The sequence below is a fragment of the Theropithecus gelada genome, chromosome 7a (genome assembly GCF_003255815.1).
Source record: "Theropithecus gelada isolate Dixy chromosome 7a, Tgel_1.0, whole genome shotgun sequence".
In the NCBI taxonomy this organism is placed as follows: domain Eukaryota; kingdom Metazoa; phylum Chordata; class Mammalia; order Primates; family Cercopithecidae; genus Theropithecus; species Theropithecus gelada.
This window is the reverse complement of record NC_037674.1, coordinates 40,716,230-40,786,959: the sequence shown is the minus strand read 5'-3', so window position 1 is coordinate 40,786,959 and position 70,730 is coordinate 40,716,230. Positions and strand designations below refer to the sequence as shown.

The window sequence follows — 70,730 nt, the reverse complement described above, 5'->3', positions numbered from 1 at the left end:
GGCTGGAGTGCCATGGTGTGTTCACAGTTCACTGCAGCCTCAACCTCCTGGGCTCAAACAGTCCTCCCCGCTCAGTCTCCCAAGTCGCTGAGATTACTAACATGCACCACCATGCTGTAATTTTTATATTTTTTTGTAGAGACAGGGTTTCACCATGTTGCCCAGGCTGGTCTGGAACTCCTGAGCTCAAATGATCCTCCTGCCTCAGCCTCCCAAAGTGCTGTGATTACAGGTGTGAGCCTCCGAGCCCTGCCTTGGATTACGTTTTCTAAGGACAGGTGTGGCGTTCTTATGTCTTTATGAACCACAAGTGCTGCCATGGAGTAGCACTAAATTCTCAATAAATATTTGTGGAAAGAAAGCATGAAATCAGGACAGAAAAGAGGAAGACTGAGGCCGGGCACGGTGGCTCACACCTGTAATTCTAGCACTTTGGGAGGCTGAGGTGGGCGGATCTCAAGGTCAAGAGATCAAGACCATCCTGGCCAATATGGCGAAACCCTTCTCTACTAAAAATACAAAAATTAGCTGGGCATGGTGGTGCGCACCTGTAGTCCCAGCTACTTGGGAGGCTGAGGCAGGAGAATCGCTTGAAACCAGGAGGCAGAGGTTGTGGTAAGCTGAGATCGTGCCATTGCACTCCAGCCTACCGACAGAGAATCCGTCTCAAAAAAAAAAAAAAAGAAGAGTGAAAGAAGGAAGGGGAAAGAGAAGATGAAGGGAAAGGGCAGAAATAGATGAAAGGTGAATAAAGCCAAGGGAGACTTGAAGAGACACCAGCCTGGCACCATTTACCTTCTCACAACTTGAGGGAAAAGAACATGAAGATGGGACCTCTGGAAATGCGCAGCTCTTCCTTGAGCCACGGTATTGAAATGGACTTTGAAAACCTCAGAGTTGGCTGGGCGCGGTGGCTCACACCTGAAATACCAGCACTTTGGGAAACCAAGGCGGGTGGATCATATGAGGTCAGGAGTTTGAGACCAGCCTGTATAACATGGTGAAACCCTGTCTCCCTGTCTCTGCTAAAAATACAAAAATTAGCTGGACTTGGTGGCAGGCACCTATAATCTCAGCTACTCGGGAGACTGAGGCAGGAGAATCACTCAAACCCAGGAGGCAGAGGTTACAGTGAGCCAAGATGACACCACTGCACTCCAGCCTGGACAATGGAGTGAGACGCTGCCTCAAAAAAAAAAAAAAAAAAAAGAGGGAAAACGTCAGAGTGGCTCTGGATCTTCAGCCACAATTTCTTCACTGGTAATAGAGATAATAATGGTACTTATCTAATTGGGTTGTTATGAGGATCAAATGAAAAAATAACTGGAAAATCCTTGGTACCTGGTGCAAAGTAAGCACTCAATAAATGCTGTGTATTGCGATGGTGATGGCTGGGTGATTCTGAGAATTCCAGACGTCCAGTAAATGACCGCACACTGCTACTGGAGGGAGGTGCTCCCTAGGCTTGAAGAGAAGCCTGTTGTCCTGGAGCCTGGCCCAGCGGTCACTTGGAGGTCACAATGCTGTCTCCAGGCCTCCCCCCAACCCCCACAAGATACACAATAAAGACTCCTGATTGCCTGATTAAAGGAAGCGGATACACAATTAATTTCAATTTTAGACCTAAAGCCCCCTCCCACCTTTAAAAAAGCATTGCATAGCCTATTTCAATTTACACACTGAGCCAACATGGAATTTTCCAGCATGTTCTGTGGCCTTTGAAGTGACCAGACCAGACTATTGATTTATTTCCAACTAGCCTCTCTCTTTGAACCTAGAAGGGTCAAGGTTAATTATATAATAAAACATACTGTGCCCAGCTGCCCCTCTAAGGGCGCAGGGAGCCCCCTGACCTTTTTGTGCCGGCGAGTGGTGGATCGTATTTCTGATCCCTTCCCCGCATTAATTTCCTTCATCAGGGCCCATTAAGAAGGAGAAAGGAAAAAAGAAAAAAAAAAAAAACCCGGCCCCTCATTTCCTCTCTAAGAGATAAATTTTAATTTGCTGGAAACCAACAAAGGTGATCTAAGCCATGTTTCCAGGCTGCCCCCTTGGGCTGGAAAATCTTGTGGGGAGCATCTACTCTGGAGCCACTGGGAAATAGGGTGAGGGTGGTAGGGGGCAACAAAGGAGTGCAGATGTCTGCATCTCCCACGAAGGGGAAGTCCCCAGAGTCCACAGTCAGGTTCCCACTAAGTCTTCCTTGCCTGCTGAGGTGACAGTTAACCAACCGGCCAGGCTTCTCAGGTATGTTCTCTCAGTCAGTCCCCAACAGCCACCCAGATGGGCACCAGCACAATCCCTGCTTTCCCTGATGATGAAATAGGCTCTGAGTGGCACCAAAACTGGTTCCAGGTGTCACAGGGAGGAGGTGAAAGTCCCGTGGCTTTTTTTCTGCTTTTTAAAATAATGGATTTTCTTCTCCCACAGCCTCCCACCCTAGGGAAACAACATCACACTTTCTTTCCATTGTTAAAAAAAGAGAAAAATGGTTGGATGCAGTGGATCACACCTGTAATCCCAGCACTTTGGGAGGCTGAGGTGGAAGGATCGCTTGAGCCCAGAAGTTTGAGACCAGCCTGGGCAACATAGTGAGACCTCCTTTTCTTTTATTCTTTTCTTTCCTTTTCTTTCCTCTTCCTCTTCCTCCTCCTCCTCCTCCTCCTCCTCTTCTTCTTCTTCTTCCTCTTCTTCTTCTTCCTCTTCCTCTTCGTTTTTTTTGAGACAGGGACTCACTCCATCACCTGGAGTGCAGTGGTGCGAACACAGCTAACTGCAGCCTCAACCTCCCCAGGCTCAGGTGATCTCCCCCATCAGCCTCCTGAGTAGCTGGGACTATAGGGATGCACCATCACATCTGGCTAATTTTTTTTTTTTCTGTTTTGTAGAGACAGGGTTTTGCCATATAGGCTAGTCTCAAACTCCTGGGCTCAGTGATCTGACCACCTTGGGCTCCCAGAGTGCTGAGATTACAGGCGTGAGCCACTTCTTTTCTTTTCTTTTCTTTTTTTATTTTTTTTTTTGAGACGAAGTCTCGCTCTGTCACCCAGGCTGGAGTACAGTGGCACAGTCTCGGCTCACTGCAACCTCCGCCTCCCGGGTTCAAGCGATTCTCCTGTCTCAGCCTCCTGAGTAGCTGGGATTACAGGCAGGCGCCACCTCGCCTGGCTAATTTTTGTATTTTTAGTAGAGACGGGGTTTCACCATGTTGGGCAGGCTGGTCTCAAACTCCTGACCTCATGATCTGCCTGCCTTAGCCTCCCAGCCTCCCAAAGTGCTGGGATTATAGGCATGAGCCACTGCACCCGACCTAATTTCTTTTTTTTTTTTTTGAGACAGGTCTCCCTCTGTCACCCAGGCTGGAGTGCAGTGGCATGATCTCAGCTTACTGCAACCTCCACCTCCAGGGCTCCAGCAATCCTCGCGCCTAAACCTCCCGAGTAACTGGGATTATAGGCACCTGCCACCACGCCTGGCTAATTTTTTATAGAGACAGGGTTTCACCAGGTTACCCAAGCTGGGTCTTGAACTTCTGGACTCAAGAGATCCTCCAGCCTCGATAAGCCTTCCAAAGTGCTGGGGTTACAGGTGCCTGCCACCACTCCGAGCTAATTTTTATACTTTTAGAAGAGACAGGGTTACACCATGTTGGCCTCAGGCTGGGTGCAGTGGCTCACACCTGTAATCCCAGCACTTTGGGAGGCCAAAGTAGGCGGATTACTTGAGGTCAGGATTTTGAAACCAGCATGGCCAACATGGTGAAAATTCGTCTCTACTAAAATACAAAAATTACCCCCAGTATGGAGGGAAGAAGAAGGGAAGGAGTGTGCAAAGCTCCTAGGTGAATTAGTGTTAGCCACGGGAGGATGGTGGCCCATGCCTGTGATCCCAGCTACTTGGGAGGCTGAAACAGGAGAATTGCTTGAACCAGGGAGGCGGAGGTTGCAGTGAGCCAATGCACTCCAGCCTGGGCGACACAGTGAGACTCTGTCTCAAAAAAGAAAAGAAAGAGAAGAGAAGAGAAGAGAGAAAAGAAAAAGATTAAATACTATTATCTCATATATAACCCATTATCATTTATTCCCAGTTGTCCCAACACTGTCCTCCCCAGCTGTGTTTCCCTGATCCAAGATCCAGCCACAACTCATGCACCTTGGTTATCACTTCTCTTTGCCCTCCCTTTTCCAGAGCAGGCCCAGCTGCTCTTGTTTCCCATGGCGCTGACACTTCTGAAAGGGATAAGGCCAGTTATCCTGCAGAGTAAGCCACAGTGTGGATTTGTCTCATGTTTCCTCCTGACTACTTAGTCAGATATGTTTGGTGTAAACAGCTCAGAGTCCAGGCTGTGTCCTTTTCAGTGCATTACATCTGGAGGCCCCTGATGCTGGCCTGCCCTGATTTTGGTGAGGGACCTGGATTTTCAGCTGGAAGGCCAGTGCATGTTCTCACCTCCTGCAGGCACCCCCAGCATGGAGGGAAGAAGGGAAGGAGTATGTATAGATCCTTGGTGAATTAGTGTTAGCCACGAGAGGAGCAGTCTCTGGGACTCATCGATCCCCACAGACGACAACTAGAAAGCTCAGAAGGAAGTCCGTCCATCACAGCTGAGGCGCACTCACCCAGTGCCTCTCCTTGGACCATTTCTCAGTGTGTCAAGGCCTCTGTCACCTCCATGAAGTCTTCATGATTCTCTTGGGCAGAAGCAGTTGCTCCCTCCTCTCTCCTTCTGCAATCCTTTGTCTCATTTGCCTGCTTGCTGCAGTGTGTTAGAGTTCACTGTGGGGCTCTTACTGCCCCTGTATATCCAGGCCCAGTAGAAAAGCCCAGGCCCAGGGCCCAGCAGAGAAGCTTCTCCATAAATATTTGTCAAATAAATTACTCAAATGAAATCAGTCTGCCTTGTGGTCAATTTTACATTTTATTTATTTATTTATTTATTTATTTATTTATTTATTTACAGATAGAGTCTCACTCTGTCGCCAGGCTGGAGTGCAGTGGTGTGATCTTGGCTCACTACAACCTCCGACTCCCTGGTTCAAGCAATTCTCCTGCCTCAGCCTCCCAAGTAGCTGGGACTACAGGCATGTGCCACCACACCCAGCTAATTTTTGTATTTTTAGTAGAGACGGGGTTTTACCATGTTGGCCAGGCTGGTCTTGATCTCCTGACCTCATGATCTGCCCACCTTGACTTCCTAAAGTTTTGGGATTACAGGCATGAGCCACCACGCTTGGGCTTTTTTTGTTTTTTGAAACAGAGTTTTGCTCTTGTTGCCCAGGCTGGAGTGCAATAGCACGATCTCTGCTCACCGCAACCTCCACCTCCCGGGTTCAAGTGATTCTCCTGCCTCAGCCTCCTGAGTAGCTGGGATTACAGGCATGCACCACCACACCTGGCTAATTTTGTATTTTTAGTAGAGATGGGGTTTCTCCATGTCGGTCAGGCTGATCTCGAACTCCTGACCTCAGGCGATCCGCCCACCTTGGCCTCCCAAAGTGCTGGAATTACAGGTGTGAGCCACGGCGCCCGGCCTTATTTATTTATTTATTTATTTATGAGACAGAGCCTTGCTCTGTCACCCAGGTTGGAGTGCAGTGGTGCGATCTTGGCTTACTGCAACCTCTGCATCCCGGGTTCAAGCGTTTGTCCTGCCTTAGCCTCCGGAGTAGCTGGGACTACAGGTGCTCACCACCACACCCGGCTACTTTTTGTATTTTTAGTAGAGATGGGATTTTACCACGTTGGTCAGGCTGGTCTCGAACTACTTTTTTTTTTTTTTTTTTTTTTTTTTTTTTGAGACAGAGTCTCCCTCTGTCACCCAGGCTGGAGTAGAGTGGCACAATCTCAGCTCACTGCAACCTCCACTTCCCAGGTTCAAGTAATTCTCCCACTTCAGCCTCCCGAGTGGCTGGGATTACAAGCGCACACCATCATGCCCGGCTAATTTTTGTATTTTAGTAGAGACAGGATTTCACCATGTTGGCTAGGCTGGTCTCAAACTCCTGACCACAAGCAATCCATGTGCCTCAGCCTCCCAAAGTATTGGGATTACAGGCGTGAGCCATCGCACCTGGCCAATTTTACCATTTTTAAAGTTATTCTTTTAGAGGCAGGGTCTCACTATTACACCCAGACTGGTCTCGAACTCCCAGCCTCAAGTGATCCTCTCAATTTGGCCCCCTAACTAGCTGGGATTACAGCCACCACTCCTGGCTCAGTTTCACATGTGAAAGAAAAGTCCAGGTGGGGTATGATGGCTCACGCCTGTAACGCCAGCACTTTGGGAGGCTGAGTCAGTGGGATCGTTTGAGTCCCGGAATTTGAGAACAACCTGTGCAACATGGTGAGACTTCGTCTCTACAAAAAAATTCAAAAATAGCTGGGCACGGTGGCGCATGCCTGTAGTCCCCGCTACTCAGGAAGCTGAAGTAGGAGAATCACTTGAGCCTGATAGGTAGAAGCTGCAGTCAGCCATGATTACACCACTGTACTCCAGCCTGGTTGATAGAGGGAGACCCTGTCTTAAGAAAAAAAAGGAAAAGTCCCACATCCAAAAATGAATTGAGGCCGGGCACGGTGGCTCACGCCTGTAATCCCAACACTTTGGGAGGCTGAAGTAGGCAGATCACTTGAGGTCAGGACTTTGAGACCAGCCTGGCCAACATGGTAAAACCCCGTTTCTACCAAAATAGAAAAATTTGTTGGGTGTGATGGGGTGCACCTGTAATCCCAGCTACTCCAGAGGCTGAGGCACGAGAATCCTTGAACCCGGGAGGTGGAGGTTGCATAAGCTGAGATTGCGTCTTTGCACTGCAGCCTGGATGACAGAGCAAGACTCCTTCTCAAAATAAATAAATAAAATTATAAATATTAGAAAGGAAAAATTGAAAAATATCCCCAGATAATAAGGTTATATAGATAGAAAACTGAAAATAATCTACATATAGAGTTCATAAATCAAGTAAGGTTGCCAGATATAAGATCCCATACAGGTTCACTGAATTTCTATACAACAGCAATGTACAGTTAGGAGAAGTAGTTTTAAAAATTAATAAAAAGTGTGAGATTTTTAGTAGAAAAATTATCACACTTTACTGAAAGATAATGAAGACCTGGGCGCGGTGGCTCACGCCTGTAATCCCAGCACTTTGGGAAGCCGAGGTGGGTGAATCACAAGGTCAGGAGTTCGATACCATCGTGGTCAACATGGTGAAACTCCGTCTCTACTAAAAATACAAAAATTAGCTAGGTGTGGTGGCAGGCGCCTGTAATCCCAGCTACTTGGGAGGCTGAGGCAGAAGAGTCACTTGAACCTGGGAAGCAGAGGTTGCAGTGAGCCGAGATTGTACCACTGTACTCCAGCCTGGGCGACAGAGTGAGACTCTGCCTCAAAAAAAAAACAAAAAAAAAAAAAAAGAAAAAAAATGAATACCTAAACATATGGAGAGACAAATCATGTCCACTAATAAAATAAAGATTCAATTCTCCCTAATCGATCTATAGATTTAATTCAGATGCAATAGGGATTTTCATGGAAATTGACAGGAGAATTATAAACATTTTTGGAAGAAGAAAGAATAGCCAAGTTACTATTAAAAAGAAAACCAAGTAGAGAGATGACACCCACCAGATTTCAAGTCTTATTATAAACTCATAGTAATTAGGATGTGTAATATTGGCTCAAGGTTAGACAAACAGACCCATGGACACATGTCACTGCATATCCCTAGGGAAAGGAGGTACCAAGTCAATACATAGTGCTGGACAATTGCCAATCATTTCCAGGGAAAAAATAAAACTAGATTCACACTTCACACTATGCAAAAAAACTCAATTCCAGAGGAATCAAGGACTTAAATATGAAAGACATCACTTAAAAAGATATAAAGGCCGGGCGTGGTGGCTCACACCTGTAATCCCAGCACTTAGGGAGGCCGAGGCAGGCGGATCACAAGATCAGGAGTTCGAGACCAGCCTGGCCTACATGGTGAAATCCCGTCTCTACTAAAATTACAAAAATTAGCCGGGCATGGTGGCCCATGCCTGTAATCCCAGCTACTCGGGAAGCTGAGACAGGAGAATCGCTTAAGCCCGGGAGGCCGAGGTTGCAGTGAGCCGAGATCACACCACTGCACTCCAGCCTGGGCAACAAAAACCAGACTCCGTCTCAAAAAATAATAATAAAATAAAATAAAAAATAACAATAAAAAGATAGAGAATTTATTTAATAATTTGAGGTGGTGAGTTGTTTATTAAACAAAACACACAAAAGTACAAATGAGAATGAAGAAAATAAACCAGATCAATCTGACATTAAAACCAGTCATCAAGAGACTCTGTAAGAGCAAAAAGAGAAGCTATAAACTGGGAGAAGGTCGTTGCACCATATAACCAACAAAGAATTACTCTTTAAAGTTTCTGAAGTCTAGAAGCTGTGTAAAAAACTACTATACCCACTAAGAAAAAGATTCACCATCTAAGAAAAAAATGGTACAAAGAGGCATTTTATAGGAGAAACCATGAGTGGCCAAAAAAAATCTTTGAAAAGATGTTCAACCTCATTAGTAATCAGGGAGATGTACATTAAAACTACTATAATGCTGGCAGATTAGACATTTGTAAAGGAAAAAAAAAAAGCCAGGCACAATGGCACACATCTGTAATCCCAGCACTTTGGGAGGTCGAGGTGGGAGGACAACCTGAGCTCAGAAGATACAGAGCAGCCCAGCCTGGGCAACATGGAGAAATTCTGTCTCTACAAAAACATAAAAACAAAATAAAAATTGGCCGGGCGCGGTGGCTCAAGCCTGTAATCCCAGCACTTTGGGAGGCCGAGACGAGCGGATCACGAGGTCAGCAGATCGAGACCATCCTGGGGTGAAACCCTGTCTCTACTAAGAAATACAAAAAACTAGCCGGGCGAGGTGGCGGCGCCTCTAGTCCCAGCTACTCGGGAGGCTGAGGCCGGAGAATGGCGTAAACCCGGGAGGCAGAGCTTGCAGTGAGCTGAGATCCGGCCACTGCACTCCAGCCTGGGCGACAGAGCGAGACTCCGTCTCAAAAAAATAAAAAAATAAAAAAAATAAAAATTTAAAAAAATCAGCCGGTGTGGTGGTGCACACCTGCAGTCCCAGCTGCCTGGGAGACTGAGGTGGGATCACTTGAACTCAGGAAGTTGAGGCTGCAGTGAGAGGTTATTATGCCACTTCACTCCGGCGTGTGTGATAAAGCAAGACCCTGTCTCAAAAAATAAAATAAAATTTGAAAACCACTGTAAGTTACAATTTCATAACTACCAGATGGACAAAGATTAACTTCTGAGCATTTCATTTTTTCTCTTTTTTTTGAGACGGAGTCTCGCTCCATCGCCCAGGCTGGAATGCAGTGGTGCGATCTCTGCTCACTGCAAGGTCTGTCCCCCGGTTTCATGCTATTCTCCTGCCTCAGCCTCCCGAGTAGTGGGGACTACAGGCACCCGCCACCACGCACGGCTATTTTTTTTTCTTTTTTAGTAGAGAAGGAGTTTCAGCATGTTGGCCAGAATGGTCTTGATCTCCTGACCCCGTGATCCACCCGCCTCGGCCTCCCAAAGTGCTGGGATTACAGGTGTGAGCCACCACGCCTGGCCACATTTCTTTTTTTCTCTCTTTTTTTTTTTTTTGAGATGGAGTGTCACTCTTGTTGCCCAGGCTGGAGTGCAATGGCACAATTTCGGCTCACTGCAACCTCCGCCTCCCAGGTTCAAGCGACTCTCCTGCCTCAGCCTCCCAAGTAGCTGGGATTACAGGCACCTGCCACCACGCCCAGCTAATTTTTTGTATTTTTAGTAGAGACGGGGTTTCGCCCATGTTAGGCAGGCTGGTCTCGAACTCCTGACCTCAAGTGATCCGCCTGCCTTGGCCTCCTAAAGTGCTGGGATTACAGGGGTGAGCCACCACGCCCGGCAACTTCTGAGCATTTCAAGGCCAGTAAGGGTGAGAAGCAATGGGAATATAATAGGCCATTTGTGGAACTGCAAATAAGTACATAATTTGGGGAAAAATTACTATGCAGTTACCTACCTGCCCTAAGACCCAGCCATTCCATTCCACACTTTAAGGAAATAAAATCTTGCATAGGTTCAAGGAGTTCCAATGGCCAAAATCTGGCAAAACCCCAAAACCTATAGGAAAGGAGAACGGATCTATACACTGTGCTCTGTTCAAACGTTTTATACCTAACAGAGGTGGCAGGGCAATTATTAGTCATTGGCCACGTGTGCCACGTGGGCTGATTGAGCACTTGAAATGCAGCTAGTCCTAATTGAAATGTGCTAAATGCAAAATATACACAGGATTCAGAAGACTAAGAAAGCAGTGTAGAATCCTTGTTTTTTTGTTTGTTTTGTTTGTTTGTTTTTTTAAGATGGAGTCTAGCTCTGTGGCCCAGGGTGGAGGGCAGTGGCACAATCTCGGCTCACTGCAAACTCCAACTCTAGGATTCAAGCAATTATCCTGTCTCAGCCTCTCGAATAGCTGGGATTACAGGCGCCCGCCACCACGCCCGGCTACTTTTTGTATTTTTAGTAGAGATGGGGTTTCACCATGTTGGCCCAGGCTGGTCTCCAACTCTTGACCTCAAGTGATTCGCCCACCTCGGCCTCCCAATGAGCTAGGATTACTGCTATAAGCCTCCACCCCCAGTCAAAACACTTTTTTAAGAATCTTCCATATTAATGACATTAAAGTAAATACTTCAGAGTCGTTGTTAAGAACTTAACCAGAAAAGCACGCTTGCACTTCAGCAGAAAACTTAAAAGCACCAAACATTTTCAAAGCAAAACCGGAAACAGTATAATACCTAAAACAACCAACCATCCACGATAACATCTAAAACAACCTCAAAACCACTTCTAATTTTCAGACAACTTTAGATAGCCTTGCCGAAACAAGGCCTCAAAAAATTGGTTTAAGACTCAGAGTTGTTCCTCTCCACGGAAATCTTTAGTAAAAGGCGAAAGATTTATACGATCTGAAGAGAAACCAGAGTATGATGCCTAGTTCCACAACTCGCCTCTCGGGTAACAGAAACTCCTAGTATAATGATGGTGACTAGTTAATGCCAAGGTTCTATATTTAGAAAAAAATTTTCAGAGCACTGTTTAAACGAAACTCTAATTTTCACAGAACATGCTTAGAATAAAAATGTTTGATTTTGCCGTTTTAAATTTGTACTGTGAGCAGTGCATTATGGGTATGCAAATAATCGGATCAATCTTTTGATTCCGGAACGGAGCATTTCACAGAGTGCCTTATGTCACCGTTAGGGGGCCAAGCCGAAGACTGGCTGACTAGAAAATAACGCTTTCCTGGTCAGAGACTCAGGTTTTATCTGTTTTGTGTATTTGTACGTCTGAGTTTGATTTATTTTAAATAAGACTGCTATTAAATTGAAAGAGAAAAAATTGGCAAGTAAATGATTGACACAATTCAGGATAGTAGTTCCTCCCTTCGGTGAGGAGCTAGAGGTGCGACTGGGTAAGTGCACACAGGGGTTTGTTTAAAAAGTTTGACAATTTCCGTTTTTTTAAACTGTGTGGTGGGCACAGGGGCGTTCTGATGTTATTTTTAACTGTGCACTCCGGGGATATACTGAATTTTGTATGCCATTTGAGAATTCCTGGCAATGTCCTGTTTAAAATTGGAGCTTGAGTGCTCTGTTTCAGGTTTCCTGCCCCACCGGACGCTGCTGTTGGGGATGCAATCTTGCTATTCCTGTTTCAGACCTCGTGTCTCCTTATCCTAGGCGGGAGGATCGCCTGAGGCCCAGAGTTCGAGACCTGCCATCTCTACAAAAAATAATAAGTAAAAAAAAATAGTGCTGTCCTCTCGCTACAGCGTGGGCTCTGACCAGCCTATAGGGAATTCCTTTCTAAGGAACGTGCTCACTGGGCAACCAGTGAAAGGAAAGCAGTACAGGCTGGTCTGGAATTCCTGGCCACAAGCAATCCTCCCATTTTAGCCTCCCAAAGAACTGGGATTACAGGCCTGAGCCACCACACCCAGCCAGCTCTAAGACTTCTACAGCCGCTGGTGTGAACATTTCATTTCCCGACTTTCACACCTTCTCTGAACCAACACTTTTTTTTCACTTTGCTGCTCCTTTGCTAGCAAGTCAATCATATTTGACATGCATGTAATTTAAATTTGTCTAATACATTTAAAAAATAGATTTACTGGATATAATTTAAAAGCCAAGCAATCCACCCATTTAAAGTATACAATTCGGCCCGGCACGGTGGCTCACACCTGTAATCCCAGCACTTTGGGAGGCTGAGGCGGGCGGATCACAAGGTCAGGAGATCAAGACCATCCTGGCTAACACAGGGAAACCCCGTCTCTACTAAAAATACAAAAAGTTAGCCAGGTGTGGTGGTGGGCACCTGTAGTCCCAGCTACTCTGAGGCTGAGGCAGGAGAATGGCGTGAACCCGGGAGGCGGAGCTTGCAGTAAGCCGAGATTGTGCCACTGCACTGCAGCCTGGGCGACAGAGCGAGACTCCGTCTCAAAATAAATAAATAAATAAATAAATAAATAAATACATACATACATACATACATAAAATATACAATTCAATGGTTTTTAGTATATTCACAGTTGTAGGATCATCCCCACAATATAATTTTAGAATTTTTTGTTTGTTTTGGGTCTTTTTGTTATTGTTTTTCTTTTTTTTTTTTTTTTTTGAGACCGAGTCTTGCTCTGCTCCCCAGGCTAGAGTGCCGTGGTGCAATCTTGGCTCACTGCAACCTCCATCTCCCAGGTTCAAGAGATTCTGCCGCCTCAGCCTCCCGAGTACTTGGGACTATAGGCATCTGCCACCATGCCCAGATAATTTTTGTATTTTTCGTGGAGACAGGGATTCACCATGTTGGCCAGGCTGGTCATGAACTCCTGGCCTCAAGTGATCTCCCCACCTTGACCTCCCAAAGTGCTGAGATTACAGGTGAGCCACCATGCCCGGTCAGAATGTTTTTGCCACTCAGAAAAATAAAACAGTGCCCATTAGAAGTTACTTCCCACCCGCTCCTTCACCCAGCCTCTGGCAACCACTAATCTACTTTCTGTCTCTAGTAGGCCCATTCTAGACATTTCACATAAAAGGAAGCATACAACATGTGGCCTTTTGTACCGGCTTCTTTTGATATGGCTCATTGGTGAGCAAACATCCATCTGGTTTTGTTTGTTTGTTTGCTCAGTTTTTCCCTCCCACAACAAGGAAAACGTGATTTAATTCTACAAATTTACAAACCAAAATACAAAACGAAATGTGGAACACAAAATAAAGATGAGGAGTTCTGAGACTCAAGGCAGCTCAGCTGCAGCAGCTGGCCCCGTGGTCCGGGCTGAGTCCTCCCCATGACTTGGATTTGGCTCTGACCTTCAGAACTTGAGGCTGAAGCTGGGCCCGCGACCGAGGCGCCGTGGTTTGTGATGGTGAAGTGGAAGCCAGTCTCCTTCAGGTGGCCATCACCCAGCTGGCTGGCTCCTTGGCGGGGCGCGGGTCGGTTGGGAGCGTGCTGGTGCTTCACTTCACACACTGCTGCTCACTCTTTGCGGGCCACGTGGGGAACATCGAGGGGTCAGTAGGGGAGGGGGCGATCTCACAGCAATACTCGTGCTTGAGGCCATCCTCCGTGCTCCTCCCGGGGAAGTAGGTCAGGAACTTGTTCGTAACATTAAAGCCCTGTTCTGAGAGCAAGGCCCCCAAGCCCTTGCAGAGGTTGCTATAGAGGTACTGGCTGAAGGTCATCTTCTTGACTGCTGGAAGGTTATTGTAGCCAGGGCTGTTTGTTTTCGTTTTTATTTTTGTTTTTGTTTTTTTGAGACGGAGTCTCGTTCTATTGCCCGGGCTGGAGTGTGGCTCATTGCAAGCTGTGCCTCCCGGGTTCACCCCATTCTCCTGCCTCAGCCTTCCACCATGCCCGGCTAATTTTTTTTATGTTATTTTATTTTATTTTTTAAGAGATGGAGTCTCGCTCCACGCCATTCTCCTGCTTCAGCCTCCCGAGTAGCTGGGACTACAGGCACCCGCCACCACGCCCAGCTAATTTTTTTGTATTTTTGGTAGAGACGGGGTTTCACACATGTTAGCCAGGATGGTCTCGATTTCCTGACCTCGTGATCCGCCCGCCTCGGCCTCCCTAAGTGCTGGGATTACAGGCGTGAGCCACCGCGCCCGGCCTGCGGCAGTCATAGCTCACTGCAGCCTCAAACTGCTGGGCTTAAGCACTTGCTGCTTCAGCTTTAGCAATCCTCCTGCCTCAGTCACCCGAGTATCTGGGACTACAGTCAGCGAGCCACCACATCGGGCTAATTTTATTTTATTTTTTAATTTTTTGTAGAGATGGGTGGGTCTCCCTATGTTGAAAGACATGTTGCCCATGCTGGTCTCAAATTGGTGGGCTCGGGGGATCCTCCCACCTCTACCTCTCAAAGTGTTGGGATTAAAGGTGTGAGCCACTGTGCCAGGCAGCATACATCTGTTTTGATAGTCTTGCATGCTTGCTATCTTCATAATGTAATGAGAAGTTAAAGAGACCCGTGGAGATGCAAAGTTCTCACCATATGATAATACCTACACTTCATAGGACTTAGCCACAGGGGCTAAGGGGACAGGCTAAGAGGTGGGTTCTCTGAACACTGAGCTCTCCCCGCATTGAGCCTTGGGAGAGACTGTTTCCTTACTCCTGGGTTTTACGGGACATTCATCTGCTGGCCTTTGCTCCGCTTCACTCTGGAAGGGTCCTGGATAGCTTTCACTGTTTAGAGAACTGAAAGGAAAGTTAACTTGTTTTTAGCCATACCAGTCTCCATAAAGGGTCATGGAGTTTCTAGAACTTGTGAATCCAAAGCCTGGACTCACCCTGATCCATTATTTATGGTGTGGCTTGCACTTCCATTTCCAGCAACAATTCACGCTAATTTAATTTAAGAAATAACTGGCCGGGCACAGTGGCTCACACCTGTAATCCCAGCACTTTGGAAGGCTGAGGTGGTTGGATCACCTGAGGTCAGGAATTCAAGACCAGCCTGGCCAACATGGCGAAACCCTGTCTCTACTAAAAATATAAAAATCAGCGGGGTGCAGTGGCATGTGCCTGTAGTCCCAGCTACTCGGGAGGCTGAGGCAGAAGAATTGTTTGAACCCGGGAGGCAGAGGTTGCAGTGAGCCAAGATCGTGCTGCTGCACTCCAGCCTGGGTGACACAGCGAGACTCCGTCTCCAAAAAAAAAAAAAAAATCCAGTGTGTATTTTATACTTACAGTACATCTCAATTCAGACTGACCACATTTCAAATGCTCAATAGCCACATGTGGCCAGTGGTTACCATATTGAATAATATACTTCCAAATCCTTTTGGATCTTCTATGAATATAATCATATGGACTGAGAATAACAATAATTGTGTTTTTCTTTTTTCATTCCTTATACTTTTCCCTCCCCCTGACTTTTCTTGTTTTACTTTCCTGGCAAGGCCCTTAGTGAAAAATTGAATGGAAGCAGTGATACTGTTATTTTTGTCTTCTTCCAGACTCTAAAAAGTTCACAATACTTTCGGTTATGTGTGATGTTTTTGGTTGTTATTCTACTTTAAGCAGATTCCCATCTATTCCTATTGTAATAAGATTAAGACATAGCTGGGCTTGGTGGCTCATGCCTGTAATCCCAGCACTTTGGGAGGCCGAGGCTGAAGCATGGCTTGAGCCGAGGAGTTCGAGGCCAGCCTGTGGGTGAAATGGCGGAACCCTGTTCCTACAAAGAAATACAAAAATTAGCCAGGTGGGGTGGTGTGAGCCTGTAGTCTCTACTACTTGGGAGGATGAGGTGGTAGGATCACTTGAGCCCGGGAGGTTAAGGTTGCAGTAAACCTAGATTGCACCACTGCACTCCAGCCTGGATGACAGAGCGAGACTCTGTATCAAAAGTAAAATAATATAATACAATATAATATAATATAAATATATACTATATATACTATATACTATATATATACTATATATACTATATACTATATATACTATATATACTATATATAAAATGGATAGATTTTATACTATATATAAATTTTATCAATATGCTTATGCATTCATAGGATTACCAAATGATTTTGCTTTAATCTCATATAGTGTTGATCAGTCTACACTAACAGATTAATGGGGCTTTTGTTTATTTGTTTAATTTAATTTATTTTTTATATATTTTTTTAGATAGAATTTTGCTCTTGTCACCCAGGCTGGAGTGCAGTGGCATGATCTGGGCTCACAACCTCCGCCTCCTGGGTTCATGCGATTCTCCTGTTTTTTTTTAGATAGAGGCTCACTCTGTCACCCAGGCTGGAGTGCAGTGGTACAATCTCAGCTCACTGCAACCTCTGCCTCCCAGGTTCAAGCGATGCTCCTGACTCACCCTCCTGAGTAGCTGGGATTATTACAGGCGCGCCCCACCACACCTGGCTAATTTTTGTATTTTTAGTAGAGAAGGGGTTTCACTATGTTGGCCAGGCTGGTCTTGAACTCCTGGCCTCAACTGATCTTCCCGCGTCGCCTTCCCAAAGTGCTGGGATTACAGGCGTGAGCCACTGTGTCCAGGCTACAGTAACAGATTAACATTAAATCATTCTTGTAGATTGTTTTCTGGTTTCTATTTGTTGTGACCAGATGCCCACAGTTACAAGAAGTAGGTTCTCTTGTAGAAGCAACATTCAATCTTTTCAAATTTTTCAGTAAAGAGAGACTCTCCCTACAGGGAAGATAGTGGGGGGCCTCTAGGTCTTAGCTCCTATTACCAGAGTTACCTCCGTTCTGGAACTCCTTGCTCATTTCTGCTGCAGCCTCCGCGATGGCCACAAGAGGGCGCAGCTTCCATTTAGTGCTCAGTTCTGACCACAAGACCCACCCGTTATGGTCGTGGGGGTCAAATATCTTCTTCCCTTAAATCCGAAAAGAACTTTGAAAATCTATGTTCCTCTTGCACATTTTAAAGATCATGTCTACAGCTTTCTCGTGATAAATTACAATATAAGTTTAAATAGATGCAAAGGATGAGTATTTTGTGCATTTTAATATTAACATTCAAAACTGTTACATCACTAAAAATTTAGGCCGGTGCTCCTGCCTGTAATCCCAGCACTTTTGGAGGCTGAGGCGGGTGGATCACTTGAGGCCAGGAGTTCAAGACTAGCCTAGCCAACATGGTGAAAACCCGTCTCTACTAAAAATTCAAAAATTTGCCAGGTGTGGTGGCACACGCCTGTAGTCCCAGCTACTCGGGAGGCTTGCTTGAACCCGGGAGGTGGAGGTTGCAGTGAGCCATGATCGCGCCACTGCACCCCAGCCTGAGCAACAGAACAAGGCCCTGTCTTAAAAAAAAAGGGGGATAGCCCGAAAGTCAGGTTAGTGTCTGGCTCTATGGGCTAGAGAAAGGATTGCAGCCAGGAAGGGGCAGGAGTGCATGTGCTGGCAATATCCTGGAGTTCGGTTACCCACAGGCGTTTCGTAAGGGCACTGCATATACAGAACGCTTTAGATGTGGAAAATTTTAAAACAGTCTCCAAAATAAGTAGCATAAAAAGCTGAAGATTCATACTAAGCAAAGCAAAGCAACTTCTGGAACAGAAGAGTGACTCCTACAAATAATGGCTTGCAGAAAGGAAACAGCTGATAAGACAGTCCATTAAGTCTCTTATTTATATAAGATTAGGCCAGGCGCGGCGGCTCACACCTGTAATTCCAGCACTTTAGGAGGCCGAGGCGGATCATCTAAGGTCGGGAGTTCGAGACCAGCCTGGCCAACATGGCGAAACCCCATCTCTACTAAAAATACAAAAAGTTTGCCGGGCATGGTGGTGGGCGCCTGTAATTCCAGCTACTCGGGAGGCTCAGGCAGGAGAATCACTTGAACCCGGGAGGCAGAAGTTGCAGTGAGCCGAGATCGCCCTACTGCACTCCAGCCCGGGAGACAAGAGTGAAACTCTGTCTCAAAAAATAAAAAAAAAGATTAGCCCTACTTACCAAAGCAAGGACTACAGTATGGGCAAAAAATAAGGTAAAATATCTCAATAATTATTATAATTATTACATATGCAAATGATAGTATTTTGGATTACTGGATTTTTCCATTCTTTTTAGTTGTTTAATGTGGCTTATTAAAATTAAAAATTCCACCTCTACCTTGCATTGTATTTCAACCAGACAATGCTGCAAAGAAAATGAACTGAATACTGTATATTACAGGTAACAAAAAACATGCATCTACCAAACAACCTTGACTAAGAAAAGAACCCAGAGGAGGTACTACTTGTGTGTCAACTGACTATCACATAAAGTTAAAAAGCATGAATATACAAGACGCATTTCCTTGGAAGATAGGTGAGTACACACAGAAATAATTACAAGCAAGGTAGGGAGAAAAAAACTAAGTAGGTTTTAATGCTTCTACCATGCAGGATGTGCCAACCAGTGTTTAATACACATCACAACACCCATGAACTCTGTGATAGAGAACAAACACAAAAAACCTCATCCAACACACTTCTAATATTAAACAACCATATATAGCCTTGCAAAGTACAAGGCCTCAAAAAATTGGGTTGAGACTCAGAGTTGTTCCTCTCCACGGAAATCTTTAGTAAAAGGCGAAAGATTTATGCGATCTGAAGAGAAACCAGAGTATACTCCATGACACTGTAACTCAAGTCTGGGGTAATTACAATTCCTAGTACACTAATGGTGTCTACTCATCCCAAGAATTACTACCTGAGAAAGTTCATACAAAAAAATTATGCATGTACAATTCTCATACTTAGAAATGTCAAGCAATATAGAATTTTTTTTTTCAGAAAAAAATACTGTTTGCAATGTATTATGGGTATGCAAATGATCCTGAATAATCGTCTTTAGACTCCGGAAATACCTTAGTAGTCACACGGTGCTCTTGGGGCAACCTTTAGGGGGCGAAGTGGGGGCCTTGCTGCCCAGGATTTTTTTTTTTTTTTTTTTTTTTTTTTTTTTTTGAGACAGGGTCTCTGTCATCCAGGCTGGAGTGCAGTGGCGCGATCTCGGCTCACTGCAGCCTCTGCCTCCCGCGTTTAAGCGATTCTCCTGCCTCAGCCTCCCAAGTAGGTGGGATTTCAGGCGCAAGACACTGAGCCCAGCTAATTGCCCAGGACTTTTAAGCCCTGTCTCTAAAATAAAAATAGAAACATCTTAAAGATTTTTAAGTATATCTCGCACATAATGCATATAGTCTATGTGCATACATAATTCAAAGAAAAGTAATAAAACACTGATGTCTGCCATCCAGTTCAAAAAGTATATTGTTAACATCTTTGAAGCCCTCGTTGGCCCATTTCCCCATCATACCCCTCACTCACTATATGGGTAGTCACTATCTGGAATTTGTATTAACCATTCCTTTGCTCTTAACTGCCCCTCCTCGCCCCAACTATTAGAAAACTCCCTCCTAGCAATCCTCCCACCTCAGCCTCTCAGCTAGCTGGGACCACAGGCACTCGCCACCACACCTGGCTAATTTTTGTATTTTTTGTAGAGACGGGTTCTGGCTTTCTTGCCCAGCCTGGTCTCAAACTTCTGGTCTCAAGCAAGCCTCCTGCCTCAGCTTCCAGAGTTGCTGGATTACAGGCGTGAGACACAGCCGCCAGCTCTTCTTTCACTTTCTCCATGAGATTTTGCATCTATATAATATATAAAATAATGTATTACATATAATATATATTACACATATAATATATATTACATATATTATATAATTTATAATATATATTATATATTTTATATAGTATATATAGTGTATATATAATAAATAATATAATATTATATATAATGTATTTTATATATACACTATATATAGTGTATATATAATATGTATTATATATAGTGTATTTTAACATGTTTTCTAGCCTGCATTTAAATTTTTAAAGTTTTTTTTCTTTTTTTAATGGTGATAAAATATACATAAAATTTACCATTTTAACCATTTTTAAGTGTACAGTTCAGTGGCATTAAATATATTCACTGTTCTGCAACCATCATTACTTTTCATTTTCAGAACTTTTCATCATCCCAAAACGCATTAAATAATGACGCCCCATTCTCACTCTCTCAGCCCCTAGCAACCACTATTTTACTTTCTGTCTCTATGATATTGCCTTTTCTGGGTGCCTCATATAAGTGGAATCTGGAATATTCGTCCATTTGTCCTTTTGTCTCTGGTTTATTTCATTTAGCATAATGTCTTTAAGGTTCATCTATGTTGTAGCATGCATTGGAATTTTATTCTTTTTTTTTTTTTTTTTGAGATGGAGTTTTGCTCTTGTTGCCCAGGCTAGAGTGCAATGGCGTGATCTCAGCTCACTGCAACCTCCTCTTCCTGAGTTCAAGTGATTCTTCTGCCTCACCCTCCTGAGTAACTAGGATTACAGGCATGCACCACCACACCTGGCTAATTTTGTATTTTTAGCAGAGATGGGGTTTCACCATGTTGTTCAGGCTGATCTCGAACTCCTGACCTCAGGTGATCTGCCCGCCTCAGCCTCCCAAAGTGCCGGGATTACAGGCGTGAGCCACCGCGCCCGCCCAGAATTTTATTCCTTTTTAAGGATGAATAATATTCCATTATATGGGTACACCACATTTTGTTTACCCATTCATTTGTTGATGGACATGTGTTGTTTACACTTCTTGGTTATTGTAAATAATGCTTCCATGCAATTATTTTTAAATTTAAATTTAAATTATCTATCAGTAAAATTGAATTCTTCAGTTATACAGATCTATGATTTTTTTTTGTCTTAAAAACAATTTTTTTTTTTTTTTTTTGAGACGGAATCTCACTCTATCACCCAGGCTGGAATGCAATGGTGCAATCTCGGCTCACTGTAATCTCTACCTCCCTGGCTCAAGCGATCCCACCTCAGCCTCCAGAGTAGCTGGGGCTACAGTTGTGGCCACCATGCCAGGCTAATTTTTGTATTTTTAGTAGAGACAGGGTTTCACCATGTTGCCCAGGCTGGTCTAGAACTCCTGGACTCAACGCCATCCGACCATCTCTGCCTTCCAAAGTGCTAGGATTACGGGCTTGAGCCACTGCCTGTTTTGTTTTGTTTCTTTTAGAGACCGGGTTTCCTATGTTGCCCAGGTTGGTCTCGAAATCCTGGCCTTAAGCAATCCTACAACCTCATCCTCCCAAAATGCTGAGATTACAGGCATGAGCCACTGTAAGAGACACGGTCTCTCTGTTGCCCAGGTCTTAGCTGGGACTCCAGGTGCAAGCCACCATGTCCTGCTACTTTTTGTATTTTCTTTTTTTTTTTTTTTTTTTTTTTTTTTGAGACGGAGTCTCGCTGTGTCGCCCAGGCTGGAGTGCAGTGGCCGGATCTCAGCTCACTGCAAGCTCCGCCTCCCGGGTTTTTACGCCATTCTCCTGCCTCAGCCTCCCGAGTAGCCGGGACTACAGGCGCCTGCCACCTCGCCCGGCTAGTTTTTCGTATTTTTTAGTAGAGACGGGGTTTCACCGTGTTAGCCAGGATGGTCTCGAACTCCTGACCTCGTGATCCGCCCGTCTCGGCCTCCCAAAGTGCTGGGATTACAGGCTTGAGCCACCGCGCCCGGCCTTTGTATTTTCTTTACAGGCGTGACCCACCACCACACCTGACCAGATTTATGATTTTAAATTTATTATTTTTTTTTATTTTATCCTCACTGCATACTGAGTGCATCTAAGATTTTTTATACATATATACAGATTTGCATAATCACCACCACAATCAAGATACAAAATAGTTTCATCACTCCAAAATTTCCTCATGCTGCTCTTTGTGGTCACACCTTCCTCTACTTGTAATCCTTTACAAACACTGACCTGTCCTCCATCACTAGTTTTGCCATTTCCGACATTTAAATGAAACATTCAGTACATACCCTTTTGAACTGGCTTCTTGTGCTCGGCATGATGCCTTGAGATTCACTCATGTTGTTGCATTCCTTTCTGTTCCTGTATGGCTGTACCATGAGTTGTTTACCCATCCACCTGTCATTTCCAGTTTTTAGTGACTGCTAACAGAGCTGCTATAAACATTTTTGTACAGATATTTGTCTGAGCAAGAGTTTTCACTTCTCTAAACACCTAGAAGTGGGTATTGCTAAGTCTTATGGTAGGTGGATGTTTAACTTTATAAGAACTGTTTTTGGGCAGGCGCGGTGGCTCACACCTGTAATCCCAGCACTTTGGGAGGCCAAGGTGGGCGGATCACAAGGTCAGGGTATCGAGACAACGGTGAAACCCCATCTCTACTAAAAATACAAAAAATTAGCCGGGCGTGGTGGCAGGCGCCTGTAGTCCCAGCTACTCAGGAGGCTGAGGCAGGAGAATGGCGTGAACCTGGGAGGCGGAGCTTGCAGTGAGCCGAGATTGCGCCACAGCCTGGGCGACAGAGCAAGACTCTGTCTCAAAAAAAAAAAAAAAAAAAAAGAACTGTTTTTACAGAGTAGTTAGCAGTTTATATTCCCACCATCAATATATAAGAGTTTCAGTTACTCCACATCCTCTCCAACATGTAGAATTGTTTGTTTATTTTTTTAAACCACTTCGGCTGGGCGTGGTGGCTCACGCCTGTAATCCCAGCACTTTGGGAGGCCGAGGCGGGCGGATCATGAGGTCAGGAGATCGAGACCATCCTGGCCAACATGGTGAAACCCAGTCTCTACTAAAAATAGAAAAATTAGCTGGGCCTGGTGGTGTGCGCCTGTAGTCCCAGCTACTCGGGAGGCTGAGGCAAGAGAATCACTTGAACCTGGGAGGCAGAGGTTGCAGTGAGCAGAGATTGTGCCATTGCACTTCAGCCTGGCGACAGAGGGAGACTCTGTCTCAAATAAATAAATAAATAAACCACTTCACTGGGTGTGTAGTGGTATCTCTGTGGTTTAATTTGCATTTTCCTAATGACTAATGATGTTGAGCGTCTTCTCAAGCGCTTGTCATCCATGTATCTTCTTTGGTGAAGTGCCTAGTTAAGGAGCATAAAATATATAAGACACGCATAAAACATAAAGAAAAACACGCATAAAACATAAAAATATATATATAAGACACGCATAAAACATAAAGAAAAACACGCATAAAACATAAAGAAAAACATTAAAAAAAACCGGGCATGGTGGCTCATGCTGGAAATCCCAGCACTTAGGGAGGCCAAGGTGGAAGATGGAGGCCGGGAGTTCGAGACCAGCCTGGCCAACATGGCAAAACTCCATCTCCACTAAAAATACAAAAATTAGCCAGGCGTGGCAGAGGGCGCCGGTAATCCCAGCAACTCGGGAGCCTGAGGCATGAGAATTGCTTGAACCTGGGAAATGGAGGTTGCAGTGAGCCAACATTACCCCACTGCAATTCAGCCTGGGCAACAGAGAGAGACTCCGTCTCAAAAAGAAGAAAAGGTCAGGCATGGTGCCTCACGCTTGTAATCCCAGCACTTTGGGAAGCTGAGGCAGGCGAATCACGAGGTCAGGAGTTTGAGACCAGCCTGGCCAACACAGTGAAACTGGGTCTCTACAAAAAATACAAAAATTAGCTGGGCATGGCAGTGTGTGCTTGTAATCCCAGCTACTCGGGAGCTGAGGGAGGAGAGTCACTTGAACCCAGGAGGCAGAGGTTGCAGTGAGCCGAGATGACACCACGGCACTCCCACCTGGGCAACAGAGCTAGACTCCGAAGAAAGGTAAGGGGAGGGAAGGGGAGGGGAGGGGAGGGGAGGGGAAGGGAGGAGAGGGGAGGGGAGGGGAGGGGAGGGGGAAGGGAGGGGAAGGGGAGGGGGAGGGGAGGGGGAGGGGAGGGGAGGGGAGGAGAGGGGAGGGAAGGGAAGGGAAGGGGAGGGAAGGGAAGGGGAAAAAAGAAAGGAAGAAGGAAGGAAGGAAAGAAAGGAAGGAAAGGAAAGAAAGGAAGGAAAGGAAGGAAGGAAGGGAAGGGAAAGAAAGGCGCTGGGCGCAGTGGCTCACACCTGTAATCCCAGCACTTTCGGAGGTCAAGGCATGTGGATCATGAGGTCAGGAGATTAAGACCACCCTGACTAACATGGTGAAACCCCGTCTCCACTAAAACTACAAAAATTAGCTGGGCATGGTGGCACGCACCTGTAGTCCCAGCTACTCGGGAGGCTAAGGCAGAAGAATGCTTGAACCCGGGAGGTGGAGGTTGCAGTGAGCCAAGATCATGCCACTGCTCTCCAGCCTGGCGACAGAGCGAGACTCCATCTCTGTCTTTTTTTTTTTTTTTGAGACGGAGTCTCGCTCTGTGGCCCAGGCTGGAGTGCAGTGGCCGGATCTCAGCTCACTGCAAGCTCCGCCTCCCGGGTTTATGCCATTCTCCTGCCTCAGCCTCCCGAGTAGCTGGGACTACAGGCGCCCGCCACCTCGCCCGGCTAGTTTTTTGTATTTTTTAGTAGAGACGGGGTTTCACCGGGTTAGCCAGGATGGTCTTGATCTCCTGACTTTGTGATCCGCCCGTCTCGGCCTCCCAAAGTGCTGGGATTACAGGCTTGAGCCACCGTGCCCAGCCAAGACTCCATCTCAAAAAAGAAAAAAAAGAAAAACAACAGATATACAGTAGACCCTTGAACAACATGGGGGGTTAGAGTTGCTGACCCCTCTCGCAGTTGAAAATTTGCATATAACTTTTTTTTTGGTGGGGAGATGGGGTCTCACTGTGGTCCAAGCTGGAATGCAGTGGCTTGATCTCAGCTCACTGCAACCTCCACCTCCTGGGCTCAAGCGATTCTCCTGTCTCAGCCTCCTGAGTAGCTGGGGCTACAGGCATATGCCACCATGCCCAGCTAATTTTTGTATCTTTAGTAGACAGGGTTTTGCCATGTTGGCCAGGCTGGTCTAGAACTCCTGGCCACAAGTGATCCACCCGCCTCGGCCTCCCAAAGTGCTGGGATTACAGGTGTGAGCCACCTCGCTGATGCATATAACTTCTGACTCCCCCTAAACTTAACTACAAATAGTCTACTGTTGACTGAAAGCCTTACAGATAACAGTCGATTAACACATATTATGTGTGTTAAACATATTATATACTGTATTCTTACTACAAAGTGAGGTAGAGGAAGGAAAATGTTTTAAAGAAGAAGAGAAAATAGGCTGGGCATGGTGACTTTCACCTGTAAACCCAGCACTTTGGGAGGCCAAGGCAGAAGGATCACTTGGGGCCAGGAGTTCAACACCAGCCTGTTCGAGATTTTGTCTCTACTAAAAAAAAAAAAAAAGAGAGAGAAAAAGAAAGAAAAAGAAGAAAGGAAAAAAATTGCCGGAGATGGCATCATGCATCTATATATATAGTCCTAGCTACTCAGGAGGCTGAGACACGAGAATTGCTTGAACCTGGGAGGCACAGGTTGCAGTGAGATCACACCACTGTACTCCAGCCTGGCAACAGAGTGAGATCTTGTCTCCAAAAAAAAAAAAAAAAAAGAGAGAGAGAAAATATATTTAAATATATTTACTATTTTAAACAGCCCACTAAATAAACAAAAAGAACATATATTTACTGTTCATCAGGTGGAAGTGGGTCATCATAAAGGTCTTCTTCCTCATTGTCTTCATGTTTGGTACATTGAGGAGGGGGAGGAGAGGTTGGTTTTACTGTCTGAAGAGTGGCAGAGGAGGAAGAGGTAGAGGTAGAAGGGAGGCAGGAGAGGCAGGCATACTCGCTTTAGTTTCAGTGCCCATACCACAGAAGGGTCCATGTTGTAAAAGCGGTCTCGAATACTAGGAACACTTCTACCAGATTGTTTAATGTCAGTTGTTCTCTGGCACTGCATCTTCTACATCTTCTTCATCGTCTTGCACTGGTTTGAAGGCACTCATCTCCACCAACTTATCTTCTATTCGTTCCTCTAGTGTGATATCTATTAGTTCTTGGATTTCTCCAAGATTCGTACCTTGAACCCTTCACCCTACACAACTCTTCACCCCACACACACCTCTTTTCCACAATGTCTTTCGTGATTTCCTTGACAGTCTCTGTCATAAATCCTGTGAAGTCATGCACAACATCTGGACACAATTTTTCTCCAGTAGGAATTTATTGTTTCAGGTTTGATGGCCTTCACGAGTTTTTCTACAACATCTTCAATGGTGTAATCCTTCCAGACGTTCATGATGTTCTCTTGGTTGAGGTCCTCTTCCATAGTGTTGACAATCCCTTCCATAGAGTACGGGGTGTAATAAGCATTAAAGGTCCTTATGACCCCTTGATCTAGAGGATGAATGACAGACATCGTATTTAGGGGCAAGTAGACCACTTGCACCTTCGGTGTTGAACTCAAGGGGTTCTAGGTGGCCAAGATCATTGTCCAATATCAAAAGAACTTGAAAAGGAAGCTCCTGCTGGCCGGGCATGGTGGCTCACACCTATAATCCCAGCACTTTGGGAGGTTGAGGCAGGTGGATCACTTGAGGTTGGGAGTTCGAGATCAGCCTGGCCAACATAGTGAAACCCTGTCTCTACTAAAAATACAAAAATTAGCCAAGCATGGTGGCACATACCTGTAATCCCAGCTACTCGGGAGGCTGAGGCAGGAGAATTGCTTGAACCTGGGAGGTGGAGGTTGCAGTGAGCCAAGGTCAAGATCACGCCACTGCACTCCAGCCTGAGCGACAGAGCAAGATTCCGTCTAAATAAAGAATGAATGATTGAATGAATGAATGAATAAATAAATAAATAAATAAATAAATGGCAGCTCCTTACTGGCAAGATATAATACTTCCTGACTTCAAGGACAAAGCATTCAACCAATCCAGAAAAAGCGTTCTTGTTGTTCAGGCCTTCTTGTTGTACAAAAAGCTTTTGTTTATCTTTTCTCTTCAAAGCTTGGGGGTTAGCAGCTTTACAGATAAGGGAAGTTCTGATAATAAACCTGACCAAATTTGCACAAAACAATAGTTAGACTATCCCTTTCTGCCTTAAATCTTGGTGCTTGATTTTCTTCCTTACTAATAAACGTCTTTTGTGGCATATTCTTCCAGAATAGGGCACGTTCATCTGCATTAAAAACCTGTTCAGGTGGATATCTTTGTTGTCAGTGATTTTTTTTTTTTTTTTTGGAGACGAAGTCTTGCTCTGTTACCCAGGCTAGAGTACAGTGGCATGATCTCCGCTCACTGCAACCTCCGCCTCCCGGGTTCAAGCGATTCTTGGGCTTTAGCCTCCTGAGTAGCTGGGGCTACAGGCACGTGCCACTGTGCCTGGCTAATTTTTGCATCTTTATTAGAGACAGGGTTTAACCATATTGGCCAGGCTGTCTCGAACTCCTGACCTCAGGTGATCCACCCGCTTCGGCCTCCCAAAGTGCTGGGATTACAGGTGTGAGCCACATGCCCGGTCCCCACTTTCAATAATGAATAAGAAGATCAACAAGAAAATCTAAGATTTGAAAACAATATAAATCAACTAGACCTAACAGACATCCATAGAGCACTTGACCTAACAACAGCAGAATATATATTCACATGAAACATTCTCCAGGATAGGCCTTATGCTAGGAGACAGAGAAACCTCAATGAATTTCAAAGGACAGTAGTAAACAAAATGTGTTCTCTAAGCCAGGTGTGGTGGTGTGAGCCTGTAGTCCGAGGTACTCAGGAGGTTGAGCCAGGAGGATCACTTGAGGTCAGACGTTCTAGGCTGCAATGTGCTATGATCATGCTTGTGAATAGCCACTGCGCTCTAGCCGAGGTAACACAGCGAGGCCCAGTCTCTTAAAAAACAAAAAACAAGTATGTTAGTGATTCCTTAGGAGTGGGCGACATGGTGGTGTGGGTAGAGCAGTGATAGCCTAAGTGTAGAGAGTTTCTTTTTGAGGTGATAAAAATGTTCTAAAATTGATCGTGGTGACAGTTGCATATATCTGTGAATGTACTAAAAACTATTAAATTGTACACTTTAAATGGGTGAATTGTATGGTCTGTGGATTATATCAAATGTATATAAGCAGAGCTGAAACCCCTCCACAAGAAATGTGGTTCTGAGACCACCTTAGCAAATTCTGATAAAATCTAGGAGAATGAAGTAAACATAAAAACATTCAACGTCACTATCAATTAAGTAAATGCAAATTAAAACTATAATGAAATTCAACTTTGTCTATGGAATTGACAAGACTTAAAAAGAATTATAATATTCTGCATGAGGTAAGTCATGAGAATGCTGGCCATCAGAGGCCCTTCCACACTACCCTGTGATGTGAATATTATCACTATGATTCTCATACCATATGTGAGAAATATCTTCAGATAAGCATATTTTATATATCCACCCAACAAACAATTCTTGAGGCCAAGGAGGTATCAGAGGGTGGCTTTTGTCTAAGGGCTGCAATGAAGAAGAGGTGGAATGAGAGATGGTTCCCTGGTCTCCTGCCCCACTCCAAGCTCTCCCTTCCTGGGGTCTGAGCTTCAGAAGCCACCTTAGAGTTCCTGGGTCCCATGAGAACCCCCAGGGCTTTTGAAGCACTAGGGGCCTTGTGGTTCTAGGCCTCAGAGCAAACAGAGATTTGATGTGGGCTCCTGGGAGCAGCCCCCAACCTTTACGGGGCAAAAAAAAGATGGGAAGTTCTGTGGTGTCTGGGGTATCAGTCTTCGCCCTACCTCCCGAAGTCATATATGCAATCCAATGGCATGGGACAACCTCTCCTCTGAGCCCAGGGCCCAGCACAGCCTGGATGCCGAAGGAGAAGTTTCTTCCTCAGAAGATCCTGCAGGGTAGGAGTGTGTGCACTGTGTTGGTCTAAGCACAATGGTCTGTGTTTAGATTTGCACGTGACCATGAGGTCACACTTCGGGGTTTTCTTCTAATGAAGGTTCTGACTAGGAAGTTAAGTCAATGCCCCTCTGCTCTTCCCCAAGCTCCCTGTCAGAGAGGCCTCCCAAGGAGGATCTTGGGGCATTTGAGGCCAGAGACTTAAGCAATTCAGAGAATTCTGGAGGCTGAAAAGCAGAGGAAGTCTTTTGTTTTTCCAAAGACCTCGGTGCGAATCCCAGATTCACTCATCTGACTGTGGGATCTTGGGCAAGCATTGCAGCACTCTAAGCCTCAGTTTCCCTGGGTGTTAAATGGCTCCTTTTGTGCAGTTTTTGAGGGAAACGATTCAAGAGAGAGACAACAGGTAGCATTAATTCCCCAAGGAAGAGAAGTAGGCTCAGCCCGCCGAGCTGGGACAAAGACAAGTACAGGGGCGGGTCGACAGGGTGCCCAAATCAGTTTCTACCAGGCGCTGCTGTGAGGATGGGTGGCAGGGGCGTGGGCGACGTCGCCCGGCACACACTGGCGGCGGCACCTCTCGCAGCTGCGGCTGATTGGGGTCTGGGCGGTGCGGGCACAACCCATACAGAGGAGCTGGCTGGCGCGGGAAGGGGCGGGCCCTCGGCTGGGCCGGGCGGAGCGCTAAGCAGCGTGGGAGCGCGGCGGCGGGAGGGGAGGTAGGCCGGGCGAGGCAAGCGGACGTGCGCTGCAGGCGGAAGACAGGTGGCGCCGAGGGCAGCCGGGCGAGAGGCGGGGCTTCGGCCGCGCGGCTGGAGGCGGGGCAGGAAAGCGCGCGCGGCGCAGCAGCCTCGCCCGTCGCGGACAGTGGGCTCTGCCCGCCGTCTCCCGGGGGCTGCTTCCCGCCCCAGGCCTCCGCGGAGGACACGTGTCAGCACGTTCCCGCGGTTGTCATTCCATTGTCATAGCCCCTCCCCCAGGCCGGGAACCCCTCCCAGCCACCAACCCCGGCCCCATTATCCCTGGGCCCAACCTCCCCGCGGACCCGGCCTCGGTCTCTCTCCTCGGCAGCGAGCCGCGGCCCAGACCCCGGCAGAGGACCCTCGTCGGCACGTTCTCACCCGTGTCATCTCAGCCCCCTGCCTAGCTCCACCCCAGGCTTGGGAACCCGGCCCCTGACGGCCCATTGTCCGCGGGCCCAGTCCCCGCGCTGAACGCACGCTCGCCCTTGCCCCTAACCAGCGCGTCTCCCCCGGCAACGCGCAGTGACCTGGGATGCAGCCCTCAGGCTGGGCGGCCGCCAGGGAGGCGGCGGGCCGCGACATGCTGGCTGCCGACCTCCGGTGCAGCCTCTTCGCCTCGGCCCTGCAGAGCTACAAGCGCGACTCGGTGCTGCGGCCCTTCCCCGCGTCCTACGCCCGCGGCGACTGTAAGGACTTTGAAGCCCTGGTGAGTGTGCTTTGTCCTGGCGCTGCCCACTGCGTCCTGGACCAAGTGCCCTGTGGAACCAGAGGTAGAGGCAGTTCCATCCGCGTTAGTAAACATGACAGCCCCCAGACTTTTCATTCCCAGCTTGGCATGGCCTTGCCTTGGGGAAGGTTTCCATTAGCTAAGAACACTCCTAACACCCTCATGTCAACTCTCACTCCCAAGGCACTTGGTGGCTGCTTCTCTCCTGTCAATGACAAGTGACTCCGGGGACTGAAGTGAGGAATCAGGAATCGTTGCATAGTCCTCCACAGATTTTCTAGCCTGGCCAGAAATAGGGTTGATGTGAATCAGCTGTTTTGCTTAGCTAGAAAGTTATCCATCCGTTTACAAATAGACACCAAAAAGTCACCAAAGCCACCCAGACCTTGGTCTTCCGATGAGGTGATCTATGGGCAGTGCTTTTATAAACTGTAACATACAGTACGTATGTCAGCTGTTATTTCTCTGATTCACCAGGCACTTTTTTTTTTTTTGCAGAGTTCACCTCTGGGTCAGCATTCAAGATATGTTATCCTTATCCAAATGTTTCGAATTGCCTAGAAAAATTACTTACCAAAATCGATTCAGTAAAAAGCAGAATATTGAAATAGCCAATAGCTGATATTCATTAAAGACACCGAACTCCATGTATCTTTGGGAACTGTCAAGTGTGGCAGTCTCCCTTCCTAGCCATGGAAGAGCACATTCTTGTTCATCAGCAAAAGCTGTCACCATTTAATTGGTATCAGATTCTGACTTGCACAAGTAACATTCTTCACTGTTAAAAACTTGGAGGGGCCGGGCTTCGTGGGTCATGTCTGTAATCCTAGCACTTTGGGAGGCCAAGGCGGGGGCGGATCACCTGAGGTCGGGAGTTTGAGACCAGCCTCACCAACATGGAGAAACCCCGTCTCTATTAAAATACAAAAATTAGCTGGGCATGGTGGCACATGCCTGTAATCCCAGCTACTCTGGAGGCTGAAACAGGAGAATCGCTTGAACCCGGGAGGTGGACGTAGCGGTGAGCCAAGATTGCACCATTGCAATCCAGCCTGGGCAACAAGAATGAAACTCCATTTAAAAAAAAAAAAAAGCAAAACAAAACAAAAAACCTGGAGGGTGCCAGGTTATTGGGCGAACTTTTCTAAACTATTGTAGAAAAAGAAGAAAAAGGCTGGGTGGCTCACGCCTATAATCCCAGGACTTTGGGAAGGCAAAGCAGGAGGATTGTTTGAGACCAGCCTAGGCAGCATGGTGAAACCCTGTCTCTACAAAAAAATAAATTTAAGAATTAGCTGGGTGTGGTGGTGTGTGCCTGTAGTCCCAGCTACTTGGGAGGCTGAAACGGGAGGATGGCTTGAGTCCAAGAGGTTGAGGCTGCAGTGAGCCGTGATCACACCACTGCACTCCAGCCTGGGCAACAGAGCAAGTCTCTCTCCCTCAAACAAAAATAAACAAAACAAAAAGCCATTGAATTAGTAGTCAGAGATTTTCCCTGAAAGAAAACTCTGGACATAACTGGTGTCATTAGTGAGTTCTAGCAATCACTGAGGGGATAAGTAATTCCCAGTGTTACACAGAATATTAAAAAAGAGGCTAGCAAACCTTGACCCTAAATCTAATAAGGTTGATGGAAAAAAAAGAAAATTATAGGCTGAGTGTGGTGGCTCACACCTGTAATCCCAGCACTTTGGGAGATTGAGGCGGGTGGAGCACGAGGTCAGGAGTTCAAGACCAGCCTGGCCAATATGGTGAAACCCCATCTCCCCATTATGGTGGCACGTGCCAGTAATCCCAGCTACTTGGGAGACTGAGGCAGGAGAATTGCTTGAACCGGGACTTGGGAGGCAGAGGTAGCAGTGAGCCGAGATTATGCCACTACACTCCAGCCTGGGCAACACAGCGAGACTCTGTCTATTAAAAAAAAAAAAAAAAAAAAAGAAAGAAAATTATAGGCCAATGTCATGAGTATAAATGCAAAAATTATCTTTAAGGATGGATTTTTGAAAGTTGGTCCTTTTGTTTTAGCCTTTGCAAGGCAAATATATAACCTCTAAAGTTAGTATGTGGTATTTTTTTGCAAAAATTATCTTCAAGGTATTAGGATCTTAAAGCTAACAATTTATAAAAAAGGGTAATTCCTTATGACCAGGTTGGGTTCATCCCAGGAATGCAAAATTAGTTCAACATTAGGCAATCAATTAATGACAGGCACCATATTGCTAGATTAAAGGAGGTATTTATAATCAACACGTGTTTAGCGTTATCTCTGATGAAATCATCAGTGTTTGGTTCCTCCTTTGCTATCATTCCTAGGAGGTTGAGGGACAAACAAAGGCTGAGCCTCCTGGCCCCGCCTGGTCCTGGTAGCCCACCTAATGATGTGTTGAGGGCATCTCAAGTGGTGACCATGGTGCACAGGCGTTTCTGGGTACTGGAAGTGTGAGGTTGGAGAAAGAGGCAAGTTCACTGACTTCCCTTGAGGTTTGTTCTTGCAGGTTCAGATACTCAGTTTTCTAAGTGTGCTATATCAGAGCCTTGGGAACGAAACTTCCTTCGGTTTTGGCAACAGATACTTATGGAGTGTTTGCTATGGGCCAGGTGCTAAGGATACAGGATTGACCCTTGAAGAGGTTAACAGTGTGCTCAGCTATACTAGGTAAGCGCGGTACAACATGGAAGCCCACAGCAAGGACACCCCCAAGCTCTCAGCTGTGGGCCAGGCTCTGGGAACACCAACTAGGGGTGGAGGCTGATGCTTTGCCGAGTCCCAAGGCAAAACTTCAAGAGCAGAAAAGAGGGAAAGAGTATTCCAGGAGGAGCAGCAGGATAGTCAGAAAGCCAGGAGGTGTGAGCTTACAGAGAAGGACAAGACTGCTTTAGTGTAACTGTTGTGGGGAACAGGAAGAAATGAGGCCAGCCTATGGAGCATGCAGGGCTACACATGTCCTGCTAAGTTGTGGAGATTTTTGTCCTTGGGCAGGGGAGGGTATTGGGGTGAGATCCAGAAAGACACCCATGGTGGCAGGTGAGAGAGGGACCTGTTTGGGAGGAGTGTTTGGGGTCAGAGGGATCAAACTCACAATGCAGCTTTTTATTTATTTATTTATTTATTTATTTTTTTTTTGAGGCGGAGTCTCGCTCTGTCGCCCAGGCTGGAGTGCAGTGGCTGGAGTGCAGTGGCCGGATCTCAGCTCACTGCAAGCTCCGCCTCCCGGGTTTACGCCATTCTCCTGCCTCAGCCTCCCGAGTAGCTGGGACTACAGGCACCCGCCACCTCGCCCGGCTAGTTTTTTGTATTTTTAGTAGAGACGGGGTTTCACCGTGTTAGCCAGGATGGTCTCGATCTCCTGACCTCGTGATCCGCCCGTCTCGGCCTCCCAAAGTGCTGGGATTACAGGCTTGAGCCACCGCGCCCGGCACAATGCAGCTTTTTAAAAAAAAAAAATTAGGATGGGGTCTCGCTATGTTGTCCAGGCTGGTCTTGAACTTCTGGGCGCAAGCAGTTCTCCCACCTCATCCTTCCAAAGTGCTGGGATTACAGGCGTGAGCCACTGCACTTGGCCGCAGTGCAACTTTAATTTTCATCAAGAAACATACCTCCAAGTAGGACTAGAATGCTCAACTTATTTTCTTTCTGCTGGAAGGTCTTGGCCAACGGAACCAGGTTTGTTTGGTGAATATGGGATACATGCAAAGGGACCTGTGGAGTTGTTTTGATCATGCTTTTTAAAATTTATTTTTAATTATGCAAGTAATGTTTGAATATATTCTCATTATAAAAAAGTTCAAACGATACCAGTAAAGTAAACGTGCCCCTAATAGATTTGACTCTATCCCTTAGCCCTCTGCAAAGGTATCAGTTGCTCTGTTTAGGGCACATCCTCCCCGTCTCCCCCGCCCCACTTGTAATCCCTTAAGAGAGCATCAGTTGGGCGGGTGCGGTGGCTCATGCCTGTAATCCCAGCACTTTGGGAGGCTGAGGCAGGTGGATCACGAGGTCAGGAGATCGAGACCATCCTGGCTAACATGGTGAAACCCCGTCTCTACTAAAAATACAAAAAAATTAGCCAGGCATGGTGGCCGGCACCTGTAGTCCCAGCTACTTGGGAGGCTGAGGCAGGAGAATGGCATGAACCCTGGAGGTGGAGCTTGCAGTGAGCCGAGATTGCGCCACTGCACTCCAGCCTAGGCGACAGAGTGAGACTCCGTCTCAAAAAAAAAAAAAAAAAAAGAGCATCAGCAATGTAGGTTACCCCAAAAAGCCGCCTCCTCTAAAGAGACAGACTGTCCCTCCCATGGGGCTTATTGTACCAGTCCCAGACAGTTACCCTTTCTCTTGAGGGCTACTGGAGAAACACAGATTCTTACCATCCAGTTCTGTTGCCATATTCCTTATTGGGCACCCACTGTTGAGGAAAATAGCCCAGACCACATAGATTCTTGGCTGGCTGTAGGCATGGCCGTCAGCAGCAAGGCTGCTCACTGGTGGGGCCCGGCACCATCTCTGGGGACATACATACATTCTTAGATAAACACACTTTAGGCCTCCTTTTGCCACATGTCGCATGAGTTACTGAAATGATGCAGAGAAGTGGGCATCTGGACCTGTATCTGAATCAAAGTCTAACTTTTAAAGAAAAGAGAATCAGGTCTGGACTTGACTGACTAGATCATTTTGTAGTTACCTGAAGAAGAAAAGTGTGGAGCTGTTAAAAAATCTCTTGGCCGGGCACGGTGGTTCACACCTGTAATCCCAGCCCTCTGGGATTGGGCGGGTCGGTCATTTGAGTACAGGAGTTCGAAAGCAGCCTGGGCAACATGGCGAAACCCTGTCTATATAAAAAGATTTAAAAAATTAGCCTGTGTGGTAGTGCATGCCTGTAGTCCCAGCTACTCAGGAGGCTGAGGTGGGAGGTTCACCTGAGCCAGGAGGTCAAGGCTGTAGTGGGCCGTGATTGTGCCCCTGCACTCCATTCTGGGTGACAGAGTGGTACCCTGTCTCAAAAAAAGTCTCTCACTTTCATTTGTTTAGTTAAAAGCACTAGGAAGTAATGTGAAAGTTTGCCATTTTCAGTCATTTAAATCTTTCTCCACATGTGAGGTGTTATTACACACCTATAACACAAGGGTTGCAGTTTCCAAAAATTAGAGCAGTGACTTAAATTACTTTATTGATTGATGATTTCCTGAGAACTCCCCACTGCTGAACCAAGCTCTTGGCTTTAGGTCTGATCTAGCATTATCTTATCACTGTCCGCAAAGTCCCAGATTATCTCTGAGGTGTCTTGTTTTGAGACCATTTCCGTGCCGATAAGCTCTCTGATTTATTATTATTATTATTTTTCAGATAGAGTTTCCCTCTTGTTGCCCAGGCTGGAGTGATGCAATGGTGCAATCTCGGCTTACTGCAACCTCTGCCTCCTGGGTTCAAGCGATTCTCCTGCCTGTCTCCCTAGTAGTTGGGATTACAGGCAGATGCCATGATGCCCAGCTAATTTTTTTTTGTAGTTTTAGTAGAGATGGGGTTTCACCATGTTGGTCAAGGCTGGTTTTGAACTCCTGACCTCAGGTGATTCGCCCTCCTTGGCCTCCCAGACTGCTGGGATTACAGGGATGAGCGACCGCGCCTGGCAAGCTCTCTGATTTTACACTGGGAGCTCTTGGTATTTCCAGTGCCTGGCTTGGGAAGTACTTATCAAACGTTTGAGGAATCACATTGTGTGTGTGCTGAATACCCGGTCTCAGGATTTCTCACCTTGCTTTTTGGGACCGGGGTTGGATGAAAGAACTCATACGTAGCATTCTTGGGATTCCCTGTACCCCTTGACCATTGGCCCCCAAACGTCAGGTTTGTCACTTGACACAGTCGCAGCGGTAAAGCTTTTTGTTTTGTTCCCCCCCGCCCCCCAAAATAGCATGTTCTGGTTCTCCATTAGCCTATAGACCCTTTCTGGGGGTGGGAAGTGGGTGGGAAGGGCTTCTTTGTGTTAGCTCCAGGCCCTCGCTGCTTAGTGTGGTTGAGGACCAGCAACATGAGCCTCACCTGGGTGCTCATTAGAAAAGTAGGCCTTGGCCGGGCGCAGTGGCTCACACCTGTAATCCCAGCACTTTGGGAGGCTGAGGCAGGTGGATCACAAGGTCAGGAGATCGAGAGCATCCTGGCTAACATGGTGAAACCCTGTCTCTACTAAATATACAAAAAATTAGCCTGGTGAGGTGGCGGTCGCATATAGTCCCAGCTACTCAGGAGGCTGAGCCAGGAGAATGGCATGAACCCAGGAGGCAGAGCTTGCAGTGAGCCGAGATCACACCACTGGACTTCAGCCTGGGTGACAGAGCGAGACTCTGTCTCAAAAAAAAAAGAAAAGCAGGCCCTGCCCCAGACCTATCCAGTCAGGATCTGCATTTTAACAAATCTGGGCAATTTGTACACTTAGTGAAGTCTGAAAAGCACTGCATTAAGCTTACCCTGTTCTTATTTGGGGTGCCAGACTGCTCTAATTGGGTCTCCTGGTCCTGGAGGAGTAAGAAGTCTTTCTCTTTTTTTTTTCCTTCTTCTTTCTGGTTTCTGGCTTGCACTGTCTAGACACAGTGACTCCCCAGTGTCTGGGTTAAAGCACATATAAGCTTGTCTCTGTCCTGACCCCTCCTGATGCCATTCCCATCTTTGTTGAAGCAAACTCCCTCTCGTCCTTTAAGATGCACCTGAAATTTCCACCTTATTCTGTGCCTCCACTCCCTAGCAGTGAGGAGTCCTTCCTTTGGGTTTCTTTACAATTTTAAAATTTTGCTTTTATAAATAATACTTTGATAAGCATCCTTCTACATTAATCATTGTTTATATCTGTTGTTGTCTTTTTGAGATACATTCTGAGAGGTGAAATTGCTGGTTCATGGCTTTTTCTTTTTTTTTTTTTTCTGAGACGTGGTCTTGCCCAATTTGGAGTACAGTGGCGTGATCTTGGCTCACTGCAACCTCTGCCTCCTGGTCTCAAGCGATCCTCCCACCTCAGCCTCCCGTGTAGCTGGGACTCCAGGCACATACCAGTATGCCTGGCTAATTTTTGTATTTTTATTTTTATTTATTTTATTTATTTATTTATTTTTTGAGACAGAGTCGCTCTGTCGCCCAGGCTGGAGTGCAGTGGCGCGATCTCCGCTCACTGCAAGCTCCGCCGCCTCCCGGGTTCACGCCATTCTCCTGCCTCAGCCTCCCTAGAAGCTGGGACTACAGGCGCCCGCCACCATGCCCAGCTAATGTTTTTTGCGTTTTTAGTAGAGACGGGGTTTCACCGTGTTCGCCAGGATGGTCTTGATCTCCTGACCTCGTGATCCGCCCGCCTCGGCCTCCCAAAGTGCTGGGATTACAGGTGTGACCCACTGCGCCTGGCCAATTTTTGTATTTTTAGTAGAGATGGGTTTTCACCATGTTGCCCAGGCTGGTCTCAAACTCCTGGACTCAAGCAATCCGCCTGTCTCAGCCTTCCAGAGTGCTGGGATTACAGGTGTGAGCCACCGCACCTGGCTTATGGCTAACCTTTCTAAGGAAGGCTTTCAGTGCTAATTTCCATATTGGAAGTTGAATATTGACATTAACTGGGGAAGATCATTATTATTATTATTGTTGTTGGATTAAAAGAAAAAAGGCAGGAGTCTTGCTATGTTGCCTAGGCTGTTCTACAAACTCCTGGTCTCAAGCAGAAGTTGTGTCACTGAGCCCAGTTTGGAAAGATCATTCTTTACAAGCCTCAACCTTGGCTGTCATTGAAATCACGTGGGAAACTAAGGAAAAAAACCCTGACGTCCGAGCCCCATCCTCAGAGATTCTGATTTGATTGGTTTGAAGTGCAGCCTGGACATTGAGATTTTTTGTTTGTTTACTTACAGATAATATGTAGCTTTTCTATTTTTCTATTAACTGATTTGATCATTTTAATGAGCACCCATACCTGCTGGATGGTGAGGAAATGATAACAATTAGATTTGTTAATAATAAAAGTGGGCCGGGCGCGGTGGCTCAAGCCTGTAATCCCAGCACTTTGGGAGGCCGAGACGGGCGGATCACGAGGTCAGGAGATCGAGACCATCCTGGCTAACACGGTGAAACCCCGTCTCTACTAAAAAATACAAAAACTAGCCGGGCGAAGTGGCGGGCGCCTGTGGTCCCAGCTACTCGGGAGGCTGAGGCAGGAGAATGGCGTGAACCCGGGAGGCGGAGCTTGCAGTGAGCTGAGATCCGGCCACCGCACTCCAGCCTGGGCGACAGAGCCAGACTCAGTCTCAAAAAAAAAAAAAAAATAATAATAATAATAATAATAATAAAAGTGCCTGTTAGTTCTATACTTGATATCTCAAGGTAAGATTCTTGGTCCCTCAGATTACCTTTTTATTTCTCTGCTCCTCTCAAAGATGGCATCTGAAGAGTGGAGGAGAAAAAGTACACAGGTCTGAAAATATACGAATACAGACATAGATACATGTAATATGATGTGACTGTCAGTGGGTAGGTGTGTGTCTAGAAAGATATCAGCTAATGGGATGGTGATATGGAGGATGAAGGGGTGGGATCCATCCCTCCAGGACTAGCCATCTCTTTCTTTCCCAACCATCCCAGCAATGCAGACCTTTCCTCAGCAGATCGGTGAGCAGCAGAGAGGGGGCATTTGATTGATAATATAGCAACCAACACCTGTACCCCACTAATAGCACTTACTGTTTGTGTGGCACTGTCTGAGCTGTTTCTACACGTAGCTCATTTAGTCCTCCTAACAACTCAGGGTTGTAGGTTTTATTATTATCTTCATCACCGTCAGCTAATCACTGGATGTGGTGATGGCACACCACTGTTGCTCCCAGGCACCGGGACTTTTAAAAGTTCCTAGGAGAACCCTTTAGGGTCCCCATGCTGGCTCCTCCTGTGAAGAGTTCTTTTGTAGACTCTGATCCCTAATCTGTTTTGGCAAATCTGGCCTTTCATACTGTAGGTTTGTGCAAAGCAAATTGTACCTGCGGTGTCCACCTCTTCAGCCTTCATCTCAGCAGCCTCCCAGCTCCAATCATCGCACCTGCCCCACTGTTCTGGGTGTCACCGTGGTCCCGAAAATGGTGACCTTAGCAGACTTTTGGTTCATTTCCTTCGCAGCACCTCCACCCACATCTAGTAACTATGGCCTCTGACACTTTCCTAGACAAGTATGTTTTTCAGATGTTTATTCTTTCCTGCTGCCACAACTTTCTTTTCTTTTTTTTTTTTTTTTTTGAGACGGAGTCTCGCTCTGTCGCCCAGGCTGGAGTGCAGTGGCCAGATCTCAGCTCACTGCAAGGTCCGCCTCCCGGGTTTATGCCATTCTCCTGCCTCAGCCTCCCTAGTAGCTGGGACTACAGGCGCCTGCCACCTCGCCGGCTAGTTTTTTTGTGTTAGCCAGGATGGTCTCGATCTCCTGACCTCGTGATCCGCCTGTCTTGGCCTCCCAAAGTGCCGGGATTACAGGCTTGAGCCACCATGCCCGGCCTACCACAACTTTCTAGGACAACATTGTCTAAGATCTAAACCTGAGTATCTCCAGCTTTTCCTGATAAGAATCACTTGTACCCACATCTGTAAACACAGATTCCTGGGCCACCTCCTCCCCAGGAGCTTGTGATCGAGGTGATTGCTCCTGCTGAAAGCAAGGAGGTTGAGTTGCCTCTTTGTGGCTCATTGGGCCTCTCTTTCCTCCGTGAGGCCTATTCACCCAAACTACCTTTTTCCTAAGAGGCTTCTCTTCCCAAACCCCTGAAACTCTCAGCTCTGCTCACCATTCAGATTCCCCCAACTATCTCTCCAGCTATATCCTTCCTTATTCCCCATAGCAGAGGCTGCAGATGTGTTGCCTGTGAGCTGATGGGTTTTGTTTGTCCTCTATTTTTTTAGAAATAGGGAAATTAAAAAGACAGCTTGTTGATTTCTTTTTGAAACAAAAATCGGAGGCCTTGCCGCCTTTGGTGGAGGTTGCCCCAGGGCAGGAAGAAGTTGGAGCTGAGGGTTGGTTGGCCTTAGCTATTAATGGAGCCCGGAGTCACGAGTTCAACAACTCTTTCCCGGACTCCCCTGTTACTCATTTTCTTTACCTCTCAGGCCCTGGGGGACATCTGAGCCTAGGAGCACTTTTTGGGACACACTGCTCACTTCTCTGCTCATCTGCCGTGCTCTTTCCCACCTGGAGTGGGAAACCCTCCCCATCCCTGGAAATGCCTGCCTTCCTCTTCAACAGTTATTCTCCTGGACCAGTTGGCAAATGACTTCCACTGCCATGTACTGATGTGTGATTCAGAATGCTTGCCTAGATGGTGATTTCTTCCACATACCCCTATACTACATATCACATACATCTTTCTCCCTACCTTTGGTTTAGGCACAGCCAGTAGCTGTCTCAGTTGTATTATTTTGGGATTGGGAGGAATTCCAATATCATCTGATTAGCTTCCCAAAGCAGCCTCTTAAAAGTTCTGCCGGAATTGTTCCTTTGGGCTAAAATATTCAGTCCACCACTAAATTTCTCCATTCGTTTGGTAGAAGGGTATGGCAGGAGAATAGACTCCGGAGTTGGGCCCCCTGGCTTCATATCCCTGCCCTGCCACTGAATAGCTGTGTGCCGCTAGGCAAGGTGCTTAGCATCTCAAGCCTCAGTTTCCTCATCTTCAAAATGGGTTGTGAGAATAACACGAGATAACAATAAATTCATGCAAAGCATTTATTCTGGTGGCTGGCACCTGTAAGGGTTCAAATAAATAGTTGCTATTACTCTTTGTTCTTAACTTCATGCCAGGTTCCAGGCTGGCATGGGGCTCCAGGGTAAGTAAGATGTGGTTGGCCTCAGGGAATGTTTGTCCCAATCAGATTTGAGTTGGCCCCAGAGGGTCAGGTGCCAACATGGGGCTCTGCTGTAATTGCTGAACATAGAACACAGTTGTTGAGTACAGAGGTTGTAGGTGGTCAGGGAAGGCTTCACATGGGAGGTGATTGCTGGCCTTGAAGACTTAATGGGATGTCATGCTAGGCAGCCACAGAAGCACAGAGGAAGAAAGCCATAGGTCACTTGGAATAGCATTGGGTTTGGGGAGGGAGCTGGTGGCAGGAGGTACTATTAGGCTAAGAGGCCAGACTGGATTCCTAAGGGACTTATTAAGGGTAAGAGTACTAGATTTAGCAAATAAAAATATAGGCCACCTAGTTAAATTTGAATTTCAGCTGAGCAACCAATAAGTTTTTTTTTTTTTTTTAAATGAAGTTTCACTCTTATTCCCCAGGCTGGAGTGCAGTGGCATGATCTTGGCTCACTGCAACATCCACCTCCCTGGTTCAAGCGATTCTCCTGCCTCAGCCTCCCAAGTAGCTGGGATTAAAGGTGCCCGCCACCATGCCCGGCTAATTTTTTGTATTTTTAGTAGAGACAGGGTTTCACGATGTTGACTAGGCTGGTCTTAAAGTCCTGATCTTAGGTAATCCACCTGCCTCGACTTCCCAAAGTGCTGGGATTTTAAGTATAAATATATCCCAAATATTGCATGGGTTATTTACATTAAAAAAAAATTTGTTGACTGAACACAGTGGCTCATGCCTGTAATCCCGGCACTTTGTGAGGCTGAGGCTGGTGGATTGCATGAGCCCAGGAGTTTTGAGACCAGCCTGGGCAACATGGTGGAACCCTGTCTCTACAAAAAATTAGCTGGGCATGATGTCACATACCTTTAGTCCCAGCTACTCTGGAGGCTGAGGTGGGAGGATTGCTTGAGCCTGGAAGGTCGACGCTGCTGTGCGCTGTGATCTTGCCACTGCAGTCCAGCCTGGGTGACAATGAGACCCTGTCCCCTGTCTTTTTTAAAAAAAGGAGCTTTTGCTGTTGTTGTTGTTTATCTGAAATTCAAATTTAACCGGGCACAGCATATTTTAAATGGCAACCCTACTTGTGTGCCTGGTTCCCAAAAGGCCCTGCTAAAATGCAGACAGGTTTTAGTCACAAGAGGAAGAATCCTATTAAATTGTTAAAGCAGATTTATTTTTCAGAGTAACATGAAAAGTGAAATGGAACATAAAGAAGGTCAGTTGAGGAGTTAAAGAGTGTGGACAGATAGTGGGGAGCCAGGAGGGCAGGATGCAGCAGGGACCCTGTCTGGGCAGATGCAGTGGGAGGGCCTGGAAGAGGCCTGGGTCCAGCTTGGAGCTGGGAGGTGTCTCTCCCCTTTGTCCAGACTGAGTCCCTGAAAGGCGCCTGGCTAGCTGACTGTCCTTTTGTGGGGCTCTTTGGGCCCAGATATGGACTGTTGACAAGGGCTGTGGCTCACAGGTGGGATGTGAAGACAGGAGTGATGGGAATAGTAGTAATCCTGGGAGAGAAGATGACTCAGCTCTGGCTCTGAGATAACAAGGAATAGAAAAGAAGGAAGGGGGATGAGTGCCCTTTGGACTGTGCAGGCAGCAGTCCTGTATGGGTAGCTAGCTACCTGAGGGTACACTGTTTGGGATGTGTCTTCAGTGACTCCATATATAACCTACAGAACAAAGCTCGGGGTTCCCAAGTGGAGTGCAAGGTCCTTCACAGGATCATTTGAGATGACCTCACTTGAGGTCACCTTCCCACTGTTCCTCTTGGCAACCACTTCCCCACACTCTAGGTTCCAGCCACACAGAATCACCTGTTGTTAATGATGGCAGTCATTGCAGTCACAGTAACTTTAGAGTACGTAACACTTTCCTGTTGGTTTGAGCACTTGTTTAACTTGATTAATCTCCACCGGGACCCTATGAAGTAGCTACTAATATTATCCCAATTATGTATTTGAGAAAGCTGAGACACAGGAAGTCAAACATCTCACTCAAGGTCACGCAGCTAGTAGAGGAATAGAGCCCCAGATGCCTGGGAGAACTGCACAATTAACCATATGCCAACACCCATTTCCCCAGCTACACGCTGCGTTTTCATACTTCTGTGGTTTTGTATAGCAAACCCAGATCATACAGTACCTCCTCGGTGAAGCTGGTCCCAAACCCACCCACTTTTCCTTTAGCCCCTACCCAACAGAAGTCCCACCTTGTCCTCTTAGTAGTTTGTATCCAACTTTGTTATGACAGTGAATTCTTTTTGTTTTTTTGAGACAGGGTCTCGCTGTGTCACCCAGGCTGGAGTACAGTGGTGGCTCACTGGCTCACTGCAACCTCTGCCTCCTGAGTTCAAGAGATTCTCCTGCCTCAGCCTCCAGAGTAGCTGGAATTACAGGCGCCTGCCACCACGCCCATCTAATTTTTATATTTTTAGTAGAGATGGGGTTTCGCCATGTTGGCCAGGCTAGTCTTGAACTCCTGAGCTCAGATGATCCGCCTGCCTCAGCCTCCCGAAGTGCTGGGATTACAGGCGAGAGCCACCACGCCCGGCGACAATGAATACTTTTAAGTCATGATTGTTTACCTTTCTGCCTCCCCACTTGATTAAGGGGCCCATTTTAAATCTAATGTCCCCTCCTAAAAGCACAGGGCCTGGCACAAAGTAGATGCTTAGTAAATGCTCCCTGAATAATGCAAGGCCATGCAGCCTGGGGGTGAAGCAGGCGGGGTGGAACAGTAAGCAAGGCATAGAAATAGTACCAATACTCATGGAGCATTTACACTCCACACATCCTTTTTTTTTTTTTTTTTTTGAGACAGGGTTTCACTCTGACACCCTGGCTGGAGTGCAGTAGGACAATCATGGCTCACTGCATCTGCTACCTCCCAGGCTCTAGCGATCCCCCCACCTCAGCCCAAGTAGCCGGGACTACAGGCGTATACCACCATGCCCGGCTAATTATTTTGTTGTTTTGTTTTGTGCAGATGCGGTTTCGCCATGTTGCCCGTGCTGGTCTTGAGCTCCTGAGCTGGAGAGTTCTGCCTGCCTCAGCTTCCCAAAGTGGTGGGATTATAGATGTAAAGCACCATGCCTGGGCTCACACATACGTTAAAAAAAAAAGTAGGCTGGGCTTGGTGGCTCATGCCTGTAATCCCAGCACTTTGAGAGGTTGAGGCAGGAGGATCACTTGAGTTCATGAGTTTGAGACCAGCCTGGGCAGCATAGCAAGACCTCATCTCTACTAAAAATAAAAAAAAATAGCTGGGCATGGTGGCATGTGCCTATAGTCCCAGCTATGCGGGAGAATCACTTCTGGTGGGGGTGGGATGGATCCTGCAGTGAGCCGTGTTTGTGCCACTGCACTCCAGCCTGGGCAACAGAGCATGACCCTGTCTCCAAAAATTTTTTTTCTTTTAATAAATATTAGATTTTTAATGATACCTCATGAGGCCTGTAGAGATAGTTTGTTGTTGTTGTTGTTGTTGTTTTTTTTTGGAACTGACTTTCGCTCTTGTTGCCCAGGCTGGAGTGCAATGGCGTGGTCTTGGATCACCGCAACCTCCACCTCCTGGGTTCAAGCGACTTTCCTGCCTCAGCCTCCCAAGTAACTGGAATTACAGGCATATGTCACTACACCCGGCTAATTTTGTATCTTTAGTAGAGACGGGGTTTCTCATGTTGGTCAGGCTGGTTTGAACTCCCGACCTCAGGTGATCCACCCGCCCCAGCCTCCCAAAGTGCTGGGATTACAGGCATTAGCCACCGCACCCGACCTGAGATAGTTTCATTACAATATATGAGGCTATTGATTGAATCTTCGGAAATAGAAATAGAGTGGTCCTAAGACGTTTTTAATTTTCTTTTTTTAAATTTATTTTTGGAGCCATCTCACTGTGTTTCCCTGGCTGGTCTCTAACTCCTGGCCTTAAGAAATCCACCCCAGCCTCCTGAATAGCTGAGATTATAGGCATGAGCCCCCACACCTGGCGCTTCTTCTAGTTTTCAACTGCAGAGCTAAGAAAAACTCCCAAAGTCAGTAACAATTTTCTAGAAAAATGGAAAAGAACCACAGGTATTCTTTTTTTCTTTCTTTTTTTTTTTTTTGAGACAGTGTCTCCCTCTGTCACCAGGCTGGAGTGCAGTGGGGCCATCTTGGCTCACTGCTACCTCTGCCTCCCGGGTTCAAGCGATTCTCCTGCCTCAGCCTCCTGAGTAGCTGGGACTACAGGCACCCACCACCACGCCTAGCTAATTTTTGTATTTTTAGTAGAGACGGGGTTTCACCGTGTTGGTCAGGATGGTCTCAATCTCTTGACCTTGTGACCCGCACCCCCAAGCCTCCCAAAGTGCTAGGATTACGGGTGTAAGCCACCACGCCTGGCCACCACAAGTATTCTTGAAGTGCCAACTACATCCCTAGCAAAGCAGAAGGAAAGGTTGCCCAGGGTTTGGGAGGACAGTGTTGTCTGGGGAGAAATGTAAATGGAAAGAAAAGAAATGGACATATATAGACCAAGCCCTGAGATTCTGTGACCTTCTTCAATTTCCTGACAACCCCATGGGGAGGTAGTGAGGTTCCCTTGTTGGAGAGAAGATAGAAGCTCAACAGAGATTCTAACTGAGATCTGATTCCAGAGTTCATGCTCTTTCCTCTGCATCCAGGAAAGAGGAGAATTGGAAATATATAAGACAGTTCTTGACCTCCAGGAGTCTGGGCATACTCGGAAGGGAGTACTGGGGCAATGGGCTTTAGGGACTTAGAGGAGAGAATGGTCTCTTGGGCCAGAAGCGCCCAGGTAGTAGAGGTGGGGGAAGGGATATTCTTGGAACAAGACATGTTCCTGGATAGCACCAGTCTGTGATGGAGGGGATGGTAAGGGGTTGAGATTAGGCTAGAGGTGTTTAAATGCCATGCTGGAGAGGTTTGACCTCTAGTCAGTCATAACTTCTGAGCAAAAGCTACAGATACTTTGTTGCTATCTGTTAGTCCAGGTCCCCAGTCCCTTATCAGAAATCCTGACACTGAATATGTTTCAGGATTCCGATTCTTCCTGATTTTAGAATGGTAAATAATGTGCTGCAATGACAACTAGGCTGAGTCCTATCACAGGTCCCACCAGGCATCAGCCTAAATCTGAAGGCTCTAGGACTAGTGACAGCTTTCAGCAGCACAGCATCAGCCATTCTGTTTCTGTGGAAGTCCTTGCAGTGGTCCACATAGAGGTCCAAGAGCTAGTCTTTGCCCCGAGAAGTGAAAACTTGGGAGTAAAGAGATGAAATCTGTCATGCGCATCCGTGTGAAGAGACCACCAAACAGGCTTTGTGTGAGCAACATGGCTGTTTATTTCACCTGGGTGCAGGCAGGCTGAGTTCGAAAAGAGAGTCAGCGAAGGGAGATAAGGGTGGGGCCGTTTTATAGGATTTGGGTAGGTAAAGGAAAATTACAGTCAAAGGGGGGTTGTTCTCTGGTAGGCAGGAGTGGGGGTCACAAGGTGCTCAGTTGGGGAGCTTTTTGAGCCTGGATGAGCCAGGAAAAGGGATTTCACAAGATAATATCATCGCTTAAGGCAAGGACCGGCCATTTTCACTTCTTTTGTGGTGGAATGTCATCAGTTAAGGCGAGGCAGGGCATTTGCACTTCTTTTGTGATTCTTCAGTTACTTCAGGCCATTGGGGCATATACGTGCAAGTCACAGGGGATGCTTGCAAGTCACAGGGGATGCGATGGCCTGGCTTGGGCTCAGAGGCCTGACAAAATCCACATGGGGTGTGTGCAGGAACTGCTCTGGCCTAAGTGAAGCTCCATTTTCCTCAGAGGCTGGTCTCACTCTTGAGAATGTCATCAACAAAGCTGTCAGGGTTCCAACAAAACATTGTCACACTCTGGGAAACCCAAAGTTGTGCATTCCCCATTTACAGTTCCTCCCAGGCCAGATGCCGTGTACTATGCTGGGTCATTTTCACCTTAAGCAGTGTTGCCTGGTTATGTATGTAGTTGTCATACTACCTTTATCCTGTCTCCAGGGGGACAAGTTAACAGAAGTTAACTAATTCTCACACAGAAGGGAAAAGGCTTTGTATTGTAGCGCTTTACCCACATATGCATATATCATGTATTCAGTCACACCTGCAGTGGGTGGCATGCCATACTCATGGCATGTTAATATTCCTGCAGCAGAATGCATCTATCCTAACAGGAAGGGGATAGGTAAAGATTAAACCTCCATCAGCTCAGGTCAGGTTTGGTACCCAAAGAGTTTAAAAAAAAAAAAACCACCACCACCAAGGCTGGGCATGGTGGTTCAGGCCTGTAATCCCAGCACTTTGGGAGGCCGAGGCAGGCAGATCACTTGAAGTCAGGAGCTCGAGAGCCGGCTGGCCAACATGGTGAAACCTCATCTCTACCAAAAAATATGAAAAGTAGACGGGCGTGGTGGCACACGCTTGTAGTCCCAGCTACTCAGGAGGCTGAGGTGGGAGAATTGCTTGAACCCAGGAGGTAGAGGCTGCAATGAGCCAAGATCACACCACTGCTCTCCAGCCTGGGCGACAGAGTGAGACCCTGTCTCAAAAACAAAACAAAACCCCACCAAAAAAAAAAAAAAAAAAAAAAAACCTTTCAGATTTTAGAGCTTGTAAAGTTTATTATTTGGAAAGGGGACTGTAGACCTGTGAATTTCCTCTCAGGAGATCCCTTGAGATGTGCAACGAGTGAACGTTGCCTGCCTTTCCACTAGAGGGCCCCTGACTATCACTGTGTCTGGGATCCTTGCTAATGGAAGTTCTTCTGTTGCTTCAGCTCGCAGATGCCAGCAAGTTACCTAACCTGAAAGAACTTCTCCAGTCCTCTGGAGACAACCACAAACGGGCCTGGGACCTGGTGAGCTGGATTTTATCCTCAAAGATCCTGACAATCCACAGTGCAGGGAAGGCAGAGGTGAGACTTTGTTTCCGTTAGGATCACAGACTTTAGGGGCCTAAGGGCTCTAGGACAGCACTGAATCCAGTGGCTCTGAGACTTCCCTGTGTACCAGTGACCTGGGCAGCTTGAGAATGCAGATTCCTGGTCCTCACCTTTAGACTTTCTATTTCTGTGTCTGGAGTCAGGCCCAGGAACTTTCCCAATGGCTGTACAAAGCTGAGTTCTGTCTCATCTCAGCTGTGTGACCTTGAGTAGGTACCAGGTGCATTTCAGTACCTCCGCTTCCTCATCTGTAAAATCAGGATGATAATAGTATACTTCCCTCAGGGCACTGACTATGAGAATTGAATGAGTTTTCACACTTTGAATAATGCCTAAGGGCACATACTAAGGGCTTGGTATGTGTTGGGATTCACTTTATTTAACAAGCACCGCTGGTAATTCTGATAAGGGTGACCCTGACCATACCTTAAGAAACACTGACCTGGGTCAGTTGTCAGGAGACGGAGTGGCAGAGCTCAGAGGAGTGGAAAACCTCATGCTCTGGGTTCAAATGCCATTTCTATCAAAAAGAGCCTCCTTTTTCCCATTTGTTAATTGAGATACTGATAGTTACCTCCAAGTTGGGCAATGATAAAATGTGTGTCACCCCCCCCAGCACAGTTTCTGTCACGAGTCAGACATTCCATAATTTGGTTTACCTTGCCTGGCTGGGGTCTCCCAGGGACAGGCTGGATGACAAGGACCAGGGTGGAGGACTTGATTCCTGCTCTGGTGCTCTTCCCTTACCCATACCGTTCATCACTTAATTCATTTCAATTTAAGAGTATTCAGTTTTGGCCGGGCGCGGTGGCTCAAGCCTGTAATCCCAGCACTTTGGGAGGCCGAGACGGGCGGATCACAAGGTCAGGAGATCGAGACCATCCTGGCTAACACGGTGAAACCCCGTCTCTACTAAAAAATACAAAAAACTAGCCGGGCGCGGTGGCGGGCACCTGTAGTCCCAGCTACTCGGGAGGCTGAGGCAGGAGAATGGCGTGAACCCGGGAGGCGGAGCTTGCAGTGAGCTGAGATCCGGCCACTGCACTCCAGCCTGGGCGGCAGAGCGAGACTCCGTCTCAAAAAAAAAAAAAGAGTATTCAGTTTTACAAGCTCCTGCCAAAGACACAAATCTTCCATATGTGGCGTAGAATTTGGTACCTTGGATTCTGGTATCTAAGGGACATTCTTCTGTGTTAGATGTTAAAACACCATAAAGAGCCCTGGAGTAGGAGTCAGGAGATCTGTATTCAGGTCCAGGCTGGGTGGCTAATTCCTAGTGAATCTCTGGGTTTCACTGTTGTCATCTGTTGAATTCAAATTTATTCTTTCATTTATTCTTACCTCACTCATAATATGGGCATCAAGCACCTACTAGATGTTGGGTGCTAAAGTAGATAAGGCAGTAAATAGCTCCTAGACTTTTGATTGTGGACCGGTTAAATTTCTGTTAAAATGTGGGATATTGGGACCCAGGATTGACAACTTTTTGTATTGCCCAAGTATGTTAGCCTACCATATATCATCATTTTATAAAAGGATATTATAGCACTAAGAAAGGAGGATGGCCTTGACTTCAGAATAAAGAACTGTTCTTCAAAAGAAAGGTACATGGCAACCTTACATCAATGTATCTGTTATATTGCCCTTATTTTGCTCATTCAGTCATAATCCAGAGAAAACTTTGCCATAGACTGGCTTTGGTCTATGACCTATTTGAAAACCACTGGTGGGCGCGGTGGCTCATGCCTGTAAATCCCTGCACTTTGGGAGGCCGAGGCAGGCGGGTCATGAGGTCAGGAGTTTGAGGCCAGCCTGGCCAACATAGTGGAACCACATCTCTACTAAAAATACAAAAAATGAGCTGGGCATGGTGGCGGGCGCCTGTAATCCCAGCTACTTGGGAGGCTGAGGCAGGAGAATCGCTTGAAGCTGGGAGGTGGAGGTTGCAGTGAGTCGAGATCGCACCACTGCACTCCAGCCTGGGTGACAGTGCGAGACTCTATCTCAAAAAAAAAAAAAGAAAAGAAAAAAAGAAAACCACTAAAATGGGCCAGGTGTGACCCATTGTCTTGGCTTGTCTTGAGTAACTGGTACTATAGGTGTAAGCACTATGGAGAGGAAATTCACAGGTCTACAGTCCCCATTCCAAATAATACTAAACTCTACAAGATCATGCCTGTAATTCCAGCACTTTGGGAGGCCGAGGCAGGTGGATCACTTGAGGCCAGGAGTTCGAGACCAGCCTGGCCAACATGTTGAAACCTCGTCTCTAATAAAAATACAAAAATTAGCCAGGCATTGTGGCACATGCCTGTAATTCCAGCTACTTGGGAGGTTGAGGCAGGAGAATCGCTTGAACCTGGGGGGTGGAGGCTGCAGTGAGCCGAGATGGCGCCACTGCACTCTAGGCTGAGAGAGAGACTGAGACTCTATCTCAAAAAAAAAAAAAGAAAAAAACCACTTAAATAGACTAGGGGCAGTGGCTTGCGCCTGTAATCCTAGTACTTTGGGAGGCTGAGGTGGGAGTATTGCTTGAGCCTGGGAGTTCAAGACCAGCCTGGGCAACATAGCAAGACCCTCTCTCTATGAAAAAATTAAGAATTAGTTGCACATAATGGTTGTACCTATAGTCCCAGCTACTCAAGAAACTGAAGATAGAGGATTGCTCGAACCCAGGAGTTCAAGGCTGCAATGAGCTATGATCGCACCGCTGCACTCCAGCCTGGGCGACAGAGCCAGATCCTGTCTCAAAAACAACAGCAACAAATGCTGATTGCTTCTCATGATTTTGTGGATTGGTTGGGTGGTTCTGGGCTTGGCTGGATGAGCTAGGGTGGCCTCACTTACATTTCTGGGGCTTCAGCTGGGATGGCCACCATGCTGGAAGCCTTCCTCTGTGACGCTCATACGCCATAGGAGACAAGCCAGGACAATGGTGAGGGGTTCTCAGCAGCAAACAAGGAAGGACAAGCCCTTCTCAAGTCTGTGTTTGCCATATATATGTTAATGTTCCATTGGCCAAAGCAAGTCACATGGCCAAGCACAGTTTCAAGTGTAGAGAAGTAAGTTCCATCTCTTGATGGGATCTTGATAGAATCCCACCTGCAAAATCACATTGCAGAGGGGTGCATGGACAAGGATGAGAGGGAATTTTTACAATAATCATGAGATTATTGTAAAAATGGAATGCAGGAAATAGATGTAAAATTGTTAGGAAAATTAGAAGTGATCTCCACTTAGAAGGAGCAATTCATGCTTCTCAGCCTCCTGTAGGGGAAAATATTATTATTTATTATTATTTTTTTAGATGGAGTTTCACTTTTGTTGCCCAGTCTGGAGTGCAGTGACGTGATGTCGGCTCACTGCAACCTCCACCTCCTGGGTTCAAGTGATTCTTGTGCCTCAGCCTCCCAAGTAGCTGGGACTAAAGGGCTGAGACTAAATAGCTGGGACTATTTGGGACTATAAAGTCCCAAGTAGCTGGGACTAAAATTAGCCACCACACCTGGCTAATTTTGTATTTTTAGCAGAGATGGGGTTCACTATGTTGGTCAGGCTGGTCTCAAACTCCTGACCTCAGATGATCCACCTGCCTCGGCCTCCCAAAGTGTTGGGATTACAGGCATGAGCCACCGCACCCGGCCGGGAAAAAATGTTATTAAAGGAAAGCAGTCTTGTGCTATAAGCTCTGAGTTTGCTTATGTCTCTATCCTCGTGAAACCTGTTGTTCTCATGAGCAGAGTCTATGGGAGTTAAGCCTGAGGGTTTAGGGGGCTATTTTTGCAGCACATTTACCAGCTCCCCAAATAAAATTTTGACCCTCTTCATGTTTTCAAGTTTGAAAAGATCCAAAAGCTGACTGGGGCTCCTCACACGCCTGTTCCCGCACCGGACTTCCTGTTTGAAATTGAGTACTTTGACCCAGCCAACGCCAAATTTTATGAGACCAAAGGAGAACGAGACCTAATATATGCCTTTCATGGTAGTCGCCTAGAAAACTTCCATTCCATTATCCACAATGGCCTGCACTGCCATCTGAACAAGGTGGGGCCTAAGGGACACCCTGCTGATGTGGGGAAGTAGGGATGGAGGTGGGAGAGTGGGGAGGGGGAGATTCAGAACCCTAGGAGTTTGCAGGTGGGGGGGGTGGGTAGGTTTACTAACACCTTCTGGCTCAAAATGTGGTCTGCAGACCAGCAGTAGCAGCATCACCTGGAAGCCTGTGAAAATGCAAAACTTGGGCACACTCTAGACCTTCTGAATCAGAACCTGCATTTTAACAAGATCTCTAGGTGATTCCTGCACTGGTTATAGTTTGAGAAGCATCGATTTAAAGATAGTTCCCGACCTTGGCTGCATATTTAGAATCACTCGGGGAGCTTTTAAAAGTCCCAGATGCCAGGCCGGGCTTGGTGGCTCACGCCTGTAATCCCAGCACTTTGGGAGGCTGAGGGAGTTCAAGACTAGCCTGGCCAACGTGGTGAAACCCCATCTCTAATAAAAATACAAAAGTTAGCCAGGCATGGTGGTGGGTGCCTGTAGTCCCAGCTACTCAGGAGGCTGAGGCAGGAGAATCGCTTGAACCTGAGAGGCAGAGGTGGCAGTGAACTGAGATTGTGGCATTGCACTCCAGCCTAGGTGACAGAGCGAGACTCCATCTCAAAAAAAAATAAAAAATAAAAAATCCCAGATGCCTAGCTGCATCCCAGACCGATTAAATCAGAATCTCCGAGTGGAGCACAGGCATCAGTTGCTTCAAAAGCTCTCCAGGTGATCCCAATGTGTAGCCAACCCTAGCTCCTCTGTGTGTTCCCTGGACCAGCAGCATCTTCATCACCTGGTAGCTTGTTGGAAGTGCAAATCTCAAGCCCCAGACCACCTGAACGGAATCCACACTTTAACAAGGTCCCCAGGTGATTTGTATGCACACTGAAGTTTGAGAAGCACTTTCCTTGGGGGCCACACTCCGGGAAATCAGCCCTTGGAGAAACCGAAGGATATGCCAAGATGCACTGAGCAGAGGTCCTTTCCCTCCTGGCTTGAGCTTCTTTTGTCCCATTTTTATGAGTCAAAACAGAGTCACCTACCCACTTCTCTGCAGGCCTTTATTTTACCCTTCAGGCATAGGAGGAGCATTAGAGACAGACCCTGGAGCTACAGAGACCTATTTAGCAACTCTATGGCCCTGAGGTAAATTAAACTCTCTGAGCCTCAGGTTCTTCATCTGTGAAAAAGGACACCATTACCCTCCTTCTCATATGTCAGAGGATTGAAACAGTTCATATATGCAAAGGGCTCTTTGTGTACTAAGTACCAAGGAAGAGGTTGCTGCTTTTATATGCTGATGGATGGGCACCTAGGGTAGTTGGAGGAGCTTCAGGCCTTTCCCCCAGTCATGGCAGTATCTGCCTTGTCTGTGACGAGTTGGCTCCATGAGCCATGGGCTCAGTTGTGGCTGCTGCCGCCCTGAGACTGGAGACATTTCCCTGTTGTATCTGATTAATGTCGTTGGGTTTTGCTAAGGATGACGGGCTTGTTAGTGTAAAAGGATGACAGTTAGTCACTGTCTCTCAGTCCACCACTGGCTCTCAGTGTACCATTATGTCCAGGGTACTGGAATCCAGGGGGCTTCCCCATTACACTGGTACTGGCCTGGAAAAGTTGCCTGCGGATTACACTCTTGTACACTAAACCTTCATTTCAGTGCCCCAAGGAGTTTGCTGCTTACAGGCATCTTATAAAAATGCTTTGGTAAAGCATATCAATCCTCTTATGGCCTCCTCTGCCTGGGTTTTCAATGAAGGGCTTGCTTGAGGGAGTCCATCTGCCAGTTGATACTGATACTGTTTTCATGGCAGAGATACACCGAGCTTCCCACTCTTGTGCACCACTGCTCATGGCAGCCTTGCATGGGGTTCTCAAGGAAGGGTGAACACATGATGGCATAAGCAGAGAATGGATGTGGGGTCAGATCAGAGGGCGTCCAGTGTCATTGGAGAAGGTCTGTGTCAGCTTTTGAGAGATGGAGACCCTGCCTAACTTGGCAAAGAGCTTCCCAAAGGCCAAGCAAAGGTTTGTTTCATTTCTCCTAAGCTTCATTTAATAGATTTAGGATTTTGGAAGCCTGGTGCCACTGAAAAGAACATTTCTCAATTCCAGAGCATAAGATATTCTTTTTTTTTTTTTTTTTTTTTTTTTTTTGAGACGGAGTCTCGCTCTGTCGCCCAGGCTGAAGTGCAGTGGCCGGATCTCAGCTCACTGCAAGCTCCGCCTCCCGGGTTCATGCCATTCTCCTGTCTCAGCCTCCTGAGTAGCTGGAACTACAGGCGCCCGCCACCTCGCCCGGCTAGTTTTTTGTGTATTTTAGTAGAGACGGGGTTTCACCGTGTTAGCCAGGATGGTCTCGATCTCCTGACCTCGTGATCCGCCCGTCTCGGCCTCCCAAAGTGCTGGGATTACAGGCTTGAGCCACCGCGCCCGGCCAAGATGTTCTTCTGTGAGCTATTCAAGTCCGCTTATCATCTTGAGATACTGATCGTGTGGCCCAGGGATAGCAGATGAATTTCAACTTGAGTGTCAGTGTCCATTCATTGGTAGCAGCTACCTGGAATGTTCAGTTGAGGATTCTGGATCATTAGGAATAAGTGCCATGCTTGATATTACTGTGTTGGAGATTGTGGTTGACTATTGGTCATCTACCATGGGCAAAGATGTGTTCACTATGCCTGCTGTAGCCTCAAGTTACAGGTCCTTCACCTGGCATGCTTCCTCATGGAGGGCACCACTAGGGAGATGCTGCCTAGATTTTTAGATGTTTTCTTGGTCAACACCAATACAAAGAGTAAGACGTACCTTGCCCTGCATGTAGGCCTCCCTCATTTGGTTGTAGTTTCTGGTCTAAGAGATTCATTTCTTTTTTTTTTTTTTTTTTTTGAGACGGAGTCTCGCTCTGCCGCCCAGGCTGGAGTGCTGTGGCCGGATCTCAGCTCACTGCAAGCTCCGCCTCCCGGGTTTACCCCATTCTCCTGCCTCAGCCTCCCGAGTAGCTGGGACTACAGGCGCCCGCCACCTCGCCCGGCTAGTTTTTTGTATTTTTTTAGTAGAGACGGGGTTTCACCGTGTTAGCCAGGATGGTATCAATCTCCTGACCTCGTGATCCACCTGTCTCGGCCTCCCAAAGTGCTGGGATTACAGGCTTGAGCCACCGCGCCCAGCCTGAGACTAATTTCTAATGTGTTTATTTTTAATTTTTGTTTTTCTTTATTTGTGAGAGACTCATTTATTTTCCAAGTAATGACTCAGATTACCTCCCTTCTCAGGTGGGACCCCTTCCCTGTACCTAAGGGTGTGACTTTGCATTTCAAGCCCATCAGAGTAACCATGCTTACTGCATTCATGTAACAGGAATTACTTTATATACTAGAACATAAAAGCCTGCAATGGAGTACTGGCCCCTCATTTATTTACATGTGCCAGGTGTCCCACTCTTTTATGTATATTGCCTCATTTAATCCTCACTGGCAACCTTGTAAAGGAGCTACTAGTAACATTATTTTGTAGATCTAGAAACTGAGACACAGAGAGTTTATATAACTTGCCACTTGCTGGAGGATTCAAACCGAGGTCGGTTTGGATGCTTATACCTATGCTTTTCTCACTCAGCCTTGACCACAAGGAACTGCTAGTTTGCCAGGCCAGATGGCCAAATCCACAATCAGTTAAACTGTTGTCAGGCAGGAATGTGTTTAGTAATAACCCTAAGATGATATCACAGGATTATTTGATCCTGTGTCTTGTTGGGGGACAAAGGTGGGGGTTATAAATTCTGTGTTTACAACTCTTGAAAAGAGACCTGTGTCGTCTTGTCGTGCCACTGTACATTCACCCATCTGTGTTTCTTTTCCATTGGCCTTGCTATTGCAGACATCCTTGTTCGGAGAGGGGACCTACCTCACCAGTGACTTGAGCCTGGCCCTCATATACAGCCCCCACGGCCACGGGTGGCAGCACAGCCTCCTTGGCCCCATCCTTAGCTGTGTGGCCGTGTGTGAGGTCATTGACCATCCGGACGTCAAGTGCCAAACCAAGAAGAAGGGTGAGTGAGCACTTGGCCCAGACCTGGGTTACAGGCCTCTGTTGGGTGTGCAGGCTCTTGCTGGCCCAGCTGTTGGGTAGAGCACCCATTGCATGCCCAAGGGTTGGGTTGGATCCAGGGCAGTGCCGGACAGAGTCCTGCCCAGGGAGTGAGCAGTTTTCTTAGAGATTGAACACACAATGGAGACCATTCGCTACAAGGGGGTAGGTAGGGGGTGCCAGGTAAGGAGGCTGATGAGGTCCACAGAGACAGCTCAGAGGAAGTGGTAATCATGGTGGGTCCAAACAGCCAGGGAAAGCTTTGCGGGAGGAGGAGAGATTTTATGTTTTTAAAAAAGTGAATGATGAGGCCAGAGCATGGGCCCCTTGAAGGTAGGAATGAGGTCTCATTCATTCTTGGGCACCTGGTATCAGCAGAAAGCCTTGGTACGTACTTGATATTCAATAAATATTTGCTAAATGAAGCAAAGGGCGCTGGGTCCAGACCCTCCAATCTACACTGGCGTGTGCCAGAGCCCTCCAGGATGTGAAGGGCAGCCAAGGCGCTGGGGAGTCCTGGGCTCTCCAGAGTGATGACTAGCCAGCTACCTCCTCCCACTCCCCTACTGTGTCCCTGAGACTGTTCGCCTTGTCTCCCCCCACCACTGTGTGGCTCTCCTCAAAGGCAGAAGAGTTACAGAACTGTCATTCCAGTCTCCAGAGCTGGCTTATTGGGGCCAGGCACGGTGGCTCACGCCTGTAATCCCAGCACTTTGGGAGGCCAAGTTGGGCGGATCACCTGAGGTCAGAAGTTCGTGACCAACCTGGCCAATGTGGTGAAACACCCTCTCTACTAAAATAAAAACATGAGCTGGGTGTGGTGGCATGTGCCTGTGGTCCCAGCTACTTGGGAGACTGAGGCATGAAACTCACTTGATCCCAGGAGGCAGAGGTTGCAGTGAGCCAAGATTGTGCCACTGCACTCTAGCCTGGGCAACAGAGCAAGACTTCAAAAAAAAAAAAAGAAAGATCTGGCTTGTTGGTTCCAAGAGAATTCAGAAAAGTGTTCTGGCCTCTAATGTAAAACAACTGGAATTCTGAGATGCAGGCCCAGGTCTGACACCACCCTCCAAACCAGACGGCATGGATATTTGCATTTATAATTCTTAGGAAGTTTGCAAACCGTGACATTAAACAACAAAATCTTCCAACCTCTGCTGTCACGCAGCTTTGGTCGTCTTTGTTTTTTGTAGAGCTTTTTTGTGTTATTAAAAGAAAAGGGTTATTTGTTTGTTTTAAAACAAGTCTTGGTATGAAGGGTGGAAGATAAATGTTCTAAGAACCTCAAATCCAGAATGGTTCATTTAAAATGCCTGTTAAGGCCAGGTGCAGTGGCTCACGCCTGTAATCCCAGCACTTTGGGAGGCTGAGGCAGGCCAATCACCTGAGGTGTCAGGAGTTTGAGACCAGCCTGGCCAACATGGTGAAAACCCGTTTCTTTTTTTTTTTTTTGAGACAGAGTTTCGTTCTGTCACCCAGGCTGGAGTGCAGTGGCCGGATCTCAGCTCACTGCAAGCTCCGCCTCCCGGGTTCATGCCATTCTCCTGCCTCAGCCTCCCGAGTAGCTGGGACGACAGGCGCCCGCCACCTCGCCTGGCTAGTTTTTTGTATTTTTTTTAGTAGAGACGGGGTTTTACCATGTTAGCCAGGATGGTCTCGATCTCCTGACCTTGTGATCCGCCCGTCTCGGCCTCCCAAAGTGCTGGGATTACAGGCTTGAGCCACCGCGCCTGGCCGAAACCCCGTTTCTACTGAAAATAAAAAAATTAGCCGGGAGTGGTGGCAGGCGCCTGTAATCCCAGCTTCTTGGAAGGCTGAGGCACAAGAATTGCTTGAACCTGGGAGGTGGATGTTGTAGTAAGCCGAGACTGCGATGTTGCACTCCAGCCTGGACAACAAAAGCGAGACTCCATCTCAAAAAGAAAAAAAAAAGATATATATATATATATATGTATAAAATGCTGTTAAGAAGCGTGTTCAGATCAAGTCCTGTTCCTAGCTCCCAGTCCCAGCGTATTTCTTTGCTATGGCCATCAATTTGCTTCTTCCTTCTGCTCTCCCCACTCAGTTGAGCTTTGTTTTTTCTTCCTTCTTTCTCTTATATTTTCCTACTCCTTTTTTCTGCCTCCCATTTGCCTGCCTGCCAGATTCTCTAGTTTTTTCAGTGCTGCTTTATGCACACACAGGTCTGTTCCTCAGCCTGCCAGGCCTTCTTCCCCCTCAGCACCAGGAGGCTTGACTTACTTCTATTCATAATGTGCTTCCTTAGTTCTATTTCCCCCCAGTGAAGGTGTGTTTTACTCTCCTTATTCAGATTCCAAGGAGATAGACCGCAGACGAGCGAGAATCAAACATAGTGAAGGGGGAGACATCCCCCCCAAGTACTTTGTGGTCACCAATAACCAGCTCCTGCGAGTGAAGTACCTCCTGGTGTATTCACAGAAGCCACCCAAGAGGTAAGGTCCAGGAGAACAACTAATGGCTGTATTCAGAGTGCTGACTTTCTTAGTTGTTGTAGGTATCAGCCTCCCCTCCCCCAGCTTTAGACTTCCGCTAGGGGTTAAGTATGTAAAGCACCATGCTGGACACAGTGAGGGGTGAGAGATAAGAGCTGAAGAAGATGTGGTCTCGACCCTAAGAGGACTATATTCCAGTGAGAAGAGAGAAAGATTGGTAAACACAAATAGCATGAGGGACTGACTGAGTCCAAATTGGCTGCCCTAAACAGTGTGGCCCCTTAGCCACTAGGCCCATGATTGCAGTCTGAGACCCACCGATGAGGTTAAGCTGAGAGGCAGGGCAGTAACTGGACACTGGGTGGGATTGTGCACAGGCTGGCTCAGTAGCTTCCCACAGTGGCTGCTGAACCACCGACTGCCCCTCTCTGGACCTGAGATGCTTCATCTTTATCTCTAAAATGAGAGCATTGAACTCAATAGCAGATGTGGGCCTTCAGACCTTATCAGCTTTGGCGGATGCCTAGTTCCATCTCTGCAGTGTGGGAGTATGTGTGGGGCTCACCAGGGTTTGGGGCCACTCTTGAGATTTTGTTGCATTGTTGGAATCCATGCTGGTGCTTCTTGCAGGGGCCAGCAGCAGGTGAGTAGATATGACAGGAGAAGGGGTCACTTTAAATAATCCCCACTCCTGCTTGTACACACCAGTGGTTTCCATACTTCCAGACTTCATAAACCAGTAAAGTCTCCTCTAGACCCCTGCCCAAATTTGGGAAATCGACATAAGTTGCCTGGGTCTGGGTGACATCATGCTTTGGTTTAAAATCATCTGACTTTTTATCCTTGAAAATTCCATTCCTTTCCCACTTCTCCCTGGAGCCTCTCTTTAGTACACACTTGGGTGGTTTAGATCATCTCCTAGTGGGCCAAAGAGGATTTCCCCAGCTTGGATTTATATCTGCATGTGTCTAAAAGTGAAAAGACTTTAGCTAAATAACCTGCCACCTGCCATCATCTGGGCAGACACCCTGAGCTAGGTCATTGTTATAGATATCAAGATGGGTTGTAAATGGTAAAAGAGGAGCTGCAAATGGGAAGATCAGGATGAGCTCATTGCATAGCTGTCTTTGCGCATTTAGAAAATATCCTGTTGAAAGGCGTGTCAGTGCCCGGGCAAACAGCCCTAGGTTTCTTGAGCGAGGAGGCACGAAGCTTCATTTCATGGCTCAGGCAGAGGATGAAATTCATCATTTTGTCTTCTTTGAGCCAGACTTGTAGTACACACTTAAAAAAAAAGTGTTTTTCTCTTTTTGCCAACACCACTCTTTTTTCCCTCTTAAACAGGGCTTCGAGCCAGCTCTCCTGGTTTTCCAGCCATTGGTTTACCGTCATGATATCCCTGTATCTGCTGCTGCTGCTCATAGTGAGTGTCATCAACTCCTCTGCTTTCCAACACTTTTGGAATCGTGCAAAAAGATAATCTTTCTGGGCCTGGTGTGAGGGCTACCTCAACTATGTGCCTTATGGTAACTTGTTCTGTACCTCCTATGCCTCATGTCCAGCTGGGTTGAGCCTAGGGGCCAACAGTTGGGGAACCACAGGACAATTTTCGTATGTCCTAAATGTATCGATTGCCTTTGATGATGTTCCTAGCCACACTCCAGTCAACGGGGACTACTAGTCCCTCACTCTTAGGTTTTAGGGGAGCGCTTCCATCTGCTCCTTCTTAAACTGTCCTAGGGAGTTGGCTTTTCAGCCAGGGCCAAAGGAAAAAGCCCTGCTGCATTTAAAAACAAAGTGTCCAAGCTGTCAGTGGTGTGTTTACAATCTCTGCTGGCGGAGGTTGGCCCTTTCTCTAATGCCTTCTGGAAGGCGGAAAATGTGGGAACTATAAATCACTAGGCGGTTGCCTTGTTTTGACTTGAGACACCCAAGAGGAACAGTCATGTTTCTCATAAAAATCAGTGGGATCGTTTTTGAATTCCATCAGCCTTTGTATGTGAGTGCAAAACATTTTAACAGTTTTCTCAAATCAACAAACAGCCTTCTCCTAGAGCTGTACCTCCCCGCCTCCCCAAAAAACTATGGATGGGAAAGAAAGGAGTTAGGGGCCTGACAAAAAATACAGACTGAATGAGCAACTCAAGTCATCTTTTTCTAAAAATTACCAACTGCTGATTACAGCTGAAATGGAACCAAGTGTTTGTTTTCTGATTTTTTTTTTTTTAATAGCTGTTTGACAAATTAGTCTTTGTGAGCTGAGTAAAAGGGGAAATTTCTAAACCTAGTGCACTGTTTGGCCAGTGTCCACAGCCTCTTTCCTGGCTGTGTTTTAGAGAAAGGGATTTGAACTATAGGCTTGCCTCCTGTTCTCATTCTCACAAAGCTGCCTTGACTGTGGCCTGCAACCACGAGTGCCATGCTTTCAGGCCTTCTGTGGCCAACTGGCCTTCGAGATAGAGGCCTGCCTCAGTGTGCCACAGAACCATGTGAATGGAGCCTCCTTCAGAGGGGGTCACAGGTCTTTGGGACTCAACCTGGGCTTTAATGTGTAGGAAAAGCCTTCTGGCCACCCAGAGAGCCAGAGCCCTGCTTGCTGTATTCTCTGCTCCCTTCTTCCTGCTGGGTTTTAGCCATAATAGAGCCCTGTACAATTTGGGAGTGAGATTTCTGCAAAGAAGGTGAAAAATAATTTTTCTATAATTTGTAAAGTTGTGAAAGAGCCACTACCACAGTTTTTACATTGATTATTGGAACATTTCAAAATAAATAAAGATATTTTCTTAATGATTTAAGTTGCCTTTGTGAATGCTTTCAGCCTCAGCATGAGTCTGCCCTGTATGCCTTATCGTTAAAAACCTTATCTTCCATCCTTCCTTGTTCAAACTAGCTTTTTGCTGGAGAGCATATATCACCAGGATATGATATCTAGGAGGTGTTGGATTTCTACTTAACGACTTAACAAACTGAGTACCTACTGTATGCTAGGCACTAGGAATATGAGCAGGATCAAAGTCAGAAAGCCCCTGCTTTCACAGAGCTGCCAGCCTGGCAAGGTGGGCAGATGGACAAACATTTCAAGAGTGAAGTTGGGAGTTTATGGTATTATAAAGTTGAGGGAAATACTTGGCAAGAAGTCCTAACATGGTCTAGGGTCAGAAAATACTCAGGTGACACATGTAACATTGCAAGGCACCTTACTATACTGATCAATTTTCACAATAGGCCTTATCCACTTTTTTTTTTTTTTTTTTGAGACGGAGTCTCGCTCTGTCACCCAGGCTGAAGTGCAGTGGTGCGATCTTGGCTCACTGCAACCTCTGCCTCCCGGGTTCAAGCAGTTTTCCTGCCTTAGCCTCCCTGTAGCTGGGATTACAGGCACACGCCACCATGCCTGGCTAATTTTTGTATTTTTATTTTCTTTCTTTTTTTTTTTTTTTTTTGAGATGGAATCTCACTCTGTCACCCAGGCTAGAGTGCAGTGGTGCAATCTCGGCTAACTGCAACCTCCGGCTCACTGCAACCTCTGCCTCCTGGGTTCAAGCGATTCTCCTGCCTTAGCCTCCTGAGTAGCTGGGATTATAGGCACATGCCACCGCACTCGGCTAATTTTTGTGTTTTTAGTAGAGATAGGGTTTTTCCATGTTGGCCAGGCTGGTCATGACCTCCTGGCCTCAAGTGATCTGCTCACCTTGGCCTCCCAAAGTACTGGGATTACAGGTGTGAGCCACCATGCCTGGCCATTTTTATATTTTTAGTAGAGACATGGTTTTGCCTTGTTGACCAGGCTGGTCTCGAACTTCTGACCTCAAGTGATCCACCCTCAGCCTCCCAATTACAGGTGTGAGCCACCATGTCCAGCCAGTCCCAGAGAATTTAATAGCTTGCCCAAGGTTTTATTGCTAGGATGTGGCAGAGCGGGGAGTTGAACCTGGCAGACTGATTTCAGTGTCAATCACATAACCAGTCTCCTTCCCCCAGAGGAATTGGTTCTAGGCTAAACAGTGGAGGAAAAATGTTTCAGGCAGTAGGAACAGCACATGCAAAGACCTGAAGTTCTTGGAGAAGCTAAAAGCAGGCGGGTTGTAAAGGAAGAGGCAGTGATGAGAAATCAGGCTGAAGATGTAGGCAGGGACCAGATCTTGAAAGACTTTAAAAACTGTGGGCAGAGGAAAGCTATTAGAAGGTTCTAAGCAAGGAAATGATGAGATACGGTTTTTAGAAGATTCACTGTAGCTGGTGGTTGGAGAACAGATCTAGGATTACTTTGAGGATTAAAAGGATTGGGCCGGGCGCGGTGGCTCAAGCCTGTAATCCCAGCACTTTGGGAGGCCGAGACGGGTGGATCACGAGGTCAGGAGATCGAGACCATCCTGGCTGACACGGTGAAACTCCGTCTCTACTAAAAAAGACAGAAAACTAGCCGGGCGAGGTGGCGGGCGCCTGTAGTCCCAGCTGCTCGGGAGGCTGAGGCAGGAGAATGGCGTGAACCCAGGAGGCGGAGCTTGCAGTGAGCTGAGATCCGGCCACTGCATTACAGCCTGGGCGGCAGAGCGAGACTCCGTCTCAAAAAAAAAAAAAGGATTGATGCTTTTGTAGTGCCCAGTGCAGAGTAAATCACTGATAAGTATCAGTTGCTGCTATTATTATTACTTATTTTTAAGGGCCCAACAGAGCAGAGAGCCTGCAAAGGAGACAGTAGTAGTGACCAGAGAAATAGGAGGAGACTGAGATAGCAAAGTGTCATGGAAGCCAAAGAGGAGGGCTAGATGAGCAGTGTCAAAAGGTGCTGAGAAACCAGGGTTATACCTGAAAAGTGTCTGTTGGATTTACTGGATTGGAGATATTGGCAAACTCAGCAGGAACAGTTTCAGTGGAGTTCAGTATAGGGGATGTGGACAAAGTCAGACTGCATAGATGGGAAGTTTTTGCAGTTTCCAGGAATTCTCTGCTCCCCGAGACCTGGCCATATGTCTCAAGTGAAGAACCCCTGCTTTGGCTTGACTCTGCTGTCACATTAGCTTACTTCTAGAGAGCAGGGCTGAGGAGTGGGCCTCTCATTCTGGCAATATTTGTTTCAAACCTAGCCTTGTCTTTTTTTTCTGAATTTTCTGCTCCACCCCATATATCCCACCTCCAACCCTCCTCCCCGCAAAAAGAAGAAATGGTAACGCAATACCTGATATGACTGTGGGCACAGAGGATACATAAAGAATTGTCTTGCCCTCCAGGAGCTCCAGGGTTAGTGGAGGGACATGAGGTAGCAGGTACGTTTTGATATAGGGGAAGGAAAACTCTGGAGTCTAGAGGGTTTGAGTGGGCAGGAGGGAAGACTAGGGCAGGGCCACATTATGACTTCCATGGGTCCTGGGCACTTTTGCCTTTCTGGGCCCCCTTTCCTCCATAAAAAACTCTTTAAAATTATATTTTATTACTGCATTGATATAAAGATGAATATATTAATATGTACTAAACCATTTTCTTCCACTTAAAAGTTTTTTTCTTCTAATTTTAAAAGAAGTCAAAACATTTTTGCAATGTGGGCCTTAGGCACTGTGCCTCCTCTGTCTAATGGATGAGTTAGCGCTGGACTAGTGTACTAGGGGATAGCGTGAGACCTCTGGGTACCTGGGAATGGAGAAGCAGGAAGGAGACAAGCCCTACACAAGACTGAACATTCTATTTAGCACCAACCCTAAATCTCAGGGAGATCCCATAGGCCAAGCCGCTCTGGAAAAGGTAAAAGTGGTTTAGTTGGAGCCACCTCATAGGGGCCCCCAGCTGCCTTAGGTCTTATGAAAAGCAACCCCATCTGTCCTCTGTCACTAATGCCATTGTAAGGGGGAACCTCTCACAGGTGAGGTCCTCGCTTCTGAAAATGTGCAGCATCCCATGAGCTGTCAGTTTCTACCAGAAAGGGAAAGAGTTTTGCTCTATGGGAATAAGTGCACGTGTGTATGAGAGAGAGAGAGAGTAGGGGAAGTGGTTCCATGTCATTTCTGTTCATTTCATTAAACACTGATTGCCTACAAAACCGGGAGAGAGGTGGAGAGTTTGTGATTTAAATAGCCTGATTCAGATATTTTTCTTGAGAACGTGGCCCCATCGCATCTGAGCCCATTCCTGCTAAGCCCAGGAGGTTTGTGTTGGCATGGAGTCAGCAGCATTCATCCCGTTGCCATGGTGATTCTTAGGCCCTGGGGCTGGATTTAGCTCACACAAAAACAGGACCACACCCCTCTAAGCCCCCTCCACGGCCCCCACTTTTCTCTCTCCCCACTACCCTCCTCTCCACTGTGCCCCACCTCATGAGTTTTCCATCTCTTGGCCTTTGTTTATTTTTGCCTTTGTCAATCTCCTGCCTCTGGATGGGTTTCTGTGTGTTTCCAAACTGTCTGGAGCTGTGCACCATGGAGACAGTGTCCTGGGCTGCCTCTAGCCCTGATCTGGTTAGAATAAGCCCCTCTCCTTTGCATGCATCTCCAACCTGACATTTGGAGCATCCAAAACAAATCATGACATTCCCAAGTAAAGATAGAAACCACCATCTCCACCCACTCTGGCTGGTGCCGTTGTCCACTGGAAAGGGTTTTTTGAAAATTTCCAGTGTTCTGCTGTAGTGCCCACATACTGCAGCCCTGAAAAGGGGAAGCAACATTTATTGAATACTTACTTTATATCAGCCACTGGGCTAGACTTTGCTTGTGTTAAAAATCTGGAAATTAGGCCGGGCGCGGTGGCTCACACCTGTAATCCCAGCACTTTGGAAGGCCGAGGCGGGTGGATCACCTGAGGTCAGGAGATCGAGACCATCCTGGCCAACATGGTGAAACCCCCTATCTACTAAAAATACAAAAATTAGCCGGGTGTGGTGGTGTGCGCCTGTAGTCCCAGCTACTCAGGAGGCTGAGGCAGGAGAATCACTTGAATCCAGGAGGCAGAGGTTGCAGTGAGCCTAGATTGTACCACTGCACTCCAGCCTGGTGACAGAGAGAGACTCCATCTCAATAAATAGAGACTCCATCTCAATAAATAAATAAATAAATAAATAAACAAACAGACAGACAAATAAAAACTTTGGTTTCCTGCATTAAAATCCAACTGCAAGCTCCTTGAGGACAGTGACTAGGCAGTCTTTGTATACCCAAGTATTTAAGATATGGTGGGTGCTGGAGAAGAGTTTGTTGAGTGAATAAAGGGGTACAAGGATACAAGAAACTTCCCTATCACAGTAGAGGGTAATAGTTGAATGTCAGCAAAAAGAGAATGAAATTAGACTTGAGGGAAAAAAAAATGCATTGACAAGACATTGTGGATGAGTGGGGGTTTCAAAGAAGGTTGTGGACATTTGTTGCTTGAATTCAGGGAGTCCCATTTGCTGTTTCCCCAGAAATACCTTTTGAGGTTAGTGGGGTAGAAAGGACAGTGCCTTGCATTGTTGTTGTTGTTGTTGTTGTTGTTGTTGTTGTTGTTTTGAGACAGAGTTTCGCCCTTGTCTCCCAGGCTGAGGTTCTGTGGTGCAATCTCGGCTCACCGCTACTACGTCCACCTCCCAGGTTCAAGTGATTCTCCTGCCTCAGCCTCCCGAGTAGCTGGGATTACAGGCACGCGCCACCATGTCCAGCTAATATTTTTGTATTAGTAGTAGAGACAGGGTTTCACCATGTTGGCCAGGCTGGTCTCAAACTCCTGACCTCAGGTAATCCGCCCACCTTGATCTCCCAAAGTGCTGGGATTACAGGTGTGAGCCATCGTGCCCAGCTGCCTTGCGTTTTATTTAAAGTGCAGATGATCCTGAGAGAGTCTAAACTTGAAACTTATTCATACCTATGTGCAAATGACTGATAACAAAGCCTCCCTAAGAGCAGGTTTTAGTAATGAGTTAGGGGAGGGTGGTGAAAGAGAAATCACTAGGGATTCAAGGGCAGGAGCTTTGACCATGTCAAGGGGTGGGGCCACTGGAATCAAACTTTGCTCTAACCCCATTTGGCCAAAGGAGGACCCCAGTGAAAACAGCATGTGGTGCTGCCAGGCTTTCCAGCCATCGCTGGTGACATTGGTTAGTTTAGTCAAACTGCCCACTGGTGGGTCAGGAAGGCCAGTCTCAATTTATTGGAAGCATGGATCGCAGGCTGCTTTAAAGATGCAGTTTTATTCTTTTTTTTTTTTTTTTTTTTTTTTTGAGACCAAGTCTTGCTCTGTCGCCCAGGCTGGAGTGCAGTGGCGGGATCTCGGCTCACTGCAAGCTCCGCCTCCCGGGTTCACGCCATTCTCCTGCCTCAGCCTCCCAAGTAGCTGGGACTACAGGTGCCCGCCACCTCGCCCGGCTAGTTTTTTTGTATTTTTTTAGTAGAGATGGGGTTTCACCGTGTTAGCCAGGATGGTCTCGATCTCCTGACCTCGTGATCCGCCCGTCTCGGCCTCCCAAAGTGCTGGGATTACAGGCTTGAGCCACCGTGCCCGGCCACAGTTTTATTCTTGAGCAAGTGCAGGCTATCCCAAATGAGCCCATAATATATTGCCTATCAGAGGTCTGTAGGGATTTAAAACTAGCACATCAATTATATTTTTAAAGGGCTAGAAAAATATTTGTCCTATTAGTTCTTTGGCCATCGATTTCCTTTGGATAAGGCCATCTGTTGTTCTTGTCACCCAGGGTTCATTCACCCTCCTGGTACCATACCTCAATTTCCTCTCTGGGGAACCAACTCCCTTTCCCACTCTCATTGGTCTTGGAAAGCTGACTGACTGCCACCCACACACTCTACAAGTAGAGCATTGACTCAGGCCCAAGCCAATTAGTGAGTTACCTTCTCCTGGCCTCAGTGATTGCTTCAGACCTAGGCCTGTTACCCAACTAGTATCTCATCAAAATGAGCCATGAGTTTTGAGATAATAGTATCTCATTTTGATGTAATAATAGTATCTCATATATTTTAATGAGATAATAGTATCTCATCAAAATGAACCATAAGTTTTGCTGGGGCTCCTGGAAAAGAGACTTGCATCTCTAGTGGTCCTGAATGTGAGAGGCTGCCATCTTGCTGCCATGCAAAGTCTCAGACTGATGCCAACACAGTAGAAAGCAGAGCTGCTGCCCTGATGATGTTGAGTTCTGAATCTGGTTGTGCTTAAAGCCAGAATTTTCACTTAGGTGACCAATACATTCCTTTTTATTTAACAGAGTAAGTTGGGTCTTAGAGGGAATAAACGTGGGTAGATCTTAACTGACACCCTTTGCCATCCTGGAGCATCATTATATCTAATGTAAATCCTTTGTTAACTATAGAAAGGTATGAATTCCAAACTAGTGAGTCTGGATTGATGAAGTTTGACTGTCCTGACCCCTGGACTATTCCCACAAGGCAATCAAACCTGTGCAAAATAAAAGATGGGAGGCAGGGGCATGGTGACTCACGCCTGTAATCCCAGCACTTGGGGAGGCCGAAGCCTGTGGATCACTTGAGGTCAGGAGTTTGAGACCAGCCTGGGCAACATGGTGAAACCCCGTCTCTACTAAAAATATAAAAATTAGCCAGGCATGGTGGTGCACGTCTGTAATCCCAGCTACTCGGGAGGCTGAGGCACGAGAATCGCTTGAACCTGGGAGGCAGAGGTTGCAGTGAGGCGCAGGTTGAGTGAGCCAATATCGCACCACTGTACTCCAGCCTGGGCAGCAGAGTGAGACTCCATCTCTAAATAAATAAATAAGAGATGGGAAAAACACACACACAAAAGCCACTGTGTTTTGGGGCCTTCTGCAGCCTCAGTCTCAAGGTGCCTCCTTCGGTCAGCTTGGACTGGCTTCTGGCCTCAGAAACCCCAGGGCACATCAAAGTCCGGAAGCAGCAAGCCCAAGTCCAGACCAGGGCTGTGGCTATAAACTACTTTGGAGTGGCCTGGCCCTCAGGAAGACCAGAGATGCAGTCTGCAACAGTAGGAGAAGGGAGGAGGGAAAAGGACACTACTGTGTATCAAGTGCCTCCTGCATGATGTGCATATTAAAAGAATTATTTAATCTTCACAATATCCCTGCAAGGCAGATACTATTCTGTTTATTTTACAGAAGAAACAGGTTTGGAGGTGACTCGTGCAAGGTGAAAAGAGGCAGAACCAGGGCTGACTCTAGAGCAGGAATAAGAAAGACAGGCATGGCCAGGTGCAGTGGGTCACGCCTGTAATCCTAGCACTTTGGGAGGCTGAGGCGGGCAGATCACTTGAGGTCAGGAGTTCGAGACCAGCCCGGCCAACATGGTGAAACCCCATCTGTACTAAAAACACAAAAATCGGCCGGGCGCGGTGGCTCACGCCTGTAATCCCAGCACTTTGGGAGGCCGAGGCGGGCGGATCACAAGGTCAGGAGATCGAGATCATCCTGGCTAACACGGTGAAACCCCGTCTCTACTAAAAATACAAAAAATTGAGCCAGTAGAATGGCGTGAACCCGGGAGGCGGAGTTTACAGTGAGCCGACATCGTGCCACTGCACTCCAGCCTGGGCGATAGAACGAGACTCCATCTCAAAAAAAAAAAACACAAAAATCAGCTAGACATGGTATGCACCTATAATCCCAGCTACTGGACAGGCTGAGACAGGAGAATCGCTTGAACCTGGGAGGCGGGGGTTGCAGCGAGCTGAGGTCGCGCCATTGCACTCCAGCCTGGGTAACAGAGACAGACTCTGTCTCAAAAAAAAAAAAAAAAAAAAAAGGCAAGCAGGTGCAAGACTGCAGCTAGAGGGGCTGTCTGAGCAAAGAAGACCTAGGCTGGTGGCATAGGAAGACAAGAGTGCTGACACCAGGCCTAGTGGATAGAAAATGAGTTCTCTTTCCAGGCTGGGGTTGTGAGCTCTGCTCCGTTTTGTGAGCAGAAGGCACCTGCAATGTCAGAAGTGGATACCATGGGAAGTCCCCTGACACCCACTCAATCAGAGCTCTGAGCTCATCTCCTGTAACCTTCCCAGCCCCATCATTGCAGACCCAGGAGGTGAGCCCAGAGGCACACATGGCACTGAATGTGGGGCAGGAAGGGGATAGCCCCTCCCTTCCACCCCCACTGCCTGCTCAAGCCATCAGCCTGCTCTGATTAAGTTGAAATTTTTGAGACCTTGCATCCAGGGGCTGCTGGCAGCCAAATCCCCCTGATTGCCTGAGATGTTCCTCACATCAGGGAATAAACAGTCACCCCTGTCTGGCCAGCTGGGCTAAGCAGCATTCCTGTCTCCGGGCCTGCCTGGCTGGGTGGGGCTGCAGCCCTTCGTCCACCTCCAGCAAAGGCCTGGAGACAGGAGGGGGAAGGAGGCAGACAGTGTGGGAGCCAGGGGCAGCCCAGGGATCTCTGTGGACAAATGTCTCACTCCCAGTCTGTTTCGGGCCTACAGCTTTGCCTTTGTCTAGCTGAGCAGATCAGTGTAGGTTTGTGTGACTTCTGGGTTTGTGTGTGAAGGTGGCTGCATTGCTGGTTGCAGCTGGTTCCTCGGTAGAAAGCATGTACTTGTGTGTTTCCCTGTATGTAAGTATTCACATCTGTGTCAGCCCATGTATATGAGTATCTTTGAGTATCTGGTGAGTGGGTACGAGGGAGAAGGAAGGTAGGTGTCTATCTCCAGTTTGAACGACACATTTCTCCTGAGTCCCCATTTTGCCCCAGTACTGGGCACCTCAGCCTCAAGCCACTCCAGGCACAAGTCCTGTGTTTGTAATATGACTGTCACTTAAGAGGAGGCCCCCACTGGGCCACTGTCCCTGGGGTGGGAGCCCCTTCACCCCTGCCCAGGGGTTGCCTGGGGAATTAGATTCGTACACCATTCCAGCTAGATCTGAAGTCATCAATCACACTGAAATGGCTCATTTTACAAAAGTGGATACAGTCCACAGAGTTGAGACAGTAGCAGGACTAGAACCTCGGCCTTTAATTCCTACAGCCTTGAGATGCTGTGGTTAGGATGACACTAGGGGCTTTGAGCAAGAGGAGCTGCCCATGTTTTTGCAGAGAAGCGGGAGTGTTTTCATCCTAGGCCTGTTTTGAAG

At 47.0% G+C, this 70,730-nt stretch overlaps 1 protein-coding gene and 3 non-coding genes across 6 annotated transcripts; 2 read left to right on the top strand and 2 right to left on the bottom strand.

Moving 5' to 3' along the window:
* Positions 1-10,914: 10,914 nt before the first annotated feature.
* On the bottom strand, positions 10,915-11,030 carry LOC112628218. The gene has a single exon (XR_003120380.1). It is a non-coding gene; the product is annotated as a U5 spliceosomal RNA (small nuclear RNA).
* Positions 11,031-18,596: 7,566 nt separating this feature from the next.
* LOC112628219 lies at positions 18,597-18,713 on the bottom strand. The gene has a single exon (XR_003120381.1). It is a non-coding gene; the product is annotated as a U5 spliceosomal RNA (small nuclear RNA).
* A 10,923-nt stretch (positions 18,714-29,636) lies between these two features.
* Positions 29,637-61,497, top strand: PARP16 (poly(ADP-ribose) polymerase family member 16). Of its 3 annotated transcripts, XM_025390841.1 has the most exons (7): positions 29,637-30,263; positions 47,949-48,086; positions 51,951-52,157; positions 56,037-56,208; positions 58,561-58,702; positions 59,343-59,345; positions 60,047-61,492. In XM_025390841.1, the coding sequence occupies exons 1-7, from the start codon at positions 30,090-30,092 to the stop codon at positions 60,180-60,182; spliced, it is 972 nt and encodes a 323-aa protein (XP_025246626.1). In that variant the 5' UTR covers positions 29,637-30,089; the 3' UTR covers positions 60,183-61,492. The 3 variants fall into 3 exon arrangements, with proteins under 3 accessions (XP_025246626.1, XP_025246625.1, XP_025246627.1); XM_025390840.1 differs by lacking the exon at positions 59,343-59,345 and having other exon boundaries at positions 60,047-61,497; XM_025390842.1 differs by lacking the exons at positions 47,949-48,086; positions 51,951-52,157; positions 59,343-59,345 and having other exon boundaries at positions 60,047-61,497.
* Positions 30,927-31,058, top strand: LOC112628175. Its single transcript, XR_003120347.1, has one exon. It is a non-coding gene; the product is annotated as a small nucleolar RNA SNORA24 (small nucleolar RNA).
* Positions 61,498-70,730: the final 9,233 nt, after the last annotated feature.

Coding starts and splice junctions, on each gene's coding strand:
- PARP16 (XM_025390841.1), top strand. CDS start 30,090: ATGCAGCCCTCAGGCTGGGCGGCCGCCAGGGAGGCGGCGGGCCGCGAC. Junction 52,158..56,036: donor TGCACTGCCATCTGAACAAG/GTGGGGCCTAAG, acceptor TTGCTATTGCAG/ACATCCTTGTTCGGAGAGGG. Junction 56,209..58,560: donor GTGCCAAACCAAGAAGAAGG/GTGAGTGAGCAC, acceptor CTCCTTATTCAG/ATTCCAAGGAGATAGACCGC.